Source organism: Elephas maximus, chromosome 5 (genome assembly GCF_024166365.1).
Source record: "Elephas maximus indicus isolate mEleMax1 chromosome 5, mEleMax1 primary haplotype, whole genome shotgun sequence".
In the NCBI taxonomy this organism is placed as follows: domain Eukaryota; kingdom Metazoa; phylum Chordata; class Mammalia; order Proboscidea; family Elephantidae; genus Elephas; species Elephas maximus.
The window spans coordinates 138874043-138946131 of NC_064823.1; the positions used below are offsets into that span (position 1 = coordinate 138874043).

The window sequence follows — 72089 nt, forward strand, 5'->3', positions numbered from 1 at the left end:
TTCTCTAGCTTTCACACTTGACTTTAAATTGCAGACTAATCACTCTCAACATTTCATTTTTGTGGTTAGTTGCTGTCAAGTTAGCCCCTGAGTCATGTGACTCCATGCACAAGGGACCACAATGTTGCCTGTTTGTGTGTCATCCCCATGATGGGTTGTGGATTAGACAGTTGTGATCCATAGAATTTTCATTGCTTGATTTTTGAAAGTACATTGCTAGGCTTTTCTTCGTAGTCTGAATAGTATGAAAGCTCCACTAGAATATGTTTGGCATCATAGTAACATGCAAGCCTCCACCGATAGACTGGTAGTGTATAAGGTGCATTGGCTGCTGTCTTGGTTATCTAGTGCTGCTATAACAGAAATACCACAAGTGGATGGCTTTAACAAAGAGAAATTTATTCTTCCACAGTCTAGTGGGCTAGAAGTCCAAATTCAGGGTGTCAGCTCCAAGGGAAAGCTTTCTGTTGGCTCTGGAGAAAGGTCCTTGTCATCAATCTTCTCCTGGACTGGGAGATTCTCCAAGTAGGAACCCCTGGTCCAAAGGACGCACTCTGCTTCCAGTGCTGCTTTCTTGGCGGTATGAGGTCCCCATCTCTCTCTGCTCTCTTCTCTCTTTTATATCTCAAAAGAGATTGGCTTAAAGCATAATTTAATCTTGTAGATCTCATCAACATAACTGCTGCTAATCCCATCATTAACACCATAGTGCCAGGATTTACACCTCACAGAAAAACCACATCAGACGACAAAATGGTGGACAATCACACAATACTGGGAATCATGCCCTAGCCAAATTGATACACATATTTTGAGGGGACACAGTTCAACCCATGACAGCCAGAAATTGAACCTGGGTCTCCGGCATGGAAGATTAAAATTCTACTTCTCTCCAAAGTATCAATTCCTGTTAGCAGTAGGCATCAAGTTCCAATGTGCTTATAGTTACTATTTCTCCCATACTAGGAGAACAGTGAATTCTCTTCTATCATACTAGTTCACCACAGGTGAAAGTTTGAACAATGGCTCTGCTTCCTTCTGATAGCTGTACTCTACCTGCCACTACAGATGGAGCCCTCATTGTCAGCCAGAATGGATGACAACTCCCAAATCCAATCTTAGTATTTGCTGCCTTGGATAGCACCTGGCACCAAATTCTTTAGATTAGTTTCCATGGAACACAGACTCTGAGGCAAAGATTAGAATCCAATAAGTTTATTAGGGAGTAAACTTAGGATCAGGGACATTGGTGGTTCAGTGGTAGAATTCTTACCTTCCATGTGGTACGCCCAGTTTTGATTTCCGTCCGATGCACCTTATGCATAGCCACCACCCTTCTGTAAGTGGAGGCTTGTCTGTTGCTACGATGTTGTACAGGTTTCAGTGGAATTTCCAGACTAACATGGACTAGGAAGGAAGGCCTAAAGATGTACTTCCGCAAATCAGCCAAAGAAAACCCCATGGATCACAATGGTCCAATCTACAACCCGTCATGGAAATAGTGCAGGATTGGGCGGTGTTTCCTTCTGTGGCTCATGGGTTATCAAGAGTTGAAGGCCAACTTGATGACAGCTAACAACAACTCTTAGAATCAATATCTGTGGAAGGAAAGGGAAGAAAGTAGGATGAGACAGAAAGAGAAGTAGGGCTCTGGTGCGGTCACAAAAAAAACCTCATCTGATCACATGGGAAGCTCTGAAGCTCAGATGGTCTTCAGAGTTGGCCCAAGTTAGGCAGAGGAGGCCAGGCCTATGTACCTCCACGATGTTCATTCCATGTATTCAGACTGTCTCAGGCAGGTTGCACCCTCAGGTAAGGCAGTTTCTTTAACCAGGGAAGTTCCAGGAAAAACCTGACAGCTGAAGGCTGTCTGCCGGCAGCAGTCCCAGCAGATGCAGGGCTGTCTTTCATCCTTGATGGGTCATAGTGACCACTACACTTTGTAACTATTTATATCTATTAAATAGTAGAGTGAAAACAGGGTGATTAACAGCAGTACTGAAAATTCTTTCTCAACTGTGAGCATGTTGTAGCTAAGGAGATTTCAAAAAGGGAGATTGGCGAGTTGATCCTGGCAAATTCTCATAAGAAATCATATCATTTTGTCATGTAAGTCTTTTTGACAGTTTCCTCTTGCTCTAAAGTCTTATACTCTTAGCAGGAACTCTTATGCTCTGCGTGTCATGCCCCTTCTTGCAACTGCAGGATTGCGCCCTCCTTATATCATTGCACTCACTTTATTCTTCTTCCTGCCTATGGACTGCACCTGGTTTTTTTACTTTTCAGGGCCTTTGCACAGGCTTTTTCCTCTGCTTGGCATTCTTTCCTCCCTCTTTGCCTGGTCAGTTGCTCTACAGTTTAAGGTCTTTATATAATTGTCCCTTTCTTAGAGAGGCCTTCTCTAACTCTCTTAATTTAGGTCAATGCCACTTGTTACATATACTCTCATGGCATCTGTCCCTGTAGTTTAGTTGACCTTCTTAACATTTATCACGGCTGTGATGACAGTCATCTGTGAGTGTAGCTGTTATCTCTTCCTCTCTGATAAGTTCCATGAAGTCAGGGACTATGGCTATTTTTCTTTGCTTTTTTTCCCAGCACTTAACTCAATTCCTGACAGAAGAGTTTAATAAATATTTGTTGAGTGAATAAATAAATGAATAAATTAATGGGTGGGTAGTAGTGAAACAGTGTAGTTAACACATAGCTCTGGAATCAGAGGGTTCCAACCTTCCAAATCATGGCTTCACTGATAGCTTTATAAACTTGTCCTCTAACGGAAAAATGTGGAAGCTGAAGTTTATTAGTCCACTGTCAGATTGGGGGAATTTATCCTTAGTAAACCTTAGAAGAATAACATGGAATGAGAATACCCATGTATCAGCAGCAAAGCTTAGTGGTTACGCACACAGACTGTCTTGGATTGTCTTAGTCATCTAGTGCTGCTATAACAGAAATGCCACAAGTGGATGGCTTTAACAAACAGAAATTTATTCTCTCACAGTTTAGGAGGCTAAAAGTCTGAATTCAGGGTTCCAGCTCTAGGAAGTTTTCTCTCCTTTAGCTCTGGGGGAAGGTCCTTGTCTCCTTTCAACATCTGTGGGCCCAGTATTCCTTGGATAGCTACATGTGTCTTGGCTTCAATCTTCCCCTGAGCCTAGGAGGCTCTCAGTGCAGGGACCCCAGGTCCAAAGGATGCACTCAGCTCCCAGCTCTTCTTTCTTGGTGGTAATACAGGTCTTTCTTTTTCTGCTTGCTTTGCTCTCCTTTTATCTCTTCTAAGATAAAAGGGGAAACCCTGGTGGAGTAGTGGTTAAGAACTACAGCTGCTAACCAAAAGGTCGGCAGTTCGAATCCACCAGGTGCTCCTTGGAAACTCTATGGGGCAGTTCTAGTCTGTCCTATAGGGTTGCTATGAGTCTGAATCGACTCGATGGCAATGGGTTTTCTGATTTTTTTAAGATAAAAGGTGATACAGGCCACACTCCAGGAAAACTCCCATTACATTGGATCAGGGCTGTGATCTGAGTGAGGGTGTTGCATCCCACCCTAATTCTCTTTAACATAACCTAATCTTGCCTAATTAACCACAGGCAGAGATTAGGATTTACAATGCATAGGAAAATTACATCAGATCACAAAACGGAGGAGAACCACACAATACTGGGAATCATGGCTTAGCCATGCTGACACATATTTTGGGGGGACACAATTCAATCCATGATATTTTACTTTTTGGCCCCCAAAATTCATGTCCTTGCCACATGTAAAATACATTCAGCTCCCATCATATCATAGCAAAAGTCTTAAATCAACTCCAAATCCAAAATCTCATCTTCTACAAAATTCCTCTTCATCTGTGAAACCTAGAATACAAGGTATCTGCTTCCAGAGTACTACGGTGGAACAGCCAAAAGCTAGACATTTCCATTACAAATGGAAGAAACTTGTCTTAGTCATCTAGTGCTGCCATAACGGAAATATCACAAGTGGATGGCTTTAACAAAGAGAAATTTATTTTCTCATAGTCTAGTAGGTTACAAGTCCAAATTCAGGGTATTGGCTCCAGGGGAAGGCTTTCTCTCTCTTTTGGCTATGGACGAAGGTCCTTGTCCTCAATCTTCCCATAGTCAAGGAGCTTCTCAGGCGCACGGACCCCTGGCCCAAAGGATGCACTCTGCTCCTGGTGCTGCTTTCTTGGTGGTATGAGGTCCTCAACTCTCTGCTTGCTTCCGTTTCCTTTGATCTCTTGGGAGATAAAAGGTGGTACAGGTCACATCCCAGGGAAACTTCCTTTACCTTGGATCAGGGAGGTAACCCGAGTTAAGGGTGGTGTTACAATCCCACTCTAATTCTCTCAACATAAAATTACAATCACAAAATGGAGGACAACCACACAATACACAATACTGGGAATCATGGCCTAACCAAGTTGACACATATTTTGGGGGGGATACAAAACTGAAGGGAAAGAAGGGATAACAAAACCTAGCAAGTCAAAAATCCAGCAGAACAATTTACACTAGCTCTCAAGGCTTGAAAATAATTCTCTTTTCTCTGAGACCATCTAGGCAATGGCCCTGCCCTCCAGACTCTGAGTGTTGGCCACACTCTCCGGATTCTGAGCGGAGGCCCCTCGGCCCTGGGCTTCAGCTCAGTCTTCCAGGCCCACTGGAACAGCAACTATGCCCCCTTGCATTTGTTGTTGCTGCTGTTGTTAAGTGCCGTCGAGTCAGCTCCAACTCATAGCGACCCTATGTACAGCAGCACAAAACTGTCTGGTCCTGCGCCATTGCATTTGGGCAGCCTTGTTTTTCTAGCCCAACTGAGCGGCGACCCTACCTACTCTGCCCCAGCAGACCCTGTCCCTCTGAACCTCAGGCATGGCAGCCCTGCCCCCTCAGCTTTGGACAGTGGATCTGGCCCCATCCCACTGGCGCTCGTGAGAGGCAGCCCAACACTCCGGAATCAAGTTGATGAAGATCTGATTTTTTGAAACCTAGGAGGCTATGGCCCTATCATTTGAAACCCTGAAGGTTATGGCTCCACCCTTTGAGACAACTCTCCTCATATCCTTCTGAATCCTCGCCAGAATTGCCTTTGATGTCCATAATTCCACGAAAAGTCTCTTCAAGGCAATCTAGGCATTTACTACTAGACACTTTAAAACTCTTCCAGCATCTACCCATTACTCAGTTCAAAACCGCTTCCACATTTTAGGTATCTGTTAGAGCAGTATCCCAGTTTTCTGTTACCACATTCGTAGTTATCATCGAGTGCTGCTATAACAGAAATACCACAAGAGGATGCCTTTAACAAAGAGAAATTTATTAACTCACAGTCTAGAAGTCTGAATTCAGGGTGCCAGCTCCAGGGCAAGTCTTTCTCTGTCTGTTTTGGGGGAAAGTAATTGTCATCAATCTTCACCTGGCCTAGGAGCTTCTTAGCACAGGAACCTGGGTCCAAAGCATGCACTCCACTCCCAGAGCTTCTTTCTTGGTGGCATGAGGTCCTCATCTCTCTGTTCACTTCTCTCCCGTTTTATCTCTTGCAATATAAAAACTGACGCAAGCCACATCCCAGGGAAATTCCCCTTACATTGGATCAGGGCTGTGACCTGAGTGTGGGTGTTACATCCCACCCTAATCCTCTTTAACATAACCTAATCTTGCCTCATTAACCACCGGCAGAGAGTAGGATCTACAACACATAGGAAAATTGCATCAGATCCTAAAATGGAGGACAACCACACAATACTGGGAATCACGGCCTAGCCAAGCTGACACTCATTTTCAGGGGACACAATTCAATCCATGACAATGTTGTCGTTATTGTTAGTTGCTGTCAAGTTGATTCTCATGCATGGCAACCTTGTGTGTGCAGCATAGAACCGCTCCACAGGGTTTTTAAGGCTGTGACTTTTTGCTAGGCCTGTCTTTCGAGGCACCTCCGGGTGGGTTTGAACTGCAAACCTTTAGGCTAGTAGTCAAGTATTTAACCATTTTTGCCATCCAGGGACTCCTAAATGCTTTATACACATTAACTATTATCATTACCATTCATTACTTTAGGTTGGGAGATAACCCTGGCTTGCAATCTGGAGCTGGATAGCTGCATAAAACATTCCCTCCAGGTGAGTAAATCCATGCCATAGGTCAGATACTAGATCAGAGGGTTGTCTAGTAGACAAAGAGTAAGAGTAAAGGTAATAAATATTCTCTGGCAACAAGCTGTGGGTCCTGGTGGGTGGCCCTTCTTTACTCTAGAGTCAGTTTTGTCTGAAAATCTAGGGTAGAGCATCTAGACTCAGAGCTCTGCTCCTCTTCCCAGAAAGTACAAACATCCTGGCAGATTCTGGCCCTTAGTTGTCTTTATTCCGGGTTCCAGAAAGGCCACTATCTTTGGTAAATATGACCTTTCTTCAGTAATTCATGTTACAACACAATTGATTAGGTTACAGGTTTCTTTAGATACATCCTAGGCCCAAGGAAAAAGGTCTCATCACCTTGGTTTCAGTTCTTCATTTACGAAGGCTCTTTGCACACTTCTGAGTGGCTGACTCCTCTTAGGCCGGAGCACTTCTGAAGGCAGAATTCCAACCTTTTCCGTTTTTTTTTTAGAGCATGTTATTGTAGCTCTCCAACTGGGAACTTGGAGACCTGAGGATGAAATAGTTAAAGTGAACTCTGAATTTTAATTCTGTCTTTGATACTAACTGGCTGTGTGAATTTGGTCATGACCTAGTGGCTCAGGTGGTTAAGATATTGGCTGTGAACCGATAAGGTCAATGTTCCAAATTCACCAGCCGCTCCTTGGGAACCCTATGGGAATCAACCCGACGGCAATGGGGTTTTAAAATTAAGTGGAAAGAGAAAATCAGCTGGAAATTCTTTCCCAGGTTTACAATTCAGTGATCATACATTGTGATCTCTGACAAAAGCCAATCCACTGTTAATGTACATTTAGGGTAGAAACTTGCACTGAGTATTTTATAAGTGAAAAGAAGATATCCAGTTCTCTTGGTGCTGACTTTGGAATGTGTGTTTGGTAGAAAAAAATAAAAACCCTATTTTTCAGTGTTCAATATTTAAGTTGTATTTAATCTTCTCACTTGCAGTGCTAAGGATTTGATAGAACCAGAGCTTGGCCTTCCAAGACAGCTAGAGTCAATTGCATGAACTACAGGAGTCACCCAGCTGGGTTTGGTCCATGGCTCTTTTTCTTGTGCATTTCTTTCTTGAATGGACACAACCCAGGAAGAAGGGGAGAGGTCCACAAAAGGCACCAGAGGCATCTTGCTCCACTAGTTTGCTGTTGCTTTGGGTACAGCACTATTGACTCTGCGATTTGGGGCACATTTCATAACCGCTCTCAGCTTTAGCTTCCACGCCTATAAAATAACATCTACCGTGCAGGGTTACCGTAAGAGTGAGGTAAAGAGGTAGGATTAACGCTGTCACAAGTGCAAAACAGGCATTAAAAAAAAAAAAAAAAAGCTAATTATCCCCTTACTGCCAATTTTCTCTACTCCAACAAAACTTTTATAGCCCAAATGCATGTTGTCCGTGTTGGGTAGAGAAAGCGCAAAATGGATCATGGCAAGTCATGACATCTTCTCATCTCAGTTTTCTCTCTGCAATTGAGTGTTTAGCACAGTAGCTACAAGTTCTAGATTTGGAGTTTTAGATCAGGTTCCAGTCCTGGCTTGGCTGGTCTCAGATTGCCCTAAAGCCAAGACAATACAGATAGGTAGGATTTCCTAACTAGGACTAGACTTCCTCCCTTTCAATTTCCTAAATCAGAGCGGGACGGTGAGACAGAAGCGGAGCCTCAAGCGCCTCCGTCTCACGGCTCTTTACACCCTCTCAGACTCGGAAAGCGCCGGGAATAGGGAGGCGTCAGGCGGGGCGCGGGGTGGGCGGGCCAGAGCGTTGGTGGGCGGGGCCAGAGTTGCCGCCTCCGAGAGTCGTGCGCGTGCACTACGCACGCAAGGACGCACAGTACGTACGCTGCGGAAGCGCGCGCGCAGGCCCAGCCCTCGTCGCCGCCGCCATTTTAGCTCCTGGTTCCGGCCGCACGGTGTAGGCTGTTGTAGCGGGAGGGGTGGGGGTTCTCCAAAGTAGCTGCCCTCGACTGCGGCGCTACAGCCACTGGCTTCTCTTTTTTCTCCTTCTTGGTAACCACCCGCTCGAAGAGTACGAAGATGTCCAAGCGGCACCGGTTGGACCTGGGGGAGGATTACCCCTCCGGCAAGAAGCGTGCGGGGACCGATGGGTAAGCCAGGCCGGGGGCGCGAGGCAGCGGCTCGGGCTTTGTTGGAGCCGCGGCGGGCCGGCGGGGAGCAGGCCAGGGCCGGCCTGACCGAGAGGGCTCCGGAGCTCGAGTCTTTGTTTCCCTCTGGGCGGAGGAAAGCGGCGCCACTCTCCGCGGTCGGCCCAGCAAGGACGCGGGGAATGTGTGTGTGTGGCTGGGCCGCCGCCCGCCACCGTCGGGTAGGTGGAGGGGCCTGTTGTGGCCACGAGGACGTATCTGACGGGCCGATTAGAGCTCGACTCGAGGGGGGCTGGCGGGAGGGACCCGCGGACCTCGTGGTTCGGGTTCCCGAGTAAGGCCTGGAGCCGGGGCGGGGGGGTAAGGGGGGAGGGCGCGGCGAGAGTATTCGCTTCCAAGGGCACCAGGCACTTCTCAGGCCGAGGGACCGGGGAGTGGACCTTGGGGAGTGGCTGGATCTCAGGAAGGGAGAGTCAGAGAGTGTAAAGAAGCGCCTGGGTTCTTGTGTAGGCTGGGATGGGGGTGGCGGGAGTTGAGTGTGAGACGTGCAAACGAGGAGTTCTCGGGGGAAGGGAGAGTAGAGGGCCTGTCGAAAGGGGAACGTGGAGTACACCTGGCGGGCTGGAAGGCTGGTGGGATGGAGAAGGCTACGTTTATAGTTTGGCGGGAGGGAGCGTGCCTCGGTCCATTCAAACACTTCAAAGACACTAGACAAACTTCCGCTCTCTGCCTACGCTCCCGCCATCTCCTTTATTTCCTGCTTTAGTTAAAGCATTGGCATCGGAAATCAGTGGGGTAGGGATAGAAGGCGTTCTTTCCCCCCCCCCATAAGTTATTTTCTATTGTTTTTTCTGCTGTTCTTTATAAGTAGCTTTTGAAAAAACGCTTTTCAAAAAATGGTTTTAATTACGGCAAAATATTGCCCCGTGGGGAGGTTGTTTGGGACTTGAAATACAGACTTACTGTTTCAGATAACTTTCCTTTCCCTTAGTCCTTTTTTAAAGGTGCATTAGTAATTGCATTAAAGTCATTTCTTGTTCAATTTTTTTTTTTATCCCGAAAGTACAGAGATCTCTTTGGATAATTCAGGCAAAAACACAATGTCCTGAATGTTCACATTCCTTGGATGATTTTATCTTATCGTGTGTGTATGTGTGTGTGTACAGAATAACTGTGTTAAACCATCTGTGTAGCTTTGGGGAATTGTTGACCAGAAGCCCATGATCTGGATTGATTTGTAGGTCTCTGCTGTGTCCAGTAAATGCCAGGATAGGGTGTACTTTTTAATGCAGTTCCGTATATTGAATATATAAAGCAGAAGTATGTCACATTTTAATGTTGAAAAGTATTTAGTTTACAGTATTAGACAGTTTTCTCCCTAGGCTGCCCCTCCCCCTCCAAAAAAAAAAAAAACACCCAGCAAAACTTGATGGCGTTGAAGCAACATGTCACAGACCCTCAGAGCTGAAGTGACTTCAGAGCCTCACTCAAGGAGTGGGAAAAGGAGACCCAGAGTTGTTAAGGTGGTTTCTGCAGGTTTACGCAGTTGAATGCCGGATGTAGAACCCTGAGCTTCTGATTTTTCACTCTGAGCTTTTTCCGTTACAACATACAGCCTATGGCTGTAGTTTAAAGTCACTGCAGCCGATTTTAATGACTTGTAAAGTTGGGAACACTTGGTTCTTGATGCCTGTGAAGCAAAAATAAATTGCTTGTTATCTGGCTGAGATGGAACAAACATGTTTCACAAGACTTTAGTTTGGCACAAAATATTTATATCCCTGTGTATGTACACCACTAAAAATGCTTTCTTTGGGGCTAGAGGTCTCATCTGTATATGTGGTTGCTCCCTTTCCCCTGCAAAATGAATGTCTGTCCCTTTTTGTTTCTAGGTGGTGCCCTTATGATTCCCTTCAATAGTGCTTGACTTCTGTCTGTAGGTGAAAAAGAGTTCATATTTGGAATAATGCCCAAGTCCTGAAATTCTGGAGGGCTGTTTTTATACGTTCATATCTTGAATAATTCATTTTTCATAGAACTAGTATTCTTTAGCAATGAGCTTACAGCGTTCATCAGTGCTGGAGTGTGTTTCATACTTGGCAACTGAAGTCACTTTTGGTGACTGCCTTTTCAAATGCAATCCTGCAGATTTAAAAAAAAACCGGGATGGGTTTTATCAGAACATAGGCTTGTCAGTCTGTGAGTGGCACTGCATATAACTGTCCCATTTTCCCATTCTTGCAGTGCTGCAAATGGAGAGTGATTCAGTGGGAGATTTCACTCATTCATGCTCCCAAACTATTTGTGACTTTGTTTTCTTCTGGCGTGTTTTAACTTCAGGGCCAGATAGAGAAGTTGGAGGTTTATGTTATATACCCTAGCCTTATTCCTTTTTCCCTCATCCCACAAAATCTTCTAAAATTTATCCCCCCAAAAACTATTGTTGGAGTGGAAAAACTCTTTGAAAGTAGGGGTATTTTTCTCTTTAATTTTAGTTACTTCCTGGTAAAAGCTTTTCCTGTTCATTGTGTAAAAGTGAAACGCACTAATATATATAGAGAGTACATATTGTGCACCCGGCATTGTTCTAGGTGCTATATGTATAAACATTTTCACTACAGACTTACGGTGTAGGTGAAGTAACTTGCCCTAGGGAATGTAAGAAGTCCATATACAGAGGTATAAAGAAAACAGCAAAAAATTCCTGAAAATATCCCCAGCTTTAATTCTTTGAGGAACATTTTTGATCTCTGCATGTTTACTCACAAATATGAACTCTAGCTGTTACGAGTGAGATCTCTCAATGGGTGTTGTTTTGTGGTTTGATTTTTTTTTTAGAAACATGTCATGAACTGCTGTAAATATACCTTATTCTTTTCATTGGCTGCATAGTATTCCAGTTGTAAAGGTGTGTTGTAACTTATTTAGCCGATTTCCTGCTCATAGATGTTTAGTTTCTCAGTCTTCATTATTGTAAATAAAAAATTGTGATAAACATTCTTATATGTATATATTTGTACACTTATCTTTAGAACTAGTTCTGAAACAGATTGTCAGATACAAAGCAATACTTATTTAAAATCTACTGATTTTTATGACCAGTTTACATCTTCTTCAGCAGTACTATAGTTATTTTTCTTTAACGTGGTATTCTTAACATGGCATTGTAAATTTGTAAGTTAAAAAAAATCTTTAGTGGCAACTAATATTTATTGGGAAACCCTGGTGGCTTAGTGGTTAAGTGCTAAGGCTGCTAACCCAAAGGTTGGCAGTTTGAATCCGCCAGGCGTTCCTTGGAAACTCTGTGGGGCAGTTCCGCTCTGTCCTGTAGGGTCGCTATGAGCCGGAATCTGCTTGACGGTAATGGGTAATATTTATTGGGCATTTGCTGTGTGCCAGGCACCACTTTAAGCCCATTGCATATATTAACTCATTTAATCCTTGCCATACCCCACAAGATAGCTATTGTTAATAAAACCACATTTTATACCTGAAGAAACTGAGGCAGTGAGAAATTAACTTCTGTGTTCAATACAGCCAGTTTAAAAAGTACACAGCTAGGATTGAGGGAAACAGTAGAGAACCAGGTGCTTAATGAATGTCATATTTTGTCTCTGTCTCTGACGGTATTGTGGTCAGTGACTGCAAACCACTGTCTTGAGATCTTCCTTTAAAAAAAAAAAATTATACCTCAATTAGTAAATATTTTAAGAACAAAGCTCCTTTATGGTAAAGTATTAAAAAAAGAAATCATACATACTTATAATAGTGGATACATATTTATAGCAGAGGGTTTGAACCCTCATTTACCTGAATTTTAATTTTTATCCTCCCCTATTGAAGGTAGACAGTTTTAACAGTGAACCATAGGCAGCATTCGAGGTGATTGAAATTTGTTTTCTTCATTCTCCCTGTTACCTAAGAGACTTCTGTTAATGCTTTTCACTGTTTACTGACCCACGTTGTAAATTGCAGTTTATGCCTTGCCCACGTATGGTTAGAGAATAACTGTGGTCCCCGTGCACCTTTTACTGTTATACCACTGTTGTTATTAGGGGCCATGGAGTCAATTCCGACTCATAGTGACCCTGTGTGCAAAAGAATGAACCAGTCCTGCCCCATCCTCAAAATCGTTGCTCTGTTTGAGCTCCTCATTGCAGCCACTGTATCAGTCTATCTTGTTGAGGGCCTACCTCTTCCACTGATTCTCTACTTTACCAAGCATGATGTCCTTTTCCAGGGACTGGTCCTTACTGATAACATGTTCAAAGTATGAGACTTAGTCTTGCCATCCTTGCTTCTAAGGAGCATTCTGGCTATACTTCTTGTAGGACAGATTTGTTTGTTCTTCTGGCAGTCCATGGTATATTCAGTATTTGCCAACACCAAAATTCAAATGCATCAATTCTTCTTCTGTCATCTTATTCATTGTCCACTGCTACCCCCATTTCTTGGTAAGCAGCTAATCTTTGGGTCTTCACAACATATTCTGTGCTGTAGCTAATTTCAGTAATGAAGTTTCTAATGAAGTGGGTCCTTGAAAAAAATCTTTGTTAATATAGATATTACTGTGAGAAAGCAAGGCAGCACATGATTTACTTTGTCCACCCCCTCCCCCAGTCCTACCCCCGAATTTTGTAAACTCTTGAAAGGTTAGGTTCATATTTTAAGTGCCTGGTACTGTGCCAAAAGTATAGGAGGAGTTCATTAAGCTTTGGTTTTTGTTCCCCCTCCCCTCCCACTTGGAGTGAGTATTGGAAACATGAATCCTTTTTTTCAAGTGTATGATCCTAACTCCTGTGACATCAGTTCAGCCTTCATCTTTATTTGAACCATATGTTCTTTAAGGTTCTAGCTCTTAGGTCCTGTGATCTTTAAGAAGTCTACTTTTCGAACCATTCATGGCTACATTGCTTCTCCCTTGGCTGGGCACATTTCTGTGGACCCTATTATAAACTATTCCTCATTTGCATTTGAAGGCAATATAAATCCTTTTATTAATGAGCATCTTAAACCAGATGCAGAATAAGAGAAGCAAAGAGGATGGTTGATGGCATATTTCAAAGATAGGCCAGGACTCTTAAGTTTTGAATTGTGAGATTTCATTTTATATGTTTATTAGGTTATCCATTGGTTTCCTTTCCCTTTATGCCAGGTGGTATGAGTGGTTTCCTTCAATTCTAATTTGTATGTTCTGTGATTCTGTAGAAGGTGAACACTAGAACAGGAAAAGGTAGAATATAAAATAAGGCTTTTTCTCCCTTTAAATTTCTGTGGATAGAATTATATTTAGCAAGGACATGACCAGATACAATTTTCTATTTCTGTAATTGAGGGACCATCTTAACTCCTACTGGGTTTAACATTTTAGTTGTACTCTCCCTAGGGAAGTTACTGTTGCCCAGATGAGCTTTCCTGTTCTGATGATACCTGGGGCATAGGAAATTTGTACATTTGTGTTTTAAGGATAAGGAACAGTCGTGTTCAGGGGCTTTTGTTACAGCTGTCGTGTTGACTCATTCTTTCAAGTATGGGTCTGAACATCTAGTGGAAAGTTTGTCTGCTGTAGAACTGGATCTGAAATAAACTGGATTAGTAGAATGAGTAAACACATTATTTTAAAATTATTGTATTAGGGACCATCTCTGTTTATAGAACTAGTAACTAGAAGGGGATACCAGAATTGACTACTTAAAATTGACCAATACTAAGTTTAATATAAGGAGCCTGGGTGGCGCAATGATTAAATACTCCGCTGCTAACCCGAAAGGTTGGCGGTTCAAACCTACCAGCCACTCTATGGGAGAAAAGACCTGGTGGTCTGCTTCCATAAAGATTACAGCCTAGGGAACCCTATGGGACAGTTTTAGTCTGTCATGTAGGGTTGGTCACTATGTGTTGGAATTGATGGCACACAACACATTTAATATAGTGGCTCTCTGCATAATTCCAACATTTTAATCAGTTAAATGATGTGCAGTGAAGTGTATTTTTAATTTGGCCAGGTTTTATTTTATGGTTGATCAAGGTATTTAGGTTTACAAAGCACTTCCAATGTTTACTCTTGCTGTTCAGGCTAACATGCGAGAGTAAAGAAAAAATGAACATGTTTTAATTTTAGTTTCTCTGATTGTAAAGCAACATATGCTTATTGAACAAAATTGGCAAAGTGCTGAGAAATGTATATCTAATCCTGTAACTCTTTTTATTCCATAGTTTAGATGCTGCTCAACTTGTAGTGGAGCTGCTCAACTATGTCATGTTCACATACTTTAACATACATGCCTTTTTCATATAGCATTACAACATAAAACATTTTCCCATGACAGGAATATAAAAAAAAAAAACTATTAGAAATGAATTCTAAAAGAAAATGTCCTGAACTTACCACTGTTTATTATAACTATTGTAAGGTGGAATTGTCTTTTTGTACAGTAGCTGTGTACCTAGCAATATCCCGGCTACATTTTGAACATACTTTCCGTGCAGAGAATACCTTCTCACGTAGTTGGAAGAGAGATAGTGATGCCCTCCTTTCCCAGATTTGGGCCTGCCTTTTCCCTGCCCCACATTCAGTCTCTGACTTCAAAGTAGGAGGGGATTTCACCTGTGAAAGACAAAGTTCTTGTGTTTCTCAGCTGATGGTTAAAGATTGTAGATAGAATTAAAAGAACTTGTTAAAAGAATTTGGAAACATCATCAAACCAAGGGAGGGAAAGATATTTATGGGCAAGACATGGGAGATCAATGATTATAAGTTATTTGTTATTTTTCATAGTTATGTAAGTTACTGAGTTTCATTATTCATTTGGTTGTTAGACTTTTAAGTTGTTCTTTGTGGTTGTAATGCCGTCGTGAACTTTTGCATAAAATTCAGAAACTGAATTCTAAATTTTTATTTTTAGGAAGGATCGAGATCGTGACCGGGATCGTGAAGATCGGTCTAAAGATCGAGACAGAGAACGTGATAGAGGAGATAGAGAACGGGAGAGGGAGAAGGAGAAGGAGAAGGAATTGCGAGCTTCAACTAACGCCATGCTTATCAGTGCTGGATTACCCCCTCTCAAAGCTTCCCATTCAGCTCACTCAGCCCACTCTGCACACTCAGCCCACTCTGCTCATTCAGCACATACTGGACACGCAGGACACACATCACTTCCACAGTGCATTAATCCGTTCACCAACTTGCCCCATACTCCTCGATACTACGATATCCTAAAGAAGAGACTCCAGCTGCCTGTTTGGGAATACAAGGATAGGTTTACAGATATTCTGGTTAGACATCAATCGTTTGTGTTGGTTGGTGAGACCGGGTCTGGTAAAACAACACAGGTGAGTTAATGTATACCACTGTATATGTTTTATTAATGTTTTAAGTTACCAAATGTTGCTTATTTGATCTTGGTGGTTATTCTAGTTGTTTTGTAGAACACCTTGAGGAATAACTGCTTTGATGTTTAGTACTTTTTAGTGACTTTGAGAGTGGGATTCCTATAAGGAGTCGCTGTCTTTTGTGAGTCTGGGGCAGGGGGGAATAGCATTGCTGTTTTCCCGGTTTTGTTGCCTTAAATATGGCAGAGTGATATTCTCCTACCCACCTTGACTATGGGCCAGTATAGATTTGGAGGTATGAAGTTCATGTTTCATTTAAGAAATCTGAATCATTGGAGTGATTTTTGTTGATTGATTATTTCTTTGTTTGGGGTCTTGATTTTGTCTTTATAAATATTCTTTTTAACCATGTGAATATTCTTTCAAAAAATAGCAGCCCTAAAAGCTGTGTGGTAAAGTCTCCTTACCCATGACCTCCATCCAACTAGTTACACCCCTACACATGGAACCTAATGTCTTGTTAGTAATATATCTAGGATGTTTTTCAAGCATGGATGGGTCCCTGTTGATTGACATCTAGGCTGTTCGCAATGATTGTTTTGCATCTGGAAGTATATCTGTAGGATAAATTACCAGAAGTGGGTCTGAGGGTCATTAGTAATTGTGATCTGTACAGCCAAATAGCCTTCCAGAGGGAGCATATCAGCTTATCCTCCTGTGAGCATTTATGAGAATATGTGTGGGAAACCATTAAAGAATATTTCTGAACTCTTAGATTTTTACAAATCCGATAGGTGAAAAATGATACCTCAGTGTAATTTTAAATTTGTGTTTATCCATGTTTTAGTTACATGTGCCACAGATCTAGTTGGAGTACTTCATGGAGACGTTTTGTTGGCTGCTATAGCAACTGAGTCTTTGGGGCAGTTCTACCCTGTCCTAGGGTTGCTATGAGTCAGGATCAATTCGATGGTAGTGGGGTTTTCTTTAATAGCAAATTGAAATAGGAAGCTTTTATTAAAGACCGAGCCTTATTGAGTACAATTTTCCTTTTTAAATGAGGAAAAATTTAGTATTGATCTTAGAAACTAAAATGGTTGGGGTGCTTTTTTTTTTTTTTTTTTTAATCACCTTACTGAAATTTAAAGAAATGCACGGAGACAACTATAGAGTGCGTTAGTACCAACATTTTTAATTGTTTCAGATGGTTTATCCACTGTGCTTAGTATTAACAGCACCTGCTTAATTAGCACTTGGATAAAGCCAGGCACTGTCTGCTTTATATGTATTATTTCATTTTAGCTTTTCAACAGTCCTGCAGGGAAGGTGTTAATTACCATTTAATAGATAAGCAAAATGAGACGTACAGAGAGATTCATGAGAATCTTAGAAAAGTTCCGGGTTTGCCCAGAGCTCCGTACCTTATGGATTTAGGTGGGTTTAACATTTAAACCGTGTCCCTTTGTCCCACAGCCCAGGTTATATTTATTTTTTTTACTGATACTCTCTAGTCTGATATTAACTTTCCTTCAGAGATGAGTTTGATTGTTTAATAAAAGTGTAGAAAAAGGTCATGTCAGCTTGAAACAAGAGGTTGGTGATTAGAATGGTTTGCTTTTTCTGGATACTTGGAAACTTAGGATTGTAGGGCATTTGGGGGACTTGGATGGGAAACTGAACAGACTAAATGGTGAGTTTCTCCCAAATGCTTTTTGGCATGCTCTTAAAGCTTCGACTCAAAATCGTTAAGAATATTCAGCCATTTTGGCTACCTTTTACCTACCAAAAATAAAAATCTAAGGCGTGATGACTTTAAACTTTTCGCTAATACCCACAGTAAAGACATTTTACATTACAGTTTAATGTGCACATACTGTCTGCTTGTATAAGAAACTGAAGCTAGTTCAGGCAAAGGGATAGCATAGCAAGGAAGTTTAGAGGAGGGCAGGCATCTCATGGTCTGGCCAGAGTGTAGGGTATGTATGTGTGAAGGGAGAAGTGGGGCAGGTGAGACTGGTAAATTGAGCCTTATCTTGCTATGAATTAGGAAGCCATTAGAGGAGAGGCATGAGAATGGTGATGACAGGCCATTTAGAATATCACGGCAAAAATCTTTGACTCTGCAAAGGGTGTCAGGAATGGAGAAGAGAGGGTGCATTAGAGTCAAAATATAACTTATTAAGTAGGAGACATGGGAAGAACTATTAAGTATTTGGGCCTGTTGAATTTGGGATACCAATAAAATGTTTATTCTTCAGGTGGAAAGGACCACTAGGTCTGAGAGTCAAGCTAGAGTTGATAGAATTAACACTGAAATAGGAAGTATTAGAAGTTGGAATAAATAAAACCACCCAATAAGACTGTTGAGTTGAGAATCAGTTTTTATGAGAAGGGCCTCAGACGGAAGAAGGGAAGAAGCTGAGCTGAAGTTACAAGAACTGGTGACTGGCTTGAAGAAGCCAGTATCCTGTGTGTATCAGGACCTGCTTTACTTCCTAATGCTCTTTTTAGAAATGTGAATGGATGCATTAACTCAGCAGTTTTCCAAATATGTCTGGAAACCCTTTAAAGACCCTGAAGCCCTTTCTGGGATCTCTGAGGTCCTAGTATTTTCTTCATATACTGCAACCAAAACAATGTATTGAATGTAAAAGTAGATACGAGAATCCAGCTGTCTTCTATTGAGCCAGGCATTAGACATCTGCAGAAGTGTCAGACAATGCACTCTTCTTGCTAACTTGTTTGGAGAATTTTTTTTTTTTTTAATAGAAAATGTTATTTCTTAGGATAAAATGGGTTTATTAATATTTCAGTAATTTTTTAGTATTTATTTCTAATAAATCGATTATTGTTTAGTGTCCTTTTTAAGAGTATAGAGAGGTCCTGAGATCAAAAGAGTGAGAACTGCTTTTTTAACTAAAACTGTCTTGTTTTTTAAATGGGAGTAAGCCTTCCATTTCCCTGAAGCAAATTCAAAAATTGGTGAATGTTCTTTCCTTGAGAACTCTGAATTAATTTTAAATATCTTTAATTTGCCAGTGATTTTTTTTTTTTTTTTTTTTTAATTTCGTTATCCTTGGTCTTTTAAAGTACATTTTGGCTGTGTAAGAGGGTGACTGAAGTGGGGTCGTATACAGCTTAGTTGGAAAACCACCTAAACCTGGGTCTGTCAGTCTACAGATACTGCCATTTTAGTTCAGTATGTTTTTGTTCTTTAAAGGCTTTGAAGCCTGTAAAGATATGCATTGTTGGATTTCTTAAAGAAGCAACCTAATTATCTGCCCTCCCCTTCACATATTTGTCAATGACGGTAATAATCCCAAAATTGCAGAAGTAACCTGACAAAAATGCAGTAATAGTGTAATGTAGTAATCTCACAAAAATGTAGTAAGATTAGCAATTAATATTCTCCATTAGGTGTCTTTGTATAGCTCCTGTACTGGGAAAGCTATGTCTCTTGTACCATTAGAACCTGATGGCCTTTTGAAGACTTTGATGGGGATTCATTCGTGTTCTTCCCGTATCAGTGGATTTCTGCTGCTGTTGTAGTGGACATGGACCCTTGCATTTTTTCCCCATGGTTCTTTTTCCAGTTAAGTGACTGGAGGAGGAGACCCATGAAATTTTTTTTTTTTTTAGCTTCTGTTGACAGCGGAACAGGGAGGAAATGCACTGTCATCGTGACAACTAATGTGGGCTTGGCTTTTTTTTCCCTCCCTTTTTCTTTTCGCTTGGATGTCCTCCCTTCTTCATGGAAGTGGTGTTACTGCTGCTGCTCTTCTAGGCCCCGTTGAATTTGAGATGGCAGTTATTGTAAGATGGTACTTCAGCTATTGCAGTTGTCAGCCTTCCTCTTGACAGTAGAAGGATGGGAGGACAAAAGGGCTGTTAGAAGTTAGATTCTGCTGGCTTGTTAGCAAATTGAATTGAACTGTAAAAGACAACTTTATTATTACAAGAAGATATGATTTCTGCTTTTACCTGCATTTGTATAAATCGAATCATATAGGAATTTAAAAGCTGCAGTTTCTTTTGAAAGCTAAGTGGTTTTGGAAGCCAATGTTTGTTATAAAATAGAATTTGTTGTAAGCATGTTCATCAAAGCCTCTGTAGACCTAGCCCAGTCAGGAGTACAGTTATGTCATATCACTGTTACACATGACCCTTCCTTGGCTTAGAGAGTTCATGTTGTAAGTTGAAGGCATAAATAATTCTATTTGTCATTTGCCTAATTGAATTTTGTTTTAAATTGTTGGAAAGAGATAATAAAACACTTTGTTAAATATACTTGATGTGCAGGCAGAACAGAATTAATTTAAATGTTAAATTATTTGATAGATTCCACAGTGGTGTGTCGAGTACATGCGATCGTTACCAGGACCCAAGAGAGGAGTTGCCTGTACCCAGCCCAGGAGAGTGGCTGCAATGAGTGTGGCTCAGAGAGTTGCTGATGAAATGGATGTGATGTTGGGCCAGGAAGTTGGTTACTCCATTCGATTTGAAGACTGCAGTAGTGCAAAAACCATTCTTAAGTAAGTACTATCTTAAAAAATCGACACTCTTCTTTCTCTGCTTTTAGTTTTCTGCCACTAGATAGGGGATTAGCTAGTAGAACCTTAAGTCATCTAAATTTATAATAGCCTGAAGTAGACCTTCTTAGAATAACCATATGACTTTTTAATGTGGCTTCTTTGTTGGTAAGAATATATATAGCTGTTAAGTAGAGATTGAAATCCAGAAGTCAGATTTTAATTTATTTGGTACTGTATTTTAGGTGAAATGTTACTGATGTTATAACGTGTGGTTTTAGTAGAAGCATTCTGATCTATATTTATATTATATGTGATAGAAAACTAGTCATTCGTCTTAGTAAAAGACAGCTATTTTGCACAAAAATGATGTGTGGGATGGGATATGATTTATTTGGGAGGAGGGCTTTTAATGTTAATTATACAGCTATTACCACACATGCGTTATGAGCTAAAAGGAGGAAATCTTTTGTTCTGTAATATACTCTTGGAGCCTCCTCTCAAGGTCCTTGTTCTTCATTATAGCTGGGATGCAGATGACTACCTTACTGAGCTCTTTTCTCACATTTTCTTTAACTTTCCTAATTTATTATATTCATCTTAGAATCTGCATAAGTAGTGATATTATGTAGCCTGATGGTAATTTCTTTTGAAAATATCATTTCCCTTTGCTTATTCTGTATTTATGTAACATTTAAATAATTTTTTTCTTAATGATTTCTTTGTCATGTAAAAGACAATTTTGGAACAATATTACATGGGCAATAGATATCTCTGATGGCAGAGATATATAGCGTTACGTGATAAATGAGACAAAAGGTTTTGTTTCATTTATCATTTGATTTTTAACTGTATTTTACAGAAAACTTCAGGTGCATGCAGAAATAGTATAACTGACTGCACGTATTTATCACCCATCTTCAACCATTTGTTTCGTACATAGCCTATTACTATTCCATGTTATTTTGAAGCAAATCCTAGATGCATAATTTCATTGGTAAATATTTCAGTGTCTGTCTCTAACGAATTTTTTTTTTTATATAACTACAGTATTACATTAAAATTATTCTTAATCAGGATATCCAGTCACAGTTCGTTTCCTGTCATTTTTGTCTAGTTTTAATATATATAACATTTATTAGAACTTCATGGTAATAAATTCCGTGATATGCTTAATAACAGTTGAATTTTAAAAAATCTTTATGAGGCATATTTTTAACTTAAATCTTAATCTTATTAAATAAATTCTGTTAATTTGGTGATAGCATGTTATTGATCACTTTTAATTCTAGTGTAACTGACATAACAGTTACTCTGTAGCTAACTTTTTTTTATTGTGGAAAAATACATGTAAAGTTTTAACTGTTTTAAGTGTACAGGACAGTGGCATTTATTATATTCACAACGTTGTGCAACCATCACCACTTTCTGTTTTCATGACCACAAACTTCGTAAACCATCAACCATAGCTATGATTTTATACTATTTAAAAAAGGAAATAATGTCACAAAATTGAGGATAATAAAGGGCACATTTTACTCTTCTTTAGGAGGAATAATTCCATTATTACGACATTTGGTATACTATGCATTGACTTTTTCTTGGTAAAGTTTAATGGAGAGAAGAGAATTTGGGCATTGGGAGGCAAGAAAGTTGTATATTGGGCCTGTGTGTGTGCGCGCACACGTGTGCGTGTGTGTAGGTAGGTAGGAAGTGGAGAGAGGATAGGCTTTCAAGAGGTGCATGTTTGTGAAAGATTTTAGTTCATTTAATAGGGAGTGACAAGTGTCTTGTATATAAATAGGACATAGTGATAGTATTTTGGCATTGTGATTTTTTTTATGGAACTCTCAGAAGTTATGGTTCCCAGAAGTTATAACTAAACTTTTTTTTTCTTCTAAAATTTATTTTGTTGTTGTTAAGAATATCACTAATTCAGCAGCTTCAACATGTATAATTTAGTGGCTTTGATTACATTCTTTGAGTCATGCAGCCATTCTTACCCTGCTTTTCTGACCGTTCCTCTCTCGTTAACATAAACTCACTGCCTCCTAAGGTTCCTATCTAATCTTTCAAGTTGCTGTTATCAGTTTGATCCTATATAGGTAATTCTTAAAGGAGCATAATGCTCAAGGCAGACATTCTTTACTAGTTAAGCTAAATAATTGGTTGGTTTAAAGAAGTCTTCAGGGGATATTTTTGGTTTAAGGTTTAAAGATTATCTCAGGGCAATAGTTACGGGGTTCTTTCACCCTCCATGGCTTTAGGAAATCTAGAGCCCATGAGAATTTGAAATTCTGTTCTGCAGTTTCCCCCTTTTGATCAGGATTCTTCTATGGAATCTTTGATCAAAATGTTCAGTAATAGTAGCCTGGCACTATCCAGTTCTTCTGGTCTCATGGCAGAGGAGGCATTTGTTCATGGAGGCAGTTAGTCACATGTTCCATATCCTCCTATTCCTGATTTTAACGTTGCTGCAGATGAACAGAGACCAATTGTTGTGCCGTGGATGATTGCTTTTAAGCGTTTAAAACCCCAGACACTGAACAATGAACTAGGAGGTAATATAGAAGCACTACACATGTTATTAGACCAATTAACTGGAATGGCCCATGAAACCATGACCCTCCAAATCAAGGAACCAAATCTCATGAGGTATTTGGTTGTACGTAAGCACCCTTAGCAGCTACTCTCTTTTTGTAAATATGTTTATCACGTAGCTTCTGATTGCCAGTTCAACTTTTTACAGGTGTACAACTTATTGACAGCAATTAACAATAAATGGCTGTGCAGTGCAATCCTTATTCAGTGTGATTTTTCCATCACCGTTACTCACCCTTTCCCCCCTCCCTCCTGCCCCTGGTAACCACTGATAAACTTTGGTCCCTGTACATCTGCCTTTTCTTGTCTTTTTATGTAAGTGAGATTATGCAATTCTTGTCCTTTTGTGATTGGCTTATTTCACTCAACATAATGTCTTCAAGCTCCATCCGTATTGTGGCGTGTATCAAGACTTCATTTTTCCTGCTGGCTGAAAAGTATTCCATGATATGTGTGTATGATATTTTGATTATGCATTCATCTGTTGGTGGACATTTAGGTTGTGAATAGTGCAGCAATGAACATTGGTGTACAAGTCTCTGAGCCTCTGCTTTCAAGGCTTTTGGGTACATATAGCTAGGAGTGGAATTGCTGGGTCATACAATAGTTCTGTTTTTAGCTTTTTAAGGAGTGGCCATACTTTTCCAGAATGGCTGTACCATTTTGCATTCCCACTAGCAATGCATAAGGGTTCCGGTTTCCCCACATCCTCGCCAACATTTATTTCTTGTTTTTTATCTTAGCCGTCCTAAAAAACTAAAAGTTTTTTAGCCGTCCTAGTGGGAGTGAAATGGTATCTCATTGTGGTTTTTACTTGCATCTCTGATGGGTAAATGTGTTTGATGATCATTTGAATGTCCTCTTTGGTGAAATGTCTGTTCACGTCCTTTGCCCCTTTTATGATTGGGTTGTCTTTTTGTTGTAAGGTTGTCAAAGTTTTACATATATTTTGGTTGTAAGATTCTTGTCAGGTATATGGTTTCCAAAGATATTTCCCTGGTAGGTAACTTGTCTCTTCACTTTTTCGGTAAAGTCTTCTGGTGAACAAAAGTTTTCAGTTTTTATGAGGTCCCATTTATTTATTTTGTCTTTTGCTGTTTCTGCTTTTGTTGTTGTATTGTATTATTCATTGCTGAAAGTGAGGCCTGACAGTGTTGCACCTGCTTCTTGTTTTAAGAATTTTATGGTTTTAGTTTGCACATTTAGGTCCTTAATCCGTTTTCAGTTTGTTTTTGTATATGGTGCGAGGTATGGATACTGTTCGATTTTTTTGCAATTTTTGCAGCACCATTTATTGAAGAGACTCTTCTTTCCCCATCAGGTTGACTTAGTACCCTTGTCAAAAATCAGTTGACCATACTGTGTGGATTTATTTCGGGACTCCTAATCCTATTCCATTGGTCCCTGTGTCTTTTGTTACACCAGTATCAGACTGTTTTGATTACTGTAGCTGTGTACCCAGACCGAGTGTTGGAAGCTGTGTAGTATGTTTTAAAGTTAGGAAGTGTGAGTCCTACTTTGTTCTCTTTCAACATTGTTTTAGCCATGTGGGTTGGTTTAGGGTGGTGTTTCTATTTTTGTAAAGAAGGCAGTTGAAATTTGGATCAGGATTGCATTCGATCTGTCGATCTCTTTGGGTAGTAATGACATCTTAGCAATATTAAGCATCCCAGTCCATGAACATGGAACATCTTTTCATTTAAGTCTTCTTTAATCTTTTTAAGCAGTATTTTATAGTTTTCATTGTATAAGTCCTTCATGCTCCTGGTTAGATTTATTTCTAGACATTTTATTCTCTTAGGTGCTATTGTAAATGGAACTGTTTTCCCTAATTTCCCTTTCAGATTTCTCAATGTTGGTATATAGAAACTCAAACGGATTTTTGTTTGTTGATCTTATACCCTGCAACTTTGCTAAATTTCCCTATTAGTTCTGGAAGTTTTCCTTTCGACTCCTTGGGAATTTAAAACTAAACTTTTTAAAAGTCTTATTCTGGACAAGGATAAGCTTATTGGGATTTCTTCTAGAATCTGCCACAGAGCTGGGTGCTAACCTAGTGTTCTCTTTAATGATCATATAAAAAGAGTGTGTTATTACCATAAGTTACTCAAAAGAGGAAAAAAAATTTTCAAGGCTAGCTTTTTTCCTATTTACTAGTAGGAGACTGGTGGTAGTTAAAGAAGCCCTTGTTGTTAATGGTTAAGTGCTTGGCTGCTAACTAAAAGGTTCAACCTACCTAGCGGCTCTGTGGGAGAAAGACCTGGAGTTTTGCTCCCATAAAGATTACAGCCTAGGAAACCCTGTCGGAGCAGTTCTACCCTGTCACAAAGGATCTCTTCGAGTCCGAAAATGACTTGATGGCACCTAACAACGATGGTAGTTAAGTGCTTGACTACTAGCTGAAAGGTTGGCAGTTCAGATTTCACCTCTGCACTCTTCCGAGGTGCCTCGGAAGACCTGGCAGCCTGCTCCCGAAAGGTCCCAGCCTTGAAAACCATGTGGAGCAGTTGTACTAGGCATACATGGGGCCGTCATGAGTCAACAACAGTTGAGTGGTAATCTTGAGACCAGTGGTGAGTCAGTAGTAGAAGTCTCGCCTTCCATGTAGGAGACTGGGGTTCAGTTCCTGGGCAGCGCACCTTATATCCAGCCACCACCCATCTGTCAGTGGAGGCTTGCCTGTTGCTGTGCATGCTGAACAGCCTTCAGTGGAGCTTCCAGTCTAAGACAGACTAGGAAGAGTGACTGGTGACCTGCTTCTGAAAATCAGCCAGTGAAAACCATATGGATCACAACGGTCTGATTCTGTTGCGCATGGAGTCACTGTGAACCGGAGGCAACTCAGTGACAGCTGATGACAGTGGTAGTTTTAACTAATGAGAATGCTGCTGTATTGAGAGTAGGGTTTTATGATTCCCTAGATATATTTTATATGGTAATTTATCAACTCATTTCTTGAGATTTCAGATGTCAAAAAAGGTAAAGATTTGATTTTCTGAAGATGAGCTAATTGCGTAGGCATAGTGAACATATCAGACACCTATCAGTACATTACAGTAGCTCGCTTCATACAGAGATATACAATGCTTATGTATCAGTGGGATAGCCAGGAGAAAGAAAGCCTTTAGTTTTCACTATAAAAGGAAGGTAAAGAGGATGAAAGTTAAGGGGCTCAGAGTCTAATCCTGTTTGAGCAGTGTTAGCACTAAATAAGTACTTGTTTACTAATTAAAGAAGTTTTTTTGAGAGCACTTTAGCTAAGTGTAAATTAGTTTAGATTGTCCCTATATAAAGAGCCCAAGATAGGTTCTTCAGTGTTTCGGACACAAATGCTGGTTCAGAAGTGCTGCTTCATTGCATAAATTCTAGTTCCTAGTCTGATGTTTAGTATTTGCAGAGTAGTAGATCTCTAGTATAAGTTAATGTGCTGTTAGACTAGCCTTAAATAGCCACCCAGTCCCAGTGGACAAATTTGTCTGCAAAGCTACAGCTGCTGAATTATTTTTTATTTTGGTTATTGCATGCTTGCCTGCTCCCACCCTTTTTTTTTTTCCTTTTAGTCTATTTATGGTACTTTTGCTGTCTTGAAGTGAAAATCATGGGGTAAAAAAAATGAGGTAGCTGAAGAACAACAGACTAGTCAGTGAAAAAATCTTAATTCATTTTCATGTAAGGAAGAAAAGGCTGGTGCTTGTTTTTAACGTCTGAGATCCTCTGGCTTTTTGCGGTGGATTTTAAGAAGTACTTTGTCTATAGTTGACATTGTAGCAAATTTTAAGAAACTCATTCTTCATTTTTTAAAGGGAATCCATGATTTTTTTAGAGAAGAAAACAATTTGATAGTCTTGTACCTGTGGAAAAACATTGTAGTATTTGAAGTTATGATTGCATTTTTGTTTTTTTCCCCAGGCTGCAAAATAACTGAGATAATGCAGAATTGGGAATCTATTTAGACAGATAATGCTTAGTCATTCAGTCAGCTGATAATTGTCTTCTGTGTGTAGTACAGGACACGTTACAGTAGTAAAAAGGAAGAGTCTCTGTCCTCATAAAACAAACACGTGTATAAGATGTCATATGGGGAGTGGGCTTCTGAAAGGGAATATTGGAGTTTATATGAAAGTGTAATGTGAGAATTCATGCTTTTAGATTGGAAAAGTGACGTTGTTGGCGGAAGCCTTCTTGCGATACTGTCACTAACTGCACTATTAAAGGAGCAAGGTGGGCAAACCCCACATTTATCACTAACTGCATGGTTGGTTGGCCTTTTTCTTACTGATTTGTGGAGCTCTTCATATAAGCAGACACCGTGGTGGCATAGTGGTTAAGTGCTACTACTGCTAAGCAAGAGGTCAGCAGTTCGAGTCCACCCAGGTGCTCTTTGGAAACTCTGGGCAGTTCTATTCTGTTCTGTAGGGTCGCTATGAGTCAGAATCAACTTGACGGCAACAAGTTTGGTTTTGGTTTTCTTAATATAAGTTGCAGTTTTTGCCTAGTTTGTCTTCTTTACTTCATGAAGCTTCATGCCATGCAGAAATTTGACTTTTGAATTAACTACTTTTATAATGTCTGGCCTTTGCGTCATACCTTGTCCAAGATTGTTTTAAGTAATTTAATCCATGGGTTCTGGTATTTTTGTTTTAAATCTTTGTCTGGAGTTTTGGAGAAGGTATAAGGTTTGAGGTAGGGATTCAGGAAGTTTTATCTCAGCTGTACACTATCCTCCCCCCAATGCCAAAATACGTAACACTAAGTTCCTGGGAATGATTTCCCTGCATACACACGGTTTTTTCGTCACTCATAACTGGAGCATTAGTCATTGACACTCATTTACGTTAGGAATAACTTAGTTTGTCTTACTCAATTTTTTTTTTTTTTTTTAATCTGGCTTTTATTTTGGAAAAACATTTCCCACCTTTCTGATCTCCTTTATTTTCTGTGATTTTTCTTTGGAAAAGACAACTTGGGATGCTTTGTTCAAATCAGAACAGGTGATGTCAGCTGTACTTGTACTGTAGTTGTTGGTGGTGGTTATGCCATGCCATCTGCGTGTGGCCATTACAAAAAAGAATACTTGATTTAGTAACGTACATTGATATTACTCAGCGCGCTTTTTTGGAGAAGGTGTATTTTATTAATACCCAAGAGCTCTATTTCGGCATTCATTTAAATAGCCAGGACTGGAAACCTGAACTGTTTTTTACTTATTCCAAGGATATTTTTATGGCTTAATCATCTGCTTTGTTTACTCTTTCTTGTTTAACTTGATTAGTTTAGACTGACCTACCGATTGCCGATTAGGCTAATGCTTCTCAAACTTTAGCAAGCATCAGAATCATACGGAAGCTTGTTAAAACACAGATCGCAGTACGCCACCTTCAAAATTGCTGATTCAGTAGGTTTGAGGTAGGGCCTGAAAATTTGTACTTGTAACGAGTTTTTTAGTTTTCTGCCCCAAAACAGAATAACAACTCTAGCTAATGAGGTACCCAGTAAAATACGGAGTTGGCTGTCCTGTGGGTTTTTTTGTTGTTGTTGTTGTTTTTGGAACTGCACACATTAAATTTGTTTGCTAATTAAAATGCCCTCAAAGTAGAATTCCCTTTTGAAGTGAATAGTTACTGAGTATCCAGAAAAGTTTGGAAACTGAGTGGCTTTGGAAGAGCGACCAGTTTTTTTTTTTTTTCCTTTGCAAAGCAACAGACAGGTGCTTTGTTAATGTAAGGAAGTTACCACGTGTGGATGAAACTTTATTATGTTTTGCTTCTGAGATGATGGACAAAAAGATTGCCTATTTCATGTTAGTAATACATCTGAAGGCAAGAGAAATTGCTAAATGTTCCGAAAAAGGTGAAAGATTTCAAAGCAGCTAGAGGTTCTAGTGTAGCTGATTCATGCAGTGTGTGATGCACTGTCACTGAAGACAGTGACTCATAGTTTCATTTGCTGTTTTTTTTTTTTTCTTTCATAGTCTTACATAAAATAATCTTGTAGCTGATGCTGTCTTTAATTCCAGAAATACAGTTAGGAGTCTATTTTTTAAATATGGTTAAAGAGGAAAGAAGCAGAAAACCTGTAAATGGAGTAAAGATGGACTTGTTTGCCAGAGTCTCGAATTTAGGTGAAATAAAGAGTGGGATTCATGACTGTTGCAGGCTGTCAGTTTGGTGAACTTACTGCTCCAACAGATGACAGTAGTTAAAATATCAAGCTTTAGTCTGTGAAAGATTAGTTCATGAAAAATGTTCTCAAATGGTGAAGACATAGGTGTTGACCTAAGATTTTTAAATAAAGTTATGGGTTTTTATTGACGCAACTGAGTTGCAGCTTCAGGATTTGAAGGCATATAGTCCTTTTGTATTGGTGACAGCAGCAGCCTGGGTGGAATGGAGAGGAGACGGTTGACCCACGCCACCATTCTGCAAACCATCCTTCAACTGATTGCCTGAATTACACATTAGTCTTATCTTAAGCCGCTGTCCCTCAGCCTGGTTTCCCTCTTGTTTTGGTTCATTGATCAGTCTGATGCCATTCACCTTTTATCTTCCACGTATTTATTAGCATTTCAAGAGTGCAAATACTGCCCCTCTTGTTCCCAGTGCCTTTGTGAATGTATTCCTTTTTGTGCTTCTTTACAGTCATTTGACTCACTTGGCTCTGTCAGCCCTTTTGAAGCAGTAGCCTCTTGTTAGCTCATCAAATGGGGAATTATTAGGGCTTTCAGTTTGCATGTGGTAACATTTTAGTGGTGTGATGTTATGAAGCATCTTAAAATGATTTCTTTTGTTTAGTATGCTGAATATTTGTATGCTTTAAGGTTGGTTGCTAAGAAATCCACCTACTTAAATGACAGTTTTTGGTTGGGCATTTGTGTGAAATCATGTGATTGTTATATTCCATAATCAGGTTTATCTATGCTTATAAAATTATCTCCAAGCTTAGTTTTGCAGATGATTATGAAGCAATAAAACCAGCACATTTGTTTTGGAAGAAAGTTTAATTTAAACTTACCTAATCTCAGCATTTCATTTTTATGTCATGATGTTTAGTTTTAAAATGGCCTAAATGAACCTTGACCAACATGTTCTTTGTGAATATAGGTATATGACTGATGGAATGTTACTTCGTGAAGCCATGAATGATCCCCTCCTGGAACGTTATGGTGTGATAATTCTTGATGAGGCTCATGAAAGGACCTTGGCTACAGATATTCTCATGGGTGTTCTGAAGGAAGTTGTAAGACAGAGATCAGATTTAAAGGTGAAGTAATTTCTTTTACCCATTTAGTTCATAAAATGTATCTCTGTGAAAATATACAGGGAACGCATGCTGATCACTGATCATAGACCTTTACAGTATCTTTTTGACTGTAAAAAGAAGCAATCAGTGAGTGCCTATAATGTTTTTCTTTGTTTTTAATATACTGTGTCTTCATTTTAGACTTCAAGTGTACCTCTCCCACTTTTTAGTAATATATTTTAAAACAAAATCTCATTTTCTAACCCACCCAGTTCTTTTTTAAACCAGTAGCATGATATTTTAATAACCTTGCTACTCACTCTACCCTTCAGTAAGTCCAGAGGCCTCCTCCCCTAAGGGTCAAATCTTTGTTCTTCCAGTCCATGTCGTGACCCAACACAAAACGCATTATAATGCTGGAGAGTAGCAGTAACTACACCCAGAACAAGCAGCTCGTCAGACATGGATTTGCTTACTCTTCTGTCTTGTTCTCCTTTCGTCCTCTGAACCACTAACACTGATCAGTATCACTGTGTTGATAACAGGCTTAAAAGTGACTAACTTTTTCTGATACTTCTGTCCCTTGAATATGATTAAGTTCCAGTTTTTACATTGTTTATTTTTGTTGTTGTTATGTGTATTTAACATTCGTTGAAACTTAGATACATTATCCTGTGGCAGTGTATGTGTTACAAAAGGATTCTTCCCTAGACAGAAAGATTCTGTTCCTTAAAAAGAAGATTAAGGTCAGAGTATGTAAACATTTTGTTTACAAAGATTAAATTCATGCGTTTGAAGAATACACTTGAAGAACTAATGAATAGTATCATTATTGATTAAGCCACATGAGCTATCAAGGTTTTAGTAAGACACTCAACTGAAGTAGAACTCTAGTAGAGTGTTTTATGGGGAAACCTTCTATTTCAGGAAATTTTTAATGGATTGAGTAATTTATGATTTACATAGAGGGAAGGTGACTGCACAATCATGCAGCCCCCGCATCGAGTGACCTTTTGTTGCTGTGACGTTTTATGACATTATAGAAGATTCTTGTTTATTACAAATTTTTCAAAACTCATGCTTATCAAAGATGATTTGCAAGATGGGAGAAAATTTACATCGGTTCCACTGTTTTGTTTTTTTTTTTTTTTTTGCATTTCCTTTCCCCACCCCCCATATGCAATGTCGTTGTGTTTTAATAAGCATAGCAGTAATCTTACTACATATTAATGTTCTCTTTCCCAAGCCTTTCCTATATTGTTTAATTGTGGAAACTTGTTTTTAAAGTATAGTTTCATGAGGACATGTTATAGTTTACTTATTTATTGGACATTAGGTTTATTTCTCTTTTTTATGTAAATGACTCAGATCTTCCTACAGCCTAGCCTTTATGTATTTGATTTTTTTAATCACTATTTATATGAAGACTCTTATGGGCTTTGTAACTGATACATAGGGCAGTAAACAGTACGGTACTTTTTGGTCTTTAAGACCGTGTAAGAACCCTTTGAAGACAGCTTCTAACAATATAACTTTTGGTTTTAGGTTATAGTTATGAGTGCTACACTAGATGCAGGAAAATTCCAGATTTACTTTGATAACTGCCCGCTCTTAACTATTCCTGGACGTACACATCCTGTTGAGATCTTTTATACTCCGGAACCTGAAAGAGATTATCTTGAAGCAGCAATTCGAACAGTGATCCAAATTCACATGTGTGAAGAGGAGGAAGGAGATCTTCTGCTTTTCTTAACTGGTCAAGAGGTATTGTCATTATTTGCTTCATTATTTAGCCTTTGGTATATTATTTTTATTACGCTACGCCTTTCAACTTAAAAACTTCACATACAGTAGGCTCTCTGTATTGGCAGGTTTCATATCCATGGATTTAACCAACCATGGGTTGAAAATATTCAGGAAAAAAAAGTTCCAGAAAGCACTATGCTGAATCCAGGGGAATGAAATGATGTGTGGGCATAGCCTGCTGTAGCCTCCCACCATTTCACAGATCCTTGCACTCAATTGAGCATTGTTCACCTCTTATCTTGTCATTATTCCCTAAACAATACAGTATAACAACTATTTACATAATGTTTACATTGTTTTAGGTATTATAAGTAATCTAGAGATGATTTAAAGTGTACAAGGGGATGTGGCTAGGTTATATGCCAGTACTATGTCATTTTATATAAGGGACTTGAACTTATGCCGATTTTGGTATCCACCAGGCCTCTAGAACCAATCCCCTGCAGGTACTGAGGGACAGCTGTATTAACCTTTTTTTTTTTTTTTCTTATACAAACTTTTAAAGTTTTTCTTCAACTTGACTATTTATATATAACCCTTTTTATCAGTGTACTCCAGGAGTTCCTTTTTATACCACTGGGCACGGTAGTTGAGCTTTTGGCTGCTAACTAAAAGGTCCGCGGTTCAGATCCACCCAGCTGCTTCTTGGAAACCCTATGGGGTAGTTCTATTCTGTCCGTGTAGGGTCACAATGAGTCGGAATAGACTCAGTGGCAGTGGGCTTAGTTTTGGTTCTTAGTGTTTGTGTTATAGAGTGTTAAACGTTTTTAGAATTTCCAGATTTAGCAGTTGTAAACTCAAATTTGGAGAGAACTGGGTGATATGTAGCATATGGTCACCTGTAATTTTGCCAAGGTACATTTGAATCACACCTACCTTGAAATCAGGATAACATAGCCAGTTACTTAGTTTGCAAGTGATCACAACACATTTGTGTGTTTTGTTTTGTTCCATGTACTCACTGAGGATTGGAGGAGATCACCTAAGTGTTGTCATTAGATTTTATTTCATTTTGGCGCGTTAATTTTATTCTCTGCTACAGTTTTCTAAATGTGCTTCCAACAGGGTGTTTATAGTTGTGTTGTGAAATTCTTGAGTGGCTAAATAAGGTTAAGAGAAGCTGTCCAGAAAGCCTTTTAACTAAAGTAAAGGTCTTGTTAGAAATTTTTATTTGCTTTAATGAGCTTTGTGCATTTTCTAGACTGGTGCTTCTCAAATGACTGTATATGTGCAGATCACTTAGAAAACTTGTTAACAGGCAGATTCTGATTGTATAGGCCTGAATGTGTCCTAAGATTCTGCGTTTCTAGCATACTTCCAGCTAATGTTGATGCTACTGCTCAAGGTTTGAGTAACAGCTCTACAACAGCACTGCTCAGTAGAACTCACTTTTGATAGTAGAAATATAGTATATCTGTGCTGTTCAACATGGTAGCCACTAACAATTATGGTTTCCCAGCACTTGAAATGTGGCTAGTGTGAGAGGAACTAAAATTTTATTTTTTAAATAATTTAAATTTAATTATGTGCATGTGCAGGCCCACCTCCTGTTTTTTATTTTTTTATAACCCAAGTGTGGCCAGTGGATTCTGACTGGGGGAGGAGAGTTTGTTAAAACAGTGTAGGTTCCTGGGCCCTGCTTCAAGCCTGCTAAAATAGGGGAAATTTGGGGGTGAAGCATAGGAATCTTTTTTTTTTCAATTGTGTTTTAGATGAAGGTTTACAGAACAAACTAGTTTATTGTTAAACAGTTAGTACACATACTGTTTTGTGACGTTGAGTAACAACCCCACAACACGTCAACACTCTCCATTCTCAACCTTGGGTTCCCTATTACCAGCTTCCCTTTCCCCACCTACCTTCTAGTCCTTGCCACTGGGTTGGTGTGCCCCTTTAGTTACGTTTTGTTTTATGGGCCTGTCCTGTCTTTGGCTGAAGGGTGAACCTCAGGAGTGACTTGGTTACTGAGATGAAAGGGTGTCCAGGGGCAATACTCTCAGGGTTTCTCCAGTCTGTCAGGACAGCAAGTCTCGTCTTTCTTTTTGAGTTGGAATTTTGTTCTACATTTCTCTCCAGTGCTTTCCAGGACCCTCTCTTGTGATCGTTTTCAGAGCAGTCAGTGGTCACCGGGCACCATCAAGTTGTACTGGACTTAGTCCGGTGGAGGCTATGGTAGATGTGGTCCATTAGTCCTTTGGACTAACCTTTCCCTTGTATCTTTAGTTTTCTTTGTTCTTCCTTGCACCCGAAGGGGTGAGAGCAGCGGAGTATCCTAGATGGCCACTCACAGGCTTTGAAGACCCCAGATGATAACTCACCAAAGTAGAACGTAGAACATTTTCTGTATAAGCTATGTTATGCCAATTGAGCTAACTGTTCTTCGAGACCATGGTCCCCACAGCCCTCAGCCCAGCAATTCGGTCCCTCAGGGAGTTTGGATGTGTCTATGGAGCTTCTGTGACCTTGCCTTGTACAAATTGTGCTGACTTCCCCAGTACTGTGTACTGTCTTACTCTTCACCAGAGTTAGCACTTATCTATTGTCTAGTGTTTTTCCATCTCCAGCCCTCCCCTCCCTCATGACCATCAAAGATTGTTTCTTTTTTGTCTGTAAACATTTTCATGAGTTTTTACAGTAGTGGTCTCATACAATATTTGTCCTTTTGTGAGGAATCTCATTTTTAACAAGCTCCTCAGACAGTTTTTATATATGCTCAGGTTTAAGGGTGACTGCTTCAGAGGAACATTTTAGGCAGTGTGATGCCTGTGATACACATAATGATGCCTTAAATAGTGTTGTGGGAAATTGTCATAGTTTCTTTCACATATCAAGGGCCTCCTGTGTGGCTGCTTCCTTCCACTATAAAGTGAACTGCCTTGTGAGGGTACTTAGTATATAGTATTTGAGTAAATTCTGTTGCGTTAAAGGCTATGAAAAGCTGAGTAATTTTTTCTATTCTTGGATTTCTTCACAGTTGTCCTTATGATTTGTGGATTAATTACCATTGTGCCCCACTGGCCATGGTTTTCTTTCAGTAGAGCAGAGTCTCTCGACTTTGGCAGTCTTACCCCAAAATTCTTTGTCGTGGAGTGCCCTGTGCACTGTAGGATATTTATCAGCATTCCTAGCCACTAGATACGGATCAGTAGCACCCCCGTCTCACGGTCGTGACAACTGAAAATGCCCACAAACTTTGCCGCATGACCTCTGTGGGGCAGAATCGTCCCTAGTAGAGAACCATACTTGTTCTTTGGGGGGAAAAAGATGTGTTGCAAATTTATTTTTCCAGATAAATAAAAGTGTACGAGTCTTCCTTTTTTATGCATTTTGAATGGAAGAATTTCTTTATATTTTGTATGCAAGAGTACCAAATGCTTTTTTGATGGCATGTGAACAGCATTTGTACTGTAATGTAGCATTGAAACTGTTCTTTAGTGTCCGGTCTCCGTAGTCTCTTACTACCTCTGAAGTGTGTAGCATCTTTTCTCCCCTTAAATGACTTTAAAATAGTCATCATTATGTTCAGAAAACAAGCATGTTAGAATTCTGTCAGAAATACCAGGTGCCCTCAAGCTGAGGACTGGAAGACATTTCTATGAGTCAACTTTGGACAATTGGTATTTTGGCAACTGAGAATCCCATAGATGGGGAAAGGTAAAGTGTGAACCGTCTAGTTTTCACTAGGAATCGAAAATCTTGGGTAGCACTCGACTATAACCTGAAAGGAAGAGGTGAAATCGCATGAAGCCCTGTTCTTTCATGGTCTTAGAGGAGACAGAAAAAGTACAATGCTGGAGCATACGCCTTTCATTAAATAAAGTGCCACTGTAGTTGTGAACTTTGTTTACATCAGGCCCATTACATTTTTTATGTTCTTTTTCAGTGAGAAGTCTTAAATTTAAAGACCTTTAGGGAGAAGATAGCACAGTACCTGATGTATTTGGTATAAATTTCATTGTGTTTAGTAGAGCTGATTTAAAGGTTTTGTTCCTCGTGTCTGTGACCTTTGTTATAATTTATTTGGTCAGTTAAATGGTAAATTCTGGAAACTTAGTATGTCTGTCTTGATAAATTTGAATAGCCTTCATTGAAATTAGTCATCTTGTGAAATTGTCAAACTCATTTTTAAGACTATATTACCATTTTGACCACTTTTCTTAAGCAATAGTGCTAATTTGGGAGGGGGAAGAGACCAGTTTAAATTGGTGAGAGGTTGGAAGAAGTTTTGACTTCTAGAACATTTTTAGTGTTATTTGATATTACGCAAAGCATCTGGGCCTATCTTTTAAATTAAGTGCTGCCTAGTAAAGGTCCTTAGGGGAGCCACACTACTGAATTAGAGAAGAATGACTGCAATTGAAATATCAATTGTCTAAGTGGGTACTTGAAGATGTTGAAACATTTCGATTCTTAAGCAGCACATTCTTTTTAATTTTGCTTTGTAAAATGTTTTTTCAATATGCAGTGAATTCAGCCTCTTTAAATTAGTAGGGCCCAGATTAATTACTACCATATACTGATACTTTTGGAGTCGAAAGTCCTCATAGCAGAAGCTTGGCCATCTGTCTTAATTTCAGTACTGCTGATGACTAAGCAGATGGTTTGCTTCTTGAAAGTGAACCTTCCATTTCCTTTTGGAACTCTACCTGTTTGTATTTATTTTCTGATGCACGCAGATACATTTTATGGCATTCTGAACTGACAGTGGTTGAGTCTATGGAAGCTTAGTAAACTTCAGGAAAAATTTTTCTCCTCAGATTTTTAAAGCTTAGCATTTAAGGCCATGTTTATTTAAAAACATAAGTGATACGGGATTTTTTCCAGCATTTTAGAGATGTCTTTTAATATCGCATGCAGTGTTCCTCATGTTTTAGCTCCGTTCATGGTTAGCAGATGGCATAGTCTAGTCCTAGTAAATTTGAAGTTATTGGCTTGCCAAAAATACAGGAGTCTTAAACTGAAGATTTGGGGACTTTATTTTCTGATAAGTAAATTCAGTGAGTGACCTCTGACTCTATCAGTCATTAAATGGTACTATTAACAAAACTGCATATACTCATGTTTTCTCTTTATATATGTATATTTTTCATTTTAGAAAAATCTAGTTTATATTCTTTTTTTTTTTTTTAATTTGGAAGAGTTAAGACGATTTTGTATTTGCATGCCAGCAGGGGGCATTCTAATCTAGATACTAGATATTTTAAAGCGTTTTTTCCTAAAAATATTTGTTTTCTTCGTTATATTTTTGCCTTTGAATAGAAGCATTCTACTTCCTTTTTTTTTTTTTTTTTTGTAAAGAAACTAGGGATCTCAAAGGGAACTGTTGATATCCAATCCTTAATGATCATTGCCTATGTCACAATTTTCAAGACCTTAACTGTTAAGAAAACTGGTATGTTCAAAATAGATGGAAAGTATTCTTTTGTTATTATATCTAAGAAATTTGTATTCTTTAACATGAAAACAAACTTACTTTGATTTAAAATTATTTCAAGGAAAATTGCTGTAATTTGATATAATAAAAATATAAAATGATTTTTCCTGAGGATTTTTCACTTGTTTTTTCTGGCATTCTGTCTTTTGAGTAAGGTAATTTGTTTATAAGGACAGCGTCTGTGACTGGGTTGTTTATTGGGTAGACTGCCTAAACATTTGTTTAACGTACTCCCTGAGCATGTTGGTAAGTCCCTTTGCCATTGCCAGAGCCATTCCCACCACGTGCTGGATCACTCACCACTCCCTCACTCACTCAGTATTCATTATGCTTCCTCCCTTTCAACTTAAATTTGAATGCAAATGCATTGGAAGCTTTCTGTGGTAGGGAAATTTTTGAACATACCCTAAGATGTTTGGGTTAGCCTAGTTTTTAAATATCTGTGTTGATACTGTAAAGGTGTTTGTTCTCATTAGGCACAATGAAGCAAATCTTCCGTATAATTGCATTAATGATACGTGACATTAAAGCCTAATTGGCTTATATAAAATATCTAGCACATCAATTTCTTTTAGATTGTGAAAATTGAAAAGGTCATGAGTGCAGTTTAATATTCCTGGGTGAGAAATTTTGATTTTTGTACAATCTGTTGAGAATTAATTAGGAAATCTGACTCTTTAAGAAAAAGGGTGTGGAATGCAAATAAAGCAGTTATGTGTTGAATACAGAAATCAAAGCTTCTTGAACTGTTTTTGGAAATCCCGTTGAAATTTGCTAAATTAGTTTGGTTGCTAAATTGAAAATGGAGTATCTGAAATGAAAGCAGGTTACATAGATAAAATAAAACTGCATGGAACTAGGATTGTGATACTTAAAATGTTTTAGTTGTGTATTCGTTTTGTTTTTAGACTCCAACTTGTATTTTGCAGGAAATTGATGAAGCCTGTAAGAGAATAAAGCGGGAGGTTGATGATTTGGGCCCAGAAGTTGGTGACATTAAAATCATTCCATTATACTCTACACTCCCACCTCAGCAGCAGCAAAGGATTTTTGAGCCTCCGCCTCCAAAAAAACAGAATGGAGCAATTGGGAGAAAGGTAATGTTAAAAATGCTCTCTATAAACATTTTTTTAATACTTAGAGAGTTATTAGTGAGATAAAATTATATTTAATTATAAAGGACTTAAGTTATGCAGTGGGCAGATCTGCTAAAGACCTCTTGAAAGTGTTAAAAGGCAAAGTAGTCACTTTGAGATCTAAGGTGCTACTGACCCAAGCCTCATATGTATGTGAAAGCTGAACAGTGAATAAGGAAGACCGAAGAAGAATTGATGCCTTCGAATTATGGTGTTGGTGAAGAATATGGAATATACCATGAATTGCCAGAAGAACAAACACGTTATGTCTTGGAAAGAAGCACAGCCAGGATACTCCTTAGAAGTGAGAATGGCGAGACTTCATCTTAGGTACTTCGGATGTTATCAGGAGGGACCAGTCCCTGGAGAAGGACATCATGGTTAGTAAAGTAGAGGGTCAGTGAAAAAGAGGTAGACCTTCAATGAGATGGATAGACGCACTGGCTGCAACAGTGGGCTCAAACATGGCAATGATTGTGAAGATGGCTCAGTACCAAACAGTATTTCATTCTGTTGTACATAGGGTCGCTATGAGTCAGAACCAACTCAAGAGCACCTAACAACAGTAACATCAGTATAGAGGACTTAAGCTATAGGTGATTGTGATCTGGATTGTACACAACAAAATAATCTGCGTTTCAAAAGTAAATAGAAAAAATTGTGTTTAGGGTGGAGTTCTGCATATCTTTTGATCCTAGAGTAATTTAGAGCATGTACTCCTTTGCAGGAAACCCTGGCGACGTAGTGGTTAAGTGCTTGTGGCTGCTAACCAAAATGTCGGCTGTTCCAATCTACCAGGTGCCCCTTGGAAACTATGGGACAGTTTTACTCTGTCTTACAGGGTTACTATGAGTTGCAATTGACTTGACAGCAACAGGTTTTTTTTTTTTTCCAACTCCTTTGCCATTACCAGTATACTATAAAATTGTTTTCTGTTATCCCCTTCCCTACAGGAAGTCTTTCCTCAGGAAGAGATGGGTTGGTTAGAGTAGGCTAAGAAGAAATTAAATGCTTCTTTCTTGAATACCTTGGCTTTTATCTAGAATTTTCTTCAAGCCCTAACTAAATGTCATGTCTATGAGTATGTGAAGTGTTGACTATGTCTGGATCCTCTGGATGTGTATGAGTGCCTGGCACAGAGTAGTTATTCAATACAGGGAGGGAACAAGGTTTTCCAGTCTTATCTTGGAGGCCCTTTGTTGGGAGTATTAATAGGAGGGCGTCTGAGTCCCAGTTTGAAACAGAAAAACTATATTTTTTAAAAGTTTATTTTTTAATAGTCCTTATGCCCATTTTTGTTTTTCCAAATAAGGTTGCACTGTTTAATGTGTTTGATACCATAAGAACAGTGACATCAACTTTTTACAGGTCAGCTATTCATTCATTAGGTTATGTAATAGCTGCATATGACTTTTGGTAATCATCTTAATCTCTTGTGCTTAATTTTTCTCCATTTCTTAAAGTGGTATAATTTATTATTTCCATCATCTTGGGAGACAGTTGCTGAGGATTAACCTTGATGTGTACAAGGTACTGAGCAGTGGAAGTTGATGGAATAGGTAGAAAAGCTAGAGACAAATAAACATGCTTCAGAGCAGCCTGGGACCATTCAGTGTTGAGGCTAGAAGCTCACCCAGTCATCTTAGTAGGTGCTGGGTAGCTTACTTATCTTAGCAGCCAGTCAAATTGATTATACGAAGAAATTTTTACTCATGTTTATGTTTTTTTTTATTTCACATGTTCTAGAAGAAATATGTGAAATGTGTTTTCCCAAAGTAGCTTTTTTTAAGTGTTGTATTCTGCATTGTCATTTAGAACCAGAGACCTCTTACATAATCACAAACATGTAGTTGTTGTAATTGTATTTAATAACTTATACATGTGTTCCAAAAGTTCTGTATAGTTAAGGCATTTCCTGGATTTTGTAATTTTATTTCCTATATCCTGTATTTGCTAGACCAGGTGATGCACAGGAATCCTAAAGGAAATTGAAACTTAGCGAAGTTAAAAGTTTTTCACTGCACTTAGGTGTTAAGGCTTGACTTGTGACTCCACAAGCTACACCTAAATTTATCCATCTTTCCATTACTTCACACTGACTTTCTAGAACTGTATTTTGAATCAGCTTATTAAAAAAAAAAAAAATTTTTTTTTTTTTTTTTAATACTTAATGCTGCCTGTCAACCTTGTTCATTTTTGCTTTAGTTCTGATTATTGAATGTGAATACTACCTAGAAGTCTTGAGGACGGTATCAACAGACAAATGAAAGTGGAAGCATTTGTTTTTAGACATGCAAATAATCTGAAGTATTCCTGTTAATGTATTCTCTAGTAAATTTTTGAGCCCCTAAGGTTTCCTGCTCATAGTTTGATAAATTCACTCAGTAGATATGAACTCAGGAAAAGAAATTATTAGTATTTTTAGAAGTAAAACAGTTAAAACAAAAAAATCCACTGGCTAGTTTTTTTTTCCCCAGAAGTAGATAGCTAGGTCTGGAAGTTTCGTTGAAACCTTTCTGCGTCACAGTAACACTCAAGTCACCACAGTGTGAGAAATTGACAGAATGTTGCTGAAGATAATTCAAAAATGGCTACAGCCATGCATCACAAGGGAACTGCCAGAAATTCAAGCCAGATTTAATAAGCAGAGGACATGGAACATGGGATATAATTGCTGATATCAGATGAATCTTGGTTGAAAGCAGAGAATACCAGAAAGATGTTTATCTCTGCTGTATTGACTACACAAAGATGAATCATAATGAATTATGGAGAACATTGCAAAGAATAGGAATTCCAGAGCACTGAATTGTGCTCATGTGCAACCTGTACATAGACCAAGAGGCAGTCTGAACAGAACAAGGGGGTATTGCATGGTTTAAAATCACGAAGGATGTGTGCATCAGGGTTGTATCATTTCACTATATTTATTCAGTCTGTATGCTGAGCAAATAATCGAAGAAGATGGGCTGTATGAAGAAGAATGGGGCATCAGGGTTGGAGGAAGACTCACTAACAACCTGCGTTATGCAGATGACACAACCTTGCTTGCTGAAAGTAAAGAGGACTTGAAGCACTTACTGAAGATCAAAGACTACAGCTTTCAGATGGATTATACCTCAAAATAAAAATCTTCCCAACTGGACCAATAAGCAACAACATGATAAATGGAGAAGAGATTGATGTTGAGGATTTCATTTTACTTGGATCCACAATCAAAGCCCTTGGAAGCAGTGGTCAAGAAATCAAATGATGCATTGCATTGGGTAAAACTGCTGCAGAAGACTTCTTTAAAGTGTTAAAAAGCAAAGTCGTCACTTTAAGGACTAAGAGGCGCATGACTCAAGCCGTGGTGTTTTCAGTCACCTCAGACGCATGGGATAGTGGGACAGTGAGAAAGGAAGACTGAAAAAAAATTGATGGCTTTGAATTGTGGTGTTGGAAAAGAATATACCATGGACTGCCAAAAGGAACAAATCTGTCTCGGAAGAAGTACAGCCAGTATGCTAGTCAGGAGCAATGATGGGGAGGCTTCATGTTGTTACTTTGAACATACTATCAGGAGGGCCCAATCCATGAAGAAGGACATCATGCTTGGTAAAGTGAGGGGCCAGTGAAAAAGAGTAAGACCCGCAACAAAATAGATTGATACAGTGGCTGCAACAGTGGGCTCAAACATACCTACTGTTGTGAGGATAGGACAGGACCGAGCAGTGTTTCCTTCTGTTATACATAAGGTTGCCCTGAATCGAAACCAACTCAAAGATACCTAACAACAGTTAGAATAAAAGCCTATGAAAAATTTAAGCCAATTAATTTGTAAAATCTCATATTTTTATAAAAAGAAAAAAGAAACAAAATTCCTCTCATTTCTTATGTGTGTCCCTGGCAGTGTTGCCCACATGCCTTTGTTTACACTGAACTCTCTATGGGTGGTAGTTTTTCTTCTCTTTTGTGTTTAGGTCCCACATTACTTTCAGGAACTCTCCAAAATGCTGTTTTCTCAGTATACCTTTCATGTTTTCACTGCTGAAGTAAACTGTTTTTAAGTCTTACAGCACATCTTTGATATTACATAAACTTTCTGTTGATGTCTAGCCTGCGCTTACAAACTATAAAAGCTATGAGAGCAGACTCTGTATCTGATTCATCTTCTGTGTTAGTTGCAGGCATATACAGACATCTCCCATTTAAGGATGTAATCTGTTCCTGAAAATCATACTCTGGGTAAATACACTAATGAGGAGCTCTTTTTCAGTTATTTTAAAGGGATAAACTTAAATGTAACATCATGTAACTTCCTAAAACATCTCAATATCTAATTGTTGTTAGGTTGTAACTTGAGATTTTTTTTCCCCATATGCTATTTTGTTTAAAATGTCCAATTGAGTTTTGCTGATACAAGTATAAATTTTGCTTTGTGAATATGTATTGAAATCTATACATGCTCTATGAAGCTTGGGTATTAACCGAGAGGCATGCTGTTGGCGGGGAGGAATTCTCTTTACTATTTGAATAGTCTAAACATAACGTGGTTAACTGATAAACTGTAATGGATTTGTTTGAAAAGAATGTTGCTGTTGTGAGCTAAGTGAAATTTTTAAAATAAAGTTTTCCTTTTTATAGCATTGGCTGTTGAAGATCAAACCTTATTTTTAGTTTATTGGTTTGGAATTTGTTGTGTTAGCAAAAGTTAATGGCTAATTTTTCTATCATGTTAATTTTACTTGAAGTGTAATGTAATTTCTACTGTTTAATTTTTCAACAGGTGGTTGTGTCCACTAACATTGCAGAGACATCACTGACAATAGATGGTGTGGTGTTTGTGATTGATCCTGGATTTGCGAAACAGAAGGTACATGTTTTAATGATTTCATCTTATACTTTGTAAATTAGTGTTAGTGTAACTGTAATTACAGCCTGCTCATTTAATAACTAAAATTTTCTGTTTAGAATTATTTCCTGTTTTCTTTTGTTTCATTTTCAAATTCCTGGCTGCCCATTAGAAATTGCCAATGTTTAACATTTAATCCTAGGCTTTTTATTTTTTAAGGTTGTTCTGTTTTTTTTGTGTGTGCATGTGTGGTTGCTGTTTTGTTTCAGTGTTGTGATGGTAGATGTTTTGGCTTTTATGTTCACTTAAGTATATAAGGGTAGTAATAAGAGTATAAGGAGTGCTGGTGGTGCAGTGGTTAGAGCAATCAATTGCTAACCAAAAGGTTGGCAGTTCAAAACCACCAGCGGTTCGCAGAAGAAAGATGTAGCAGTCTGTAGCTTCGGAAACCCTATGGGGTCGCTAAGAGTCGGAACTGACTTGACGGCAGTGGGGTTTTTTTAGTTAATAAGAGTATAGGGTTACCATCCCTGCAAATCAATCACTTAACCAACATTAGAGTCCCTCATATGTGCCAGGCATGATGTAAAGGTTAGGGATTATTCTTGGCACACTGTTGGGAAAAAGTTTTGAAGTCGTTTGACAGTGCTGAATACCAAGCACTTTTGCCAAGTTGAAGTGTTGCTTAGTATATATTATATATGTTTTATTTTTCAGAGATCTTTTGGGTAAATTAATCGCATTTTATCGGCATAATTGGGATATTTAGTTGTATGCAGTATTCGTATTTTTGGTGGAGAACATTCCCTTTAAACTGAAGGCATTTAACTGACTCCTTGTGGACTGTTAAAAATATTGTTCTTGATATCAACCCTGGCATTACAGTGGACATTGGTTATAGAAAAATGGACAGATTTTCTTTTTAGCAAAGTGTTCCAGCATTTGCAGTGTATCAAAAGTAAGGTAAAACTGGTAGGACTAAAATTAGGAAGTGTAAGGTTGAGGTAAGCCATCTGTGTGTTTGGTAAGAGCTTTTTCACGTTAGCTTGAGCTTTTCAGAATGATGGAAATGCCTGTAAACATGGTGGATTCTCCTCTGTTATGTGGCTGCGTGCTTTGTTTATGGTGGTCATTAATGCTTCTTTGTTATTTTGGAATTAGCCATGGGTTTAGGTAATTCTTTTAGGTCACGGTTTATTTTTAATAACTGAAGAAAGAATCATTCTTATGTTATTTTCATTTAATAGGTATACAATCCTCGAATCAGAGTTGAGTCCCTTTTGGTGACAGCTATTAGTAAAGCTTCAGCCCAACAAAGGGCTGGTCGAGCTGGTCGTACTAGACCTGGGAAATGCTTCAGGCTTTACACAGAGAAAGCTTATAAAACAGAAATGCAGGTAAGGGGTATTGCTATAGCCTTCTATGTGTTAGAAGGTTAAGTTGAAATTGTTAATAGAAGAAAATTTCTTCTTTCATTTCACGTTGCCTTTTGGCACCATAAGCACCTTGGTTTTTCCCTAAGTGAGATTCGTGGTGTAAGCGACCAGTATAACTCTTTGTTATACTTCTCAGGTAGGCTGCAGGTGTAGTACTTTATGAATTCTTTGGGGCATTATATATAACTCAGTATATAATCTTTCTGTGTTACCAGGTACAGTTCCTTTGATTCATATAATTTGATACTGCATCCTTTTGTTACACTGTAAAGATAGGAAACACTATACAATTAGTTCCTGGAAAGTATCTGATTTCTTTGTAGTCTATTACACAAATATTTTTCTCTTTTGAGACAGTGGTGTAAAAGTAATGCCAAAGTAAATAGCTAAGGAGGCCTGGAACAGATGTGTTTTATTTTCTGGAACAAGAGGATTAGGAATGTTTAAGATGACAAATGTTTTTTGAATGCTTAACACGACAACTTTTTTTTTTTTTTGCTAGGACAACACCTATCCTGAGATTTTGCGTTCTAATTTAGGATCAGTTGTGTTGCAGTTGAAGAAACTTGGTATTGATGATTTGGTGCATTTTGATTTTATGGATCCACCAGGTATGATTTATCAAAGCATATTTTAATAAAAACCTTTTAACCAAAATTGGCTCTTTTGTTTGCATTGTATTTAATATATGTATTACATACAATTTACCTCTTCTAATATGCTTCAAGATAAATCTTAAGTATTAACATTAAAACTGTCACTAAAAGGGCGACAGTTACATAAATACTTTTTTTCAGAATAACTAAATTTTTCTGGGAATTTGGGTCAACTGAATTATTGTCTGAGATGAAAATGTGAGAATTAAATCTCTTAATTTTTCTTTAGGAAAAATAATTTGATAAACACTGAGCTAATAATTCATTTAAGAAGCCTTTTTTTTTTTTTTAAGTGAGCGGAATTTATTGTCTCACAATTTTGGAGGCTAGAAGTCCAAATCAGAGCATTAGCTCTGGGAAGGGTCCCTCCTTGTTGGTAACTCTGATTTTCCTTGGCACTCCTTGACTTGTAGACAATTTCTCAGATGGTCTCTGCCCTCCTGTGTCTGTGTGTATTCTGCTCATCTAATAAGGCACCACACAGAGGGCATAGGAAGAAGACAATTCTAAGTACCGTACAGGAGAATTTGCAGTTTTTTATGATTTCATCGTTTGCTACATCTCTATAATTGAATTTGATGACAGTTTGATTTTGATCCACTGTAGAATGAAAAATGACATTGCTTATTCTAATGGTTCGTACCTTGACATGTTTTAGCTTGCTAAAGGCCACTTGACTAACAGATTGCCTTTCCCCCTCCAGCTCCTGAAACTCTGATGAGAGCCCTGGAACTTTTGAATTATCTGGCTGCTTTAAATGATGATGGAGATCTGACTGAATTGGGATCCATGATGGCAGAGTTTCCACTGGATCCACAGCTGGCTAAAATGGTTATTGCAAGTTGTGACTACAACTGTTCTAATGAGGTCCTATCTATTACTGCTATGTTGTCAGGTAATAGAGGGAAAGGAACTAAAAAAAGCCCAGCTCTTCAAAGTTTGGGTGGACTTCTCTTTTGTTGTTGTTATTGTTGTTTTTTAATATTTAGCATGGTAGTGAATTTTATAGATGGTTTCAAGGAACTCGTTATGTTTCCTAAATATCTTGTAAATACCATGATAATGACATAGTATTTACAAAAGTAAAGTCATTGTGCAAGAAACAGTAGAAGCATTGACTCTCTTGAGTGCAAATAAAAATTCCAGTAAGGATTAGTTTGAACCTATTTGTAACTGAATTCTTTGGTAGATCCATCAGTGCTACTATAATTGTGTCTTATTGCTTAAAAGTACACGAAGAACTTAGTTCTAGTACTTGAGACTTTTAAATGAGCTTGTGAGAAACCCAGGCTATACACTGAGGTCGAGCCTTTTCTTCATGTATAAATAAACTCTTCCAGTGGCAGTCAAACGTGAATTTCAAACTTAGTATGAAATAAATAGCAGTAGTAATGTATAATTTTAGACTTAAAATCTAATCTGATAATGATATTCTTTTATAATGGCAGAAAAACGCTTGGTTACCTAATAGATAAAATTGCTAAGTTTGAAAATGGGAACGTTAAGCCGAGAAAATAATGCTGTTTTTTAGTAGTGTAAAACTGAATACATAAATGAGCGGTAACTTGGAAATTAGATTTTTCTTACAAGGAGGAGGAATAATTATTGTTAACAAACATGCATTCTGATTTTTATAGCTAAAATTAGAAAACTTCTAGTTTTTACTGAGTATCGAAGTACTCTATGATACTAGTTTCAGTACTGGGGAAGAACTGACTTCCATTTGTAGAGTGGTTTATTAGTCTCAATTACTTAATGTCTCAAATCTCTTCTGTGGAATTAAAGGATATATGAAAAAACTAAATATACAAATTATGTGGCTTAGTTTAGATGTATATTCTAATGGTGTGAATTTTTTTATTTAAGAACTAGCTAAAATGTTTTTTTGCAGAGTTATGATTGATCAGACTCAGAGCAGATGGGCAGGGCAGTATCGAATCTTCTTAATTAAATTGTAGTCTCACTTGCGGAGGTGGTGGTAGGTTGTTGTCTGCCTTTCTTACATGTTGTTTTTGTTAGATTTTCCTAGATGTACTTATCCCAAGATTTTAGTTTTTAGAGAAGTGGGGCAAAAGTTAACAGATTATTGTATTTGTCTGTTAACTTCCCAGTTTATAGTCCTCTAGGTTCTCTACGTAATTATGTGATTACTATGTAATTACCATTATGCAAGTTTAGAAAATTAGCCCTTTAAAAAATGGATCAATCTTACGCAGTTGAATTCTTCCAACTGCATTTCAGTGTTATTTGTAATAGGAGTTATTGTAATAGGAGTTATGCAGAAGATAGGGATTTTTGTTGGTCTTCTTTAGCACATCTAGAAAATAAGCATTTATTTCAGCAGTTTTTAAACAGGCCATTTCTGAGGGAAATGTTAAAGACTAAGAAAAAAGACATGGAAGAAAAAATATTCTGAGCTCGTAGTGCATTGTTTCCCATTAAAATAGTTTCTGAAGTTTTGTCCTCATAGAAAACAGGGCAGATCAGGGCCTTGTGTATTGCTATTTCTTCATTCCCACGATTAACTGTGGTAGCTAGTTCACACTAACTTGCACAACTATGAGAAGTTTCTGTACTTTTATGAATTTCCTTGCTTCGATTACATTAAGCAAGACTTTTAATATTTCTGTGATCATGTTTGTCTCTAGTTGGCTGATTTAGCATCGCTTTAAAGGGGAAATGGTATGGGAAAAAGTAATTTGATAATGTATTTGATCTCGTTGTCGATTATTCCCATTATACGCTATCTGAACTGATAATTTATTATTTTTTTTATTGACAAGGTTTTAAGAGCTTTAAAATGTGTTGAAAAAGTCCCAAGCTGTTAAGTATTTTTATTTTCATACTGCTTTTATGACTATGGAATTGCTAAAGTGGATTAAGGAAAGTTGTATTTCAAAACATGAAGTGCATACTTTGTAACCTTAAAAAAGTTTTATGTAAATCAATTTGAGGCTCTTAACAAATACTGTAGTTACATATTTTGATGACCCTTGAAATAATGACTGTTTTAGACTGATTGTCAACTTTTAAAATACTGACTTTTGCTTTTATATTGAGATTTTGATTCAAATAACAGTTTTTGTGTATTTTTTTTTAACTTGGGACTTCATTCCTTTATTAAAATGCTAGAACACTAGGCTGAATATCCCTAGCCTTTTTGAATTTTCATAATTCAGAGGCGGTTTAACCTTCCACCACTACTGCTATCATCAAAACCCAAGATTTCTTGATATTTTTATGTTCATATATGCTTCTGCTCACCAGTGCTAATAGTGACACCCACCAGTTGGTAATAGCCACAGCAATAGGGAAACAATTATAATAGGACTGTGACAGTAAACTGGTTGCAAAGTTTTTTTTTTTACCTCTGCAGTGGGCAAGTATAGCTTCCATAACTTTCACAGATACTTGGTGAATTCATTGTATGGTTTTTTGAAAAATTGCATGTAGCTAAAAGGCTATTGACACCATAATTCTGGTTATTGGTAGCGCTATCAGCACTGGTTTTTGAAATAAGTTGAGCTTTCTAGTATCTTGATGGCCTTCAGAATAGCTGTTTTGATGCCTACTTTTAGATCTAGTTAAAATAATCAGGTACTCTGTAGCTTTGAAACCCTCTTGTCTTACAGATGTGGTTAGGTGTTGATGTACCAAATCAAGGTAGTAAACAGTCCAAGATGCAGTTGGAGGCCATCCTGCCCTGCCCTATGCTCTGTGAACTGACCTAGCTAGGCCTTGTTCCTCTATCTGTGAATGCGTGACTCATCGATATGGGCGTTTGTGTTGGGCCCATACCAACCTTGTTTAGTCCCACAGTGTTTTGTTCGTCCCACGGAGGCCAAGAAAGCCGCAGATGAAGCCAAGATGAGGTTTGCCCACATAGATGGAGATCATCTGACACTGCTGAATGTCTACCACGCTTTTAAACAAAGTAAGTGTAAATTAGAGTGAAGGCCCTCTTTGTCTAAATGTCACTGGCAGCGTGTAAGGTGTTTTCTTCATCCCGCGTTCATTTATTATCTGTGACAACTTTACATTAGAAACCCAGAGGTAGTCTCAAAAAACTCCTGACTAGCATTTAAGAGAGACATCGCCAGTCTTTTTTCAAATTTGTTTAGTTTTCTAATCACTGATTATAGAAAACTTGGAAAATACAGAATGATAAAATGAAAGAATTGCATAAAATTCTACCACTAGTATACAAACTTTAATATATTTCTCTCTTTTTTTTATGTTTTCATACATTTTCCATTTTATGAAGTTTTATATCCTTTATAGGAGGCCCTGGTGGCACAGTGATTGAGAGCTTGGCTGCTAACCAAAAAAGTCAGCAGTTCAAATTTACCAGCCGCTCCTTGAAAACCCTATGGGACAGTTCTACTCTCTCATACAGGGTTGTTATGAGTTGGAGTTGACTTGACGGCAACGGGTTTGGGTTTTTTTGGTCCATTTCAAAAGGAGCCTTGGTGGTGCGGTGGTTAAGAGCTCATCTGCTAATCGAAAGGTCGGTGGTATGAACTCACCAGCTGCTCTGGGGGAGAAAGATATGGCAGTCTGCTTATAATTACTGTTTGATATTTTTACTAATAAGCTGCTCTTACATGGCAGTAACACTAACAGTAGAAAAGGGGGCAGCAGATGTGAACGAGCAGTTCTCAGTCTTGCTGCAGTCGGTCAGTCAACACAAAGGGGAATTCAGCTCTACTGTTAAACCAAGAATTGTATTTTATTGAGCAAGATACCATTTTCTCACCTATGAAATTAGCAAAGAAAATAGTCCTTAGCTGCCTGAGAGTAGGTTTAGTGGAACAGTCGTAACACTGGAGGAGGGTCTGTAGATCAATCTAGTGTGGCTGCTGACCGGAAGGTTGGCAGTTTGAATCCACCAGCCACTACTTGGAAACCGTATGGGGTAGTGGGCAGTTCTACTCTGTCCTTTGGGGTTGCTATAAGTCAAAATTGACAGCAGTGGATTTTTTATTTTTTTCAATGAAAAGCAGTAGTTTTTATGTTACCAAGCACGTTACTAACTTGCTACCCTTTGACCCAGAAATCTAGCAATTTATCTTATAGTTGTTGCCAGATACTCTTGTGGGAACGCTTTGTTTACCAAAATTTAAAAAACTTCAACAAGAGAGAAAAAATTCCGAACTACCTGGAACAGAATCTGAAAAAGTTTGATTTCTACATGTCAGCAGGCTAACCTGATGAATATGTAATAGCCACTCTGTTTTTGTGGCTTATGCTAAGAGAAGTTAGTTTAATCATTTTATAAAGTTAACATTCAAATTTTGCACCTGTGGTTTTATTTGTAACTCGTTTTTATTGTTTCATAAAAATCTTAATTTGCACCCCTCAAATAGAGACTTTAGCACATCTCTGTAGAGAGGGTGAATTTGTCTCAGGGTCCAAGAGGTGCTAAGGGCCAGTATGTGCTACGAAGGGTACAGCAGTTAAAATGCTGCACAGCTGTTTGTTCTACTTGGTTCCAGTGTGATTTGAATAAAGTTGATAAATATCAAAGGAGAAACAGGATGCAGTCCTTCTGTATTACCTAGATCTAACAAATTTTGGATGACCTGTCACTTTGGGAGGCAGAGAGAGGAAAAGTTTTGGAGAAACCAAGAGCTGAAGGCCAGTACGTGGTTTGCTTCAGTACAGGTTTGCTTCTATCCCTCGTCTGTGACCCTGATAAGATGGGTCAAGTCAGGACATCTGTATTGCTGTGTGTGCCAGACATCACGCTGAGTGATCCTGGGTGACCAACAGACACATAACCTGTTAATAGACTGCTGGTAACTGCTGTAAGGAGGAGTATATTCACACCCATCTTGGCTCTCAGAATTATAAGATGGTTTTAAGTGGTAGTTACGAGATTTCTACCCTCGTAGTCTTTACAAGACATATCCAATTAACCTTTGTAAAATTAGGAGATTGTTTTATTTTGTTATGTAACCATTTGATAATTCAGTAGCACAGTAGTATATTTGGATTTCTTTATTGTGCTTTGGAAATGAAATTATGATGGAAATATTTGTCCACTAACTAGATGCATTCTCCTCGTCTAATAAACACTCCTTATTGCTGGAGGGCTGGTAAACTGTCCGCTGGATTTCAGGCCTTTTGCTCTGTACATTTGTCTTAATACGTTTAAAAGAAACAGAATGACATGACATTTGATAGGACTGTCCCCTTTATTAAGAGGTGAAGAATTTAGAACCCCCTCCCTCTTTTTTTTCTTAAATCAGATTTTCTAGGTTCTCACATAATACTGTTTAGACATCTCATGTTCCTTTGTTGAATTTGGAGTGTTTTCCATAATATGTTTTAAATGATACCTTTTTATATTATTAATTGAAACATTAAATATGTTTTACAACAGGCCAAATATATTTCTGATAAGCTGAAATGTCACACTGATAAAATGTCATTTTAACACTGTTTGTATAAATAAAATTTTAAGGAAAAATCTACATTTGTTATTTTGTAATAGCCTAGTCTATGTGTGAGTGTGAAATTTCACTCTGAAAATCATGTAACTGAGTGAGTTTAAACATCGTTAGTATCTAAACACTTCAGGTAATTTAATTAAATATATTATCAAAAGGATAATATTTCTCTAGTCAGGAATCCCTGATAAGCTTCCAGGTGACCTAGTGTTACTCAGTGTTATATACTAAATACAGTCAGTGGAAAACGGCACCATTTACTTCAGAGGCCCTTTGATAAACAGTCCTAATGGTTATTTTGAAATGGAAAATCTGACTCTCTTTTCTTTAAAAATGAGAAAGGCATGGCTGTTTACCAAATTCTGTTTTCCCCATACCTCCATGGTTGTTATATTAGACTATCTGTTCGAGACAACCTGATGGGTGTTAATGGATAAAATAACTCAATTTACTAAGAATAGTCTATTTAAAATCATTGTTTAGGCATTCTGTAGCCCAAAACTTTAGTGTTGTTGAAACCACACTACAGATTTTTAGGAAATGTCATAACATTGCAGTTCATTTTAAGAAAATGATTTGGGTAAATCCCCTTTCTGGATTATTTGGCTTTCTGTTTATAGCAGTTTTCCTTTTTAAGTAGATATTATACCTATTTGGATCATTCATGGCTCCTCTTTTTTTGTTTGTCTTTTCCCTCCAACTTTGTAGATCATGAATCAGTTCAGTGGTGTTACGACAACTTCATTAACTACAGGTCCCTGATGTCTGCAGACAATGTACGCCAGCAGCTATCTCGAATTATGGACAGATTTAATTTGCCTCGTCGGAGTACTGACTTCACAAGCAGGGACTATTATATTAATATACGAAAAGCTTTGGTTACTGGGTATTTTATGCAGGTATGTGAGTAATAATAGGAATGCATAATTAAATGCTTACATAATATTGTTCATTTTCTGCAGTAGCTTTTTTAGTCTACTTAAATACAAAATGAGTTTTAAATATGTCTGTCAGAATTGATCTTAAATGTTACATGAGCTCTCTCCAATGAACTAAGAAATTTTATGTGACACTTTGGACAAGGAGCCCTGGTGGCACAGTGGTTAAGTGCTTGGCTGCTAACCAAAAGGTTAGCAGTTCAAACCGACCAGCCACTCCATGGGAGAAAGGTGTGACAGTCTGCTTCCATAAAGGTTTACAGCCTTGGAAACCCTACCGGGCAGGTCTCCTTTGTCCTGTAAGGTTGCTATGAGTTGAAATCAACTCAGGGTTTTTTTTTTTTTTTAATATACTTCGGACACATCATCAGGAAAGACCAGTCACTAGGGCATCATGTTTATTAAAGCAGAGGGTCAGTGAAAACAAGGAAACCCTCAGTAAGCTAGATTCACACAAGAGCCACAACGGACTCAAACATTCCAGTGATCATGAAGATGGCGCAGGCCCAGGCAAGGTTTCCTTCTCTTATACACAAGGTCACCATGAATCAGAGCCGACTCACTAGCTGCTAACAATAATGAGTAGTAACAAATTAAAGCAGTCAGTGGTGAAGTCAGTAGTCCAGTTACGATGCAGGAATCGATTACTTTATTAATGGGGTAGGGGTCTTTGTTACATCAAACAAAAGGTATGGCCATTTTCAAGTCGGATATTTCTTGCAAAATGTGAATTTCAACTCTTTTAATACAGTAATTGTATTCAAAAGTTTTTCTGCATCTGGAGCTTAATTAGAAATAAACGATAATTACAGAATACAGAAAGTTAGGAGGCAGATTCTTTGGGTGGGTCCAGAAACATGGTTCACTACTCTCTTATCTAGAATCCAAGCATCCCAAAATTGAAATATTCCAATAACTGTACTTTCATGTACTGTTCTATAGAGTGACCAGGGGTATTTATAACAGACCCTCGGGCATTGCAAAAGCCAGAAATGTCAAGCAACCCCAAACCCATTGCTTTTGAGTCAGTTCCAACTCATAGCAACCCTATAGCTCAGAGTACAGCTGCCCCATAGAGTTTTCAGGAGTGGCTGGTGGATTTGAACTGCGAACCTTTTGGCTAGCAGCCAGGCTCTTAACCGCTGCACCGCCAGGGCTCTGAGTTAAAGATGAAAAATACTTACGTAAAATATTTAGTTTAAATACACATTATATTGGAGGCTGTAAGAACTGAAGCAAAAATTGTCAGATAAGTGTAGTGAACAATTATTTTTACAGGGTTTGAAACAGGTTATCTTACAAAACTCGAGAATATTTTGTGTTGATAAAATTGTTGAAGACAGTTTGTTACTAAGGATGGATTGATTTTAATTGTCTCTTTCATCTCCTGCTTTTCTTATTCGTTCGTTTTCTCTTGATGATGTCTTTTAAGCAAGAGCTGGCCTTGTAAGGCCAGAGGAGCTTAATAGAAAGAATGTGAACCTAACTCAGTTTTAGAGTCAAAATCAAGGGGCTAGAGATGGGGAGTAGTTGGTGTCTTTATTTGAAATTCAGAGTAACAGTAAGAATGCTCACTGTGGCTCTTTTAGCCTAAGGTCTTAAGCTTCACTGAGTAAGGTATAAAAATTCTTTTTCCAGACTCAGCTATATTCCTAATACTTGTTTAGTATAGACTAGCTTCTTTGACCAGTGTTCTTAAATTTGGTTTCAGTTGTTGAAAAATGACTGACAAAGCCATATTCAAGCACTCTAGCTCCCTTATTTTCCTTTATGATTAAAATATCTGTTAGAAACAGGGCATGCAGTTACAGTACCTGGCACTTAGGAGGTGCTTAGTAAACATTTCTTGACTTGAGCTGATTTTCTGTTATTCACACATGTCCTTTATGTCCACAGAGTTTTAGAATTGGAAAGGGCACCTGCTTCACTGTTTAACTGAGCGTTAGATGAGTGCCACTAGTCAAGGCATTTGGTTGTAGAGAGAGTAGAGAAGCCACATGTCCCTCCTCTTCCATACCGTTCTCTGTTGTAGGGTTTTTCGGTCTTTTTTTTTTTTCTCTCTCTCTATTTTTCTACCTTAGGCAGGAACCTTCTGGTAATTGTTCATCTACTCTACAGTTGGCACCTGGAAGTTTATAATGAGCTTGCTCTAGATAGTCCTAAGGCAGGAAGGCCCAGATAGTGATATTGGGCTGTTTGGGCCTATAAGGTCTCAACCACTCAACCCTGCCTGCTGTTGTACCGTGAAAGCAGCCATGGGCAAATAAACGGGTGTGTCTGTGTTCCAAGAGAACGTTACTTACGGATACTGAAATTTTAATTTCATAAGATTTCCAGGTGTCACACAATATTATTATTTTGTCCCCTCCCCACCTCCAGATCATTTAAAAATGTGTATAATCCCTTCTTGGCTCAGAAGCCTTACAAACACAGTCAGTGGGTTGGGTTTGGCCTGCAGGCTATAGCTTGCTGACCTCTGCTTTTATTAGGCAGATAAATAAGTAGAGCTATGGAATAAAAAGCAAAAAGGTGAGGCCTGCCTCTTTTTAATTATATAGGTAGCTTTTTACCACTGTTGTTTTGTAACTAGCATGTACTAGCTTCTGTTATATTAATTTACTTGGTTTTGATTTCAGGTGGCACATTTAGAAAGAACAGGGCATTACCTAACTGTGAAAGACAACCAGGTGGTTCAGTTGCATCCCTCTACTGTTCTTGACCACAAGCCTGAATGGGTGCTTTATAATGAGTTTGTCCTTACAACAAAGAATTACATCCGGACATGTACAGATATCAAGCCAGAATGGTATGTACATGTTTTGTTCAAAGTTTTTGTTAGCATTTTGCTCTGAATGTAATCTGAATTACGTTGCAAGGAGACATGTCCTTCCATTCACTCATAGGGGGATTGGTTGGTTTTCTCCTCAATTAGGAGTCTATTCCAGTGTGTAGTTATGTGGAGTCCACCTGATGACCCGGCTGGTCTCGTGCTGTGTTCCCTTTGCTAAGAAGACCATGGGATTGTTAGCATGGGCGTGGGCCAGATTTGGAGCAGAATAGAGAGTTGACTGGCACCGAAAGTTTCTTTGGTTGCAGAAGTCATTCTTTTTTATATTTTATTACCTGTACCATTCACAATTAGTTTTCAACTATTTATCATTTCCTTGGTGGTGCACGGCACTTTTACTGGGTAGTGGTGCTTCAAGAGCATAAAAACTACACACAGCTTTCTTTTAGAAATTCAAATGAGTGTACCGTAGCGTATTGGCTTTTGCAGAACGTAATCAGAATTGATTGTTTTATTTCAAGCAAAATTACTTTGTTTTTCCGGTTTTTTTACCCAGAGTCAATTCTTTAACCTGTGAGGGGAAGTGTCAGCCAAGAGTGGCGGGACTGAAGCATGATGTTGCTTATTTTAGCCGGTGTCACTTGCTGTGTATTGTGAGGCTTCTTTCCTACACTGATGTATGGCTTTTGACACTTAAATTGTGTAGGACATTACCATTTTATCTTTAATGCTTTGTTGAGAAGAAATTGTATGGCTAAGCATTATAAGATTTCAGTCAAGGGTAGTCTTTGGAATATAGAGTTACATTTATAGGTATTAAAACATTGAAAATGAGAAGATGGAATCATTTGAATACCAAGGTGTTTCTTGTATAGTACCTGTGTTATTACTGTAACCTTGGAGAGGCAGGTCAGAATAGTGTGCTAAAGTGAGAAAATCGACAGCCTTGTGTTACTATCTTTTTATTAATGTAAAGGGTTTTTAAGAGAATATATTTTGAGTTTTTTTTTTTTTTTAAGTTACGAAGCTTCAGTGTCAAAATTTATAGCTTACTAAAATAAGATTTCTAACCGTTTGTAAGGATTAGACATTTGTGATTTTATCATTAATTTGAATTTGTATGTTTGCTTTTATCAGTATATTAATGAATAATGTCTATCCAGCTAGCAACCCCAGTAATTTAGTATTAACTTGGTAATTTTTCCCCTCTCCTGGACAGGTTGGTGAAAATTGCCCCTCAATATTATGACATGAGCAATTTCCCACAGTGTGAAGCAAAGAGACAGTTGGACCGCATCATTGCCAAACTTCAATCCAAGGAATATTCACAGTACTGAACTCAGTGCTTAGAACTGAAGTTATTCAGAGGACAGCTTTAAAAGATGAATGAACTCAAAAGTTCAAGTTGTGCTCTTCACGTTGGTTCAATAATGGCCTTTATTTGAAAGCTTTTTAATTTTTCTTTACAGTAAATATTCCATTCTGATTTCATAAATTAAACATTTATGCCTCCCTTTTGTGTTGACACTGTAGCTTATACTGGAAAAGTCGATCAATGTTTTGCAGTTTATTGAAAGTAGTTCTATATATAACAATGTTATATGCATTTCTTTAGAAATGGTTGAAAATGCTTCTAAAATGTGATTATCGACCATGGTATGCATGATCGTTGTAATTGTTGACATTCCTTTTAGAAGTTGTGAAATGTTACAACTTGTGCTTATGTAGACACAATCTTCTGTCTCAGTACAGAGGCACTGACTTCAATAAAGTCTATTTATACTAATTTTGGCCAAAGCATTTTGATATCTTTTTTCTAGTCCTTAAGTACAGCTCCTTCTCTTCCTTTTTATTATTACTATGATTACATATTTAATGTGTCTCCAGAAGGACTACGTCTTAAAGTAGTCATTAAAGCAGCGTTTTTAAGAGCATAGCTTAGTACTTTGTTAAGTTAATCAGAATGTGATGTCATGGGATAAAATATGTCCTTTTTTATTTGAAATTGGATCCCAAAAGACAGAGTAATGAAGAAAAGATATCTTTCTCCAAGTTCCTTTTAGAAGGCTGACCATTTCTTATCTCATTACCACATTTTGGCAGATCTTTTTATCGTGCCTAGGCAAACAGTCTAAGCGTTCTGGGTGCTGAAGCACATGTTGCTTTGCACTAAGTAGATAGGGGATGTTAGGGTATGACAGTGTAGATCTCAGTCGGTTTGCTAAAGTCTCAGTGTTGGATGTTTTATGCAATAAATATACAAAGTAATTAGTATAGTTTACCAGGCAGTAGACAAGTTAAAACCCGTTTATTAATCACAAATGGAGTGTTTGATGTGATGTATGCCTGTCTGAGTCTGTAATGCATCAGTTCTCAACTTACAGAAGGAATAATACTATATTTGATAATGCCTAGGCTCCTGTCTCCCCTACCCTCACCTGTAAATTAAAATTTATAGGTCTATGTTACTGGTAGTTGGGCAAACTAACTCTTCTCAGGCTACTAGGGTGCTGCTTAGTGTAGGCGGCTGTTACTAAGTGATAGGCAATGTGCTTTGGTGTGTGCCTCATTTTTCCAGGGAATAATTTACATGCTGGAATAATGTTTCAGGATACATTTAAATTGGATAGGAATCTATTCCACATTAAGTACTGGTGACATTTTCTACTAGAAATTTTTTAGGTTATGTTAAGAAAGTCTAGGCACTGGGTCAGACAGTTTTCACTAAAAAGGCAGCTCTTACCAGAGGAGTATGTTAAGTGTTAAAATTTATGCCACAGGTGTAGAATTTGTAAGTTGGTTGCATATCTTTATCATCTAACCATTTATCCAACTTTAAATAGATTTCGGTGTGATGTGATATTTCATCTTAAGCCTTTTTAAATCCGAGGCTAGCCTGTTAGGTTTTCTTTACAGAGAAACTGTTAGAGCTTCAGATATGTAGAGCCGTGTTTATATGTGGCCAAGTTTTTAGGAATGGTGAGTGCTGTTTCCATCTTGTAAGTGATGAGTGTGCATCGGGAATGATCAATTGGAATTACTGGAGCAGGCTGTTTTTTTCCCCTATCGCGATGCCTACCCCAGTGTCTCTGGCATTGCTAGGCTGACCGCTTCTCACCAATGCTGGGAGTTTCTTACAGTCAGCATTATTGGCAAAGGCAGCATGGCTTTTAAAGAGTTGACTTCTCCAACCCCTTTGTCTCACAGATTTGGAAATTGAATACCAGAGAGGTTACAATGTCCCTTGTTCACATAGGTCAACTATCAGGGAAGACCTTTTTGGTGTCGAACAAGAATATAAAATTTTGAAATTTCCCTCCGACCATAATATTTAGAAAATCTGCTTTGAAGATTTTCTGAAGAGAAAGCCTTCCTTCGCTCTCAGGATAGTTGAGCTGCTTTTTTATTGTGAATATGGGATAAGGAAAGCCATCAGCAAGTAGAACTATTGACCCTGCAAAAGCTGAGGAGATGAACACAACTGAGAGGGAATGGGATGGGGTGCAACACGCTCTACAGTGAGCCCATTCAGCCAGAATCCAGAAGACCTGGGAGCGCTCTGCACTAAGCTTTTATACGGCATATGATTTAGTCCTGGACTTTAGGTTTTTACGGTACCTGCAGACCCTTGGGATTCTCTCCTGAATAATTTTAATGACCATCCCCTCGGCTCAAATACTTTAAGGAAAAGTTTATTCGCTCTGAAGACAGCTTAATAGTCTTCAGAGGGAATGAATTATTAGAAGTGCTGAGCTAAAAGTCTTTCTTGGTAACTTTTACTGGCTCTAATTCTTCTTTCTAGAACATAGTTAAATAAGGCTGTTTCTTCTGTGTGATGACCATTTAGGTACTTGGAGTTAACTGTCCATCTTAGCTTCCCTTACTCTCCTTTAGACTGAGTAGCCTGTTTTCTTTGCCCCTCTGCCTTCTTCCTTGACATAGTTTTTAGATAGCCTACACATTCCTGGTTATCCTGTGCCAGGTTTTCTCTGGATTGCCGTCAGTACTGTGGTCTAAACAGGTTAGACTGCTTTGGAATTTGGATTTCCCAGGGGACCAGACATGCCATTGCCTGTGTTAATGCAACTTAAGTTTACAGTAACCTTTTCAGCAACCGTAGCTTGCTTTGGGCTCCTATTAATTTTACTGTAAATTTAAGGTACCTAATTATTACCTGAGAGTTTCAAATGTGGTCTAGGGCTGAAAAAAGGTTTTCAGACACAGTTTTCAATCAATGTTAAATCCAACAATAAAATTAACAGTCGTTTTGGTGGGTATTTGTGTGAGCATTGATTTGAATTTTGCACTTTGTTTTTATCTTAGAGAAAAGGTATTTTTGGTTGTTTGTTGGTTAGTTTCTGGTCTCAAACATTTTTATTGATCTCCCCCCAAAAAACTTCTATGACCTGTGGGGTCTTCGGATAAAGTGGGCCCGTGGATAACGCTTGAACAAGTAGTTCACCTTGTCATCAACAAGACGTACTTTTTGAGAGTTCCTTCTTACAGTGACTATTGTAGGTTGGTTTTATTACTTACGTTAGTACGGCACTGGCTAGAGTGTGGGCATGTTCATATTCCAGCTACTAGTAATTCTCTGACTTGGAATCTGGGTAATTATTCATTTCTAGGGTAGTTGGGCTTAGCCTACCAAAGCAACCCCCTCTAGCCACATCTGTTATTAGTTATGTGCTAAGGTTGGCCCAAACCTGAGAGTTATCTTTGGCAAGGTTCTAATGATTTTTTTTTTATTAATATGTGGGCATATTTTATTGTTTGAAAAGATGCTTGTATGTTCTTCATTTGTGATTAAATCGTACGTAAACTGTAGTGAATTGAACCTGATTGAGAACTCGTCACAAACATGAAAAAACTACATTTATAGACCTTGAATTTAAAAAAAAAAAAACAGCTTCTCAATGAGCAGTTTTAACTTGTGAGTGGATTCCTTCATAGAAGTTCTGTAGAAATTGCGTAGTGACTCTGAGCATTGTTCATTTTATTAAGCCTCAACCCAGAAGGCATTGTGAGAGGCAACGAAGATAGACGGATAAACCGGAACTTTTCCTCAAATTACGGTCTGGTTGGGGGTTTAAAAATATATGCAAGTCTGTAGAATGAAGTACGGTCTTGTGCATGAGGTAAGAAAGACACAAAGAATTAGAAAGGGCTAGTTAGTTAGGCGGGTGTTGAAAACTCACATTTTTGTAGCTAACAGCAAAGTGATGGAAATAAGCAGCCAGGTAATCTAAATGGTTGAGTGTGAGACGTTGGAAGTGGTGAGGGCTATGCTAAGCTCCCGTCCCTGGCTCTGGCCAGTTGTTGCCGTGCCAAAATGCACGATGGTATTTCAAACAAAGTTGGAAATTAAAATTTGTATGGGAGATCTCCCTTCTAGAAATTTCAGATTTCTTTAAAAAAACTCTTTAAGCTGGATTTTGGGCAACCATTTGCAACTTCTGTTTTAAGTAATCAGGGGAAACTTAGTGGAGGAGGTAGTAATTTGATTGGACTGCAAACAATTATTAAAATTTCCACAGTCTTCGAGGATTAACAGCGTTTCAGTCCAAAAGCTAAGGTCCAGAGACAGTTTTTTAAATTTCTCTTTATTGAGGTATACTTTACATTCAATAAAATTCTCCCCTTTTTAGGTCTACATTTCGGTCAGGTATGGCAAATGTATAGTTACATAATCACCACTATCAATATATGATATATTCATCAGCCCAAAAAGTTCCTTCCTGCACCTTTGCAGTGAATCCCCTTCCCCCACCCCCAGCGCTTGACAACCACTAAACTTCCTGTTCTTTTAATTTTGCCTTTTCCAGAAGGTCATAAATGAAATTGTACTGTGTGTAGTGTTCTTTGTCTGCCTTTTAGTTCTTAATGCATTTACCCGTTGCTAGTTTTTTAGAAGGTTGGGTTATTTTGGCTAGTATGGATAAAGCTACTTGCATAGAGGTCTTTGTGTGGATAGGCTTTTCTTTCTCTTGGGTAAATACCTAGGAATGTGATTGCTGAGTTCTGCGGTAAGTGCATGTTTCTAAGAAACGGCCCGTTTTCCAAAGTGGCTGTTACCGTTTTGTCATGCCACTAGTGATGTGTAAGAGTTTCACTTGGTGCACATCCTTGCCAGCACTGTATTTTTGTTCTAAATTTTAGCCATTTTATTAGGTGTGTGGTTCCTCATTGTGGCTTCAGTTTGCATTTCACTAGTAACTAATCATGTTGAGCATTGTTTCATGTGCGAATTTGCTGTTTGTAACCCTTTGGTGAAGTGACTGGTGTATCTTGGCCATTTTTATAATTAGTTCTCTTGTTGCATTTAATCTGTGTATTCTGCATCAGAACCCTTTACGAGATAGGCGTTCTGCAAATATTTTTCCAGTCTATTGGCTTGTCCTCCCATTTTTCTTCAGAGTGCCTTTTGAAGAGCAGAACTTTTAAATTTTGATGAAGTTTGATGTATCCATTTTTTTCTTAATGGTTTGTGCTTTTTGTGTTCAGTGATGGCTTTGATGGTCTGTTTTAAGAGGGCAGCAAGGAGTCCGGTTTGGCTGGATCGTGATCTCTGTACTGTAGAGTGAAGACAAATGAGGCTATGAAGTTAGGTAGGGATTGCGTTTGTAAGGGCATTGAAGGCCAGGTTAAGAGTGAATCAGAGTTCAAAATAGAGGGTAGGTTGCAGAAAGAAGGAACACTGAAGCCACTTGGAGAAATACAATAACCCAGGTAACAAGATAGAACAGATCAAGTGAAAGGCAAGAAATGGGGTAGCAATGTAATTGATATATCTTCTAACTGGTTGGAAGGCAGAGAAATTATCCAAGGTAACCAGTATAGCACGTAAGTGAATGGATGGCTTGGTTACCAATCGTGAATGTAGGCTGCAGGTAAATTTATTAAGATCCTGGTTGTCACCCAGAGATAAAAATGGTGACCAAGTACAAATATATAACCTTTAATTAGGGAATTGGAAGAGTGAAGGAGAAACCAAGAATAAAACAATTTAGATAGTGCAGTTTCAGGCTGCAGAGGTATGGTGGATGAGAATTGTGAATCTAGGCCATTAGGGTTGGCTGTTTGGTCTTTACCCATCTTATGTAGGTTTACGGTAGAGGCTGCCAGTAGGTTGCCAAAGGGCCAGATGGAGCCTGCCTGCGTTTTATGTGACCCTCACAGTGTTTAAAACCAATTAGAGCCAGCAGTTTAAAAGGAGAGATTTCCACGTAAAATTTTCAAAATATTTGTAGCTTGGCAAAGGCAGGCCTACCCAAAGTTTAGCATGGCACACCATAATCAGCCATATTGGAGAGTGGAGAAGTGGTTTTGAAGTGGAAAAGCTTGGAGGGGCCACATTAAAATAAGTTGCATGGCTAGGAGTGAAACCAAGAGGAGGGATACTTTTTTAAACATAAGGGGCTACCTGAACATATATTGAGGCAAAACTTGGACCAGTGCCTTAGGAGGTACTGGAGTTGAGACTAAACTGGAGAAAGGTTGAAGCTAAATGTGGTAATGTTAGCCTTGGAAATAAGGAGAAAGCTTCTTAAGGAGAGGGTGAATATAGATGGTGAGGGTTAAGGGAACCTCCAGTCAAATGACTTATAAGAACTGACCATTAAGGCAGAGCAAAATAGAACTTTGTACTTTGAGCTTAATACATTCAGTGTGTTTAGATTTAGATGGCTACTCTACCCATAAACTTACCTAGTTATCAGTGGATTTTCCTTACGCCTTGTCCTGTGCTTTTTGGTTATTGCCAGTGGTGAGCACATTCTACATTGTATGTGATGTCTTTGCTTGAGAGGTGTCCTCATTTCAGCTCATAGATTTGTTATTCTTGTAAAGAATTGTTAGGTAGTTGAAAGTAGAAATTTTGACTTGGCTAAACCTGAGGCATATTACCAATTTTAGGGACTTACATAAAACCATTAGTGAATGGAAATTTAACAATTAACAGAGGCGTGCTTTATTTTAAATGATGTAAATAACTGCTTAGATAAAATGCTGGGGGATATTTCAGCTCTGTGGCACTAGCACTCTAATACCTTAGCAGAGAATTCAGTGCACAGGGAGAATTCACCCGTGTTTATGTTCTGAAGAAACATTTTAACTTACAAGGAATGAAAAATGAATTTCATCTCTGAATTGTGATAGTCTATGAGATAAGAATATTTGCTTTTTAATGTACAGTCTCAGTTCTGTTTAGTGTAAAAGAACATACTGAAGATTGTATGTTACACTAAATTCTTAAGGTATTGTATTTGGCTGTTTTGTTCCAAGATTATGAGTTATTTTGTAATGTGAAATACAGTTTACAATTCATTTTGTTTTACTTTTTTACATTTAAGAGGGGCTGGACCGATGACTTCTAAGGTTTTTTTTTAACCTTTAAAAGCCCGAGTGTAGGGAGACAGTGGTGCTTCAGTGGTAGGTTTCTGTCTTTCCATGCAGGAAATCCGGGTTCAGTTCCTGGCCAGTATGCCTCCTGTTCAGCCACCACCTACCCATCAGTGGAGGCTTGTGTGTTGCTATAATGCTGAACAGGTTTCAGTGGAGATTCCAGACTAAGATGGACTAGGAAGAAAGGCCTGGCAATATTGAAAACCCTGTGGACCACAACGGTCCGATCCGTAGCCAATCATGGGGATGGCATGGGATCAGGCAGCGTATTTTCCATTTTGCATGATGAGGTTGCCGTGAGTTGGGGCAACTCGACGGCAGCTAACAGAAGAATACTTTCCTTGCCTCTTCGGAGACATTTAATTATAGGGTTTGTACAAAAAGTGCTGACTGCTTTGGAGATGTCTTCTTAAAGTTAGTGTCAGGACCTGCTGATCTCATTTTGATAGTTGTTATTTTGTTTGTCAGGAAAAATATTTCAAGTCCATATTTCTCCCATAATGTTTTATTACTGTAGAGAAATGTAATAGTATGTATCATTTGGTCTAGAGAACTTTTAAATGGTACAGATAGCTCTTGAACAGTAAGGTAGACTGACAGCAGTAGAAGAAATGATCAGCATGGTGGAGGAAAAGAGAAAGCAGCCTGTAACAGCAGCTTTTATTATAAAAAGGAGCCCTGGTAGTGTGATGGTCAAATGCTGGGCTGCTGACCCAAAGGTTGGCAGTTAGAACCACCCAACGGCTTTGTGGGAGGAAAAACCTCCCATAACCTTGAGTCAGTAGAAAAGCCTATGGGGGCGTTCTACTATGTCAACGTTGGATGGTTATGAATTGAAATCAACTTGATTACACCCAGCAACATAATTTTATAGGAGCTCTTCAAGTCCTTGATCAGAGCTGACCCTTAGAAGCCTACCAGTAGGTTACACTATTTCTATTTTTAGATGAGCTGAGGCAGGGTCATAGGGCCCTTCAGCAGCGCTGGCATTCCTCACTCTGCACAGCTAAGAAGAGTGCCTTCAACTACCTGAGGGCTTTTTCCCTGAGCTGGGTACTGGGGCATCTTGGATAGGTAAGTCTGGCTGGAGGCCTTGACTGGTTGCATGGTTCTAAGATGGCAGTGCCCCTAAGTTTATAAAAGTGTCCACGTTCTGTACTAGGCACCTGTATGAGCAGGGTGGGTCTAGTCATTTTCCATTCTGGTTTAATGTTCTTAAGAAAATGGACTCAAAAGGGGACTTCCTGTATTCCCTGGTCCTCCTCTTCCTCAGGTGGTACTACAAGGATCTGGTGAGTTTTGTTTTTTTTTTTAATTGATGGCTTACTTCTAGTATAAGTTTTCAATACAATCATTTCTTGATTGTATTTTTAGAATGGAGCAGTGATACAGCTAGTCTGAAGTAAATGATAATCCAAAAGTCACTTGTTCAGCTTGGGGGTTAGAACTATTTCCAAAGTGAATATATGTGCCTTCTCTCCTGCCTGTTAACACTAAACTGCTTTTCTCTGTGACTTGGAGCCATTGTGGTAATCGGTTATTTTTTCCAGCTCTGTGCTTGGCAGGGAGTTGGAATATTTAAGGCCATTTTCCTGTATGAGTCTGAGTTTCTCAAGGGCTGGAGCCACGTCTCATATAACTATTCTTCGTACTTAGCAGTAGGCCTAGTACGCAGTAATGTTTAAGCAAGTGTATTTTAAATACAACCACTGTGGTTTTCCTGTTTGTTTGTTTTTTTTTATAGTATTGTTCCCTTCTTTACTGCTGGTGACTTCTTGGCTTCTAAGACATTGTGTTCTTTTTTTTTTTTACTTACTAGGCTGGAAACTAGATTGTCCAAGTGTATGTAATTGAGTGGGGTAGAAAGATGATATAACGAGTAGCGCATGAACTTTGTAAACAGACTGACCCAGGTTAAAATCCTAGCTCTGCCTTTAGCGGTGCAATTGTGGGTGCGTGACTTAACAGTAACCTGCTTTCTCATCTCTAAAGAGGGGATCGATTATAGTACTTTGCCAAAGTGGTGGGGAAATGAAATAATATACGGCAAACGCCTGGTCTGGTGGAGGCCCCTAAGTGGCAACATCTGCTATTCCACTGTTAGAAATATGATCAAAGAGGTAGCGTGTGAGGTGTAAGAGGAATGTCCCAGTCTTTACATGGACTTTGAAACATTTATTGTGACCTCCTTCTAGAGTTATTGCCTGGAAAGGGATCCCCCATGTAAATTTTGATATCACTGTGAATAGGACTAGCAGATTTAACTAACCTGAATGCTTGCCTTCCCTGATTATATGTCAGGTGATGCTTGCTGGGAAGTGTCCAGAAACACTGAATCGTGTTGAGAGGAATCACAAGCTTTTCATAGCTAATCCACATTCTATTTACATTTATGAATTGACTATTGGTATCTGTGGCAATCTGTTGTTGTTGTTAGGTGCCATCAAATATGTTCCAATTCATAGTGACCCTATGTACTACAGAATGAAACACTGTCCAGTTCAGCGCTGTGCTTGTAGTCGTTGTGCTTGAGCCCATTGTTGCAGCCACTGTGTCAATCCATCTCGTTGAGGGTCCTCCTCTTTTCCGCAGACCCTCTACTTTACCAAGCATGGTGTCCTTCTCCAGGGACTGATCCCTCCTGACAATATATGCAAAGTATGTAAGATGTAGTCTCGCCATCCTTGCTTCTAAGGAGCATTCTGGTTGTACGTCTCCCAAAAGAGATTTGTTCATTCTTTTAGCAGTCCATGGTATATTCAATATTCTTTGCCAACACCACAGTTCAAAGGTATCAGTTCTTCTTCGGTCTTCCTTACTTATTGTCCGGCTTTTGCATGCATAGGAGGCAATTGAAAACACCATGGCTTGGGTCAGGCACACCTTAGTCTTCAAAGTGACATCTTTGCTTTTCAACACTTTAAAGAGGTCTTTCGTAGCAGATTTGCCCAACACAATGCATTGATTTCTTGACTGCTGCTTCTACGGTGTTGATTGTGAATCCAAGTAAAACAAAATCCTTGACCACTTCAATCTTTTTTCCACTTATCATGATGTTGCCTGTTTGTCCAGTTGTGAGGATTTTTGTTTTCTTTATGTGGAGGTGTAATCCATACTGAAGGCTGTGGTCTGTGATCTTCATCAGTAAGTGCTTCAAGTCCTCTTCACTTTCAGCAAGCAAAGTTGTGTCATTTGCGTATCGCAGGTTGTTAATGAGTCTTCCTCCAATCCTGATGCCCCTTTCTTCTTTGTGTAGTCCAGCTTCTTGGATTATTTGCTCAGCATATAGATTGAATAGGTGTGGTGAGAGGATACAGCTGAAATCTGTCCACCATGGGTGACCCTGCTGGTGTCTGAATACCAGTGGCATAGCTTCCAGCATCACAGCAACACACAAGCCCCCACAGTACAACAAACTGACAGATACATGGGGAGTGACTAAGGGTCCAGTTTCCAGGGAAAGGCCTTTTTCATTTTGACCTTTCTTTAGTCTCATGAGGAGGTTTGGGCACAGCTAGGAGTCGCTGGATGATGCAGATGGTTAAGCTTTCAACTATTAGCTGGAAAGGTTGGCAGTTTGAGCCCACCCAGAGGTGCTTAGGAAGAAAAGCCTGGCTATCAGCTTCCAAAAGGACACAGCCTTGAGAAACCGTATGCAGCATTTCTGTGTACACACAGGGTTGCCATGAGTCAGAATTGAGTCGATGGCAACTACTGTATTTTTACGCAAATAGCACACGCCTTCTACGTTTGTTTGCCAACTGCTCCCTCTGTGAGGTATTTTCATAAGCATGCTATGCTTAATTTTTTTTTTTTTTTGCGGTAGTATGTTTAAAAAACAATTGGCATAGCAGCTTTTATGAAAATACCTCATGGGGGAGAGAACAGTTGGCAAACAAATGTAGCAGGTGCGTGTTATTTGAGTAAAATAGGGTAACATTGCTATATTTCATATTAAGAAATACTGATTTTTTTTTAATAGGTATGAGATCTGGGGAACTTTTTTTAACTCATTTTCATTGTAAAAAGGAATATTATATGCCTTTTGCCAAATTTTAGTAAGTATAAACAGTATGTCTTAGTTTCATATTTACTGTTAGAATTATATCTGCATAATACAGAGACCTACTAGTAGTGATTTAAGAGTTGTCCACTCAGGAATCCACGGTCATTGGGCTCCACTCGGACCATCTAGGCCTATTAGATTGATTTTTGTGCTTAGTGTTTAAAATAAAGTTTTGTTCTTTATTAGAAAATCAAAAACTTAGAAAAACAGATAAGTGGCAGTTCATCACTTTTTTCTTCCTTTTATTTCCAAGTCATTATCTAGTTTCTGAATATGGCATTGCAGTCCTGATTTTTTTACTGTTCTGCACTAAAGCATTTGAGATAAGCCCTTAGTGTTGAGGAATTCCTGAATCCTAGTGCCGGAGGGTTAAAAGAAATAAAATGACAGGCTATGAAATAGTGTTGTCATAACTTATCAGTGGCTAGTAAATAGGGTAGTTGCCTTCTGACACCATTTTGAGTGAAGGCGGTTTAATTGCGTTGCCTCTGTTTAGATAAGAGTTTGGAAGCCACAGTCAAATGGGTGAAAGTATTTCCATTCTATAAGATTTGATTCCTTAAGTGATTTTTTTTTTCTAAGTTCCACTTTATATCAGAAGTTATTTGGAAAATGTCTTTCACTGTATGTGTACATGCAGAAATATCACCTACAATTGTATGTAAATTCAGTGACAAAAAAATAAAAGGAAATTGGAAACAATTGACAGTTGGTGACCAAATTCCACCCCCCGAAAAGAACCTGTTAAAACAATTAACAATTCTGATTTTGTAATTTTTTTAGTTGTGTTATTTCTTCTTGAAGAGGACCCCTCCCCTTTTGAGTGAAAATTCTAGTTTCTGGGTATATGACATTCATGCTTCCAGCCCCCTTGTTTGCTGCAGCATAAACAATAAACACTGAAACCACTAAGCATTTACCAGGATCCTCATGGAGGCAGGTTCAGCTCTTTGAGCTAATTTTTGCATGCTTTGTCAATTCAGATTTTCTAGTAGGTTGGAAATCCACTTTCATTTGCCGTGGTGATGGGTTTTATCCTCTGATGATTCAATCTTTTCAATTTTTGAAAGAGAGGCATTTTAACCTTAGCCGTCATGTAGCACTTTAAAATTCAAAACAAGAATTTGGCTCTTTGACTCTTAAAATGATACTGTGTGTTTTCTTTATGTGGAATGGGAGGGCCAAATGGGTGGTTAGTTTCTGTTGCAATTGGAGTATCTGTCATAAAATCAGAGAAAGTGCTGGAAGGGACCTTAGAAGTCATTGATTTCAATCCCTCATTTTCAAAGGAAACCAGGGCCCAGAGATAAACAAGTTTTGTTCAAGGTCATTCAGTTTATTTTGTCTCATTCCAAGGGAAGACTTTCACCCTGTACACCGTATACCTGGTGGCTTTTATAATCCCACTTGATTTTCTCCTTTCCCCAAATAACTGTTTCTGAACTATGCCAGTGGAATGAGGATATAAAACATGGATGATGGCTATCAAAAGAACATTCTTTTAAAGTGTCGCTATGAGTCAAAATCGACTCGATGACAACGGGTTTTTTTGTTTGATTTTCAGTCACTTAACAGGAGGAAATTTTAAACCTTTGCTAATTGCATACTTTTCAAAAAATCATTTGGTTAGCATTTGATAAGGCTGTGGAATCTTGGTCTTTAACAACTAAAAGTAAAGTTTATTTTTTATTAGATTTCCAACTAACACATACCATTTCTTGGCTTTCTTAAGGAAAAATCTTGTACTCTGAGAGAAAAACACATTTCCAGTTTTCATTTGCCCTAGCATTTTTTGAACACCAGGTGCTGTGCTAAGCATGTTGTTGTCATTAGGTGCCATTGAGTCAGGTCCGACTCACAGTGACCCTATGTACAACAGAATGAGACACCTCCCAGTCCTGTGCCATCCTCACACTTTACATGTGTTAATGTAAGCATTTTACATGTATAATGTATTAATTATCAATTCTTCACAACTGCCCGGCCAAGGAAAATGAAGAACTCTGATATTACGGGAGCCCTGGTGGCATAGTGGTTAAAAGCTATACCTGCTAACCCAAAGGTTGGCAGTTTGAATCCACCAGCCACTCCTTGGAAATCCTATGGGGCCATTCTATTCTGTCCTATTGGGCTATGAGTCTGAATCAACTCAATGGCAATGGGTTAACGGGTGAGGTTATGTAACCTTGAGGGTGAGGAACAGGCCCCCAAAAGTCCATTAACTTCTAAACCCATCACCTTAAGAGTTGATTCTGACTCACAGCAACCCTATCGGACAGAGTAGAACTGCCCCATTGGGTTTCCAAGTCATAGCCCTGTGCCACTTGGGGCTTGCCCTGTGAAGGCCCAGGCTTTACGTAGAAATCTCAGTTCTGCTCCATCCTTCTCTCCCCATTCATTCCGCTGTCCCTGTCTCACCTCTTGGGAGACCTCAAAGTGTACCCAGAGTCACAACCTGCTTACTGCCCATCCTTTTAGTCCCCTCTCCATTCCCATCCCCAGGGTTCCTCACAGGCAAGCTCACTTCTACCCGCAGATGTTATAATTTCTTCTGAATTTCCAGGTGTTTTGTGTCAGGAAATCTTTTAGGTTATGTGTCTCTGAAATTCCTGGGTTTAGAAATTGACCACTTTCCACTTAATCTTTAAATCATGAGAAGGGAGTGAGGCTCTATCTCTGTGACTTTTAATGAGTTATTTGTACAGATGTAGAAAGATAAATATTTATCAGTGTAGTCAGATGAGTGAAAGTTTAGTAAGCTTTCCTTGATGTATTGACGTACTTGGGCCGGCTGACTTTCTATGCTTTAGCAAATCTCACTTGAGTTCTATTGGCATAATTAGACGGAGAGGATAAGTCATCTACAGTAAAACCGGCGAAAACCAGAACCTGTGTAAGGCGGAAACCTGCCAGAGAAGAAAACGCAAATATCTTCCACTAAAACGAGCCATACAAAAGTGGTAAGACTGCACCCTGTCGAAGGCGGAAAACGTGCAAGACCTGTAAAAACAAAGCAGTCCTGTCCGGTTCCAGCTCTCACAGGTTTCACTGTATTTTCTGTCTCCCTGAAGCCTGACACACAGTGGTCAGGCGTTGAAACCAAAACACTCCCTCCTCTCACAACTAAGAAAAGGGAAGCCACTTTCTTAGCCTCCTGCCTTCCTCTGTTTTCACCTCCATTGTGAAAGACATCGCTGAAATACTGAGCCAGGGCCAGGCGGGGAGAGACACTATTTTTGAGCTACTTCCCAGAGGGACTTGCCTTGAGATGGGGATTTTGAGCCCCTTCCTTGCTTGGTGTCCTTGTCACCTGACTGCTGAGCCTCTCTGTTCATTCCCTCATCTTTAGGGGAGTCACATCTCTCACCCATGGGTCAGACTCTAAAGTCAGTCCTTAAGGCAAAAATCATACATAGTCCAAATTAAATCTCCCTAAGAAGGTGTGTTGGAGCCCCGGTGGTACAGTGGTTAAGTGTATGGCTGCTAAGCAAAAGGTCGGCAGTTCAAATCTACCAGCCGCTTATTGGAAACCCTATAGGGCAGTTCTGCTCTGTCCTGAAAGGCCCTGTCAGTTGGAATTGACTCGACAGAAGGTGTTGTGTTAGAGATACATGCTGGACTATTTCGAGAACAAAAACATAGCCAGTTTTCCCTTCTACATTGAAAGATCACACTTTCCTAAGCTGAGAACTGATATAGTTGGTGTTCATTCAGAGGCCACGTACAAAAGAGAACTAGCTTTATCAAAACAAGAATCCCAGTCATTACAGAAGAGATATTTCAGACATTTCGGAAGGCCTATAAGTCTTGAGTGAACAGCAGATCCATACTGCCCATCTCATGCACTCCGTTTTCACTCAGAAAACTCCTGAGTTTTCTCTGTTTTTGTTGGCATTTGCTGACACTTTAGGATTGAATTCTCTCAAATAATTAATTTTTATCTTGGCTATTGTAAGGATTAAACTGGTTAATCATTGTTACTAATGCTTGTCAGCTGTCAGACCTCTGTGGTCGTCATTAACTCAGAGTTTGGGCAACTGCCTACTAAACTGAGTGGAAATGCTAATAGTGCATGAAATGGGCAGTATGAAACGGCTTTTCTCCCCAAATATTTCTGGTTCTGCTCTTCTAGGGGAGCACTAGTGGCTCAGTGGTTAAGAGCTATGGC

At 38.7% G+C, this 72089-nt stretch overlaps 1 protein-coding gene across 1 annotated transcript; it reads left to right on the forward strand.

Moving 5' to 3' along the window:
- The first annotated feature begins 8035 nt into the window (after nt 1-8035).
- On the forward strand, nt 8036-57238 carry DHX15 (DEAH-box helicase 15). Its single transcript, XM_049886431.1, has 14 exons — nt 8036-8274; nt 15177-15603; nt 19942-20135; nt 29834-29993; nt 31518-31736; nt 38142-38309; nt 43117-43203; nt 44430-44579; nt 45121-45229; nt 45978-46169; nt 49086-49208; nt 52435-52625; nt 55301-55470; nt 56672-57238. The coding sequence occupies exons 1-14, from the start codon at nt 8204-8206 to the stop codon at nt 56787-56789; spliced, it is 2379 nt and encodes a 792-aa protein (XP_049742388.1). The 5' UTR covers nt 8036-8203; the 3' UTR covers nt 56790-57238.
- Nucleotides 57239-72089: the final 14851 nt, after the last annotated feature.

What these genes read in the sequence shown, in the direction of transcription:
- DHX15 (XM_049886431.1), top strand. Translation starts at nt 8,204, where the DNA reads ATGTCCAAGCGGCACCGGTTGGACCTGGGGGAGGATTACCCCTCCGGC. An exon ending in GGTCTGGTAAAACAACACAG is followed by an intron (nt 15,604 to 19,941) that starts GTGAGTTAATGT and finishes ATTATTTGATAG; the next exon opens with ATTCCACAGTGGTGTGTCGA. An exon ending in TGATTTTATGGATCCACCAG is followed by an intron (nt 45,230 to 45,977) that starts GTATGATTTATC and finishes TTCCCCCTCCAG; the next exon opens with CTCCTGAAACTCTGATGAGA.